The following is a 72089-nucleotide window of genomic DNA, read 5'->3' as shown; positions in this document are numbered from 1 at the left end:
TTCTGCAGTAGCAATGGGCACCCACCCGTTGCTGCAGGGATCCTCACAATGCACCGTGCACTTGCATGGTGCATTATGGGATTTCTGGGGGCCAGGACAACATGTTGCTCCGCATGATCCAGTGCATGATCCTCCGCACTGCCTGGGCCATCAGAGGATCATCTGGGCGCAGGAGGAGCATGCCCAGCAATGGAGGAGCAGTCGTCTGTGGGGAAGGTAAGTTTAAGCTTCCCCGCCGCCCTCCCTCAAGCTTTTCTCTCTGATCGTGAGAAAGGGCTCAATGTCTCTTTGTCCTTTTAACTACATATTTCAAGGATCTGTTCTTTCCCCTAATAACTTACTATGCCCATGTTGTTACGTATGCCCAGAATGTGTAAGAGCTGGGTTATTGGTACCAATGCTAACATAAACAGAGACTCAATCCAGTGCCCAGTGACACATATTTTGGATGCTGTTTAACTTAATAAGTGTACTGCCGTGCCATTTTGTTTGCTGTAAATCTATCGTGCTTTAGAACTACCGAGAAGTAAGTCTGTCATTTGGACTGGGTGGGTGGTGGTGACTGAGATTAAGTTGATTCATCGCCATGGTGGGGTTGGCAGCAATGGCTCATTAGATGCTTTGTATGAATCAGCAGAGCTCAGGATGGAGGGTATCATCTCAGCTGCATCTCCGGGCCTCCTCCTGTGGCTTACAAATCTCTGAAGCATTTTTTGTCGTTTATTATTTGGATGTTTTTAACCACAAAGGAAGCCATCTCAGTCTCAGTCATAGCATGGGCCTGCCCAGCTGCCCGCTCAAAGCATAATTCAGCTGCATGCATCTATCTAATTTCCTGGATCATGGCATTTTACATGTTTGCTTTCCATTGCACAGTACTGATTCACATCTGATAATCTCAGGTGAGCAATCTCATGTGGGCACCTGAAGCATCTGCAAGGCATAGTGAGCTAATGTTGCCATAGATCATAAAACAGAACTCTGTCTGGAAGAGCCTCCAAACATATCCCCTGCTGCTAATATACTGGCTGATATTCAAAAAAGGGTCACAGGTGCAGCATGGGAACAGTCTAATAGCATTTCCTAACTAACTGCATGGCTGCAGTGGGGAAGTGGCAGTTTTTATGCCCTCCCCTTCCCCAGGAAATCCTCTGAGACACTTGGAAATATGCCCCTAAGGGTTGCACAGCCCTTGGAGACATATTTTCATGGGACACAGAGGACTTCCTGGGGAAGGGAAGGGCATTAAAATTGCTGTTTTCCCACTGCACCAAGGCAATTATTCTGCTCAGCAGCTCTCAGGGTGCACCAGTGCACTCTTGCTCTGTATATGAGCCACTGTTACTTGTGGGAAATGGCTCGGTCATTTCTTCGTTTGCCCCAACAAGTTTCTGTTCTTAAACAAAACTACACTGGCTGGCATCCAGGTTAACAAAGAGCCAGAGCAACATGAGAAGTACCAGTGTTTCTGAAAGGTTCCACTCAGCTGCACTGCTGGTTCAGTAGTATGGGCAAATTGTGATGACCTCCCCTTTCCTAGGAACTGTGCCACTATAAAATATGTCCCTGAGGATCATGCAAAGGAACAGGAGGTTACTGAAATTACACACACATACACAAAAGTACCAGTGCAGCACTAGTCTGTGACTCTTCAGAAACATTGATACAATACTGGTGCTTATCTCATTGCACTAGTGCTTTGTCAGTCAGGATGTCAGCCACTATCATCTAATGGACAAGGGTCACAGTTCCAAGTCATTTATACACTTTCATTTTTCTCTTCTGTGGGGTAAAAGAGTCAGCTGTGCAAGCAGCCTCTCCTGTGAATGCAGAACCTACATACCTACAGTTGCATGGGATGGGGCCAGTGGGCATTGTTGTGGTCCAGGCCTGATTTATATACTAAATATGCTCATTAGCTAGCATACAAAATTAGGCCTGTCTCATAGTGTCACCAAGTGACCAAGTTCTTTTATATAGTGACCATGTAGGATCTGGGTGCAAGGAAGAAAGGAGATCAAACCAATCCTAAATGATTCAATGGGCTTTAATGAGTATAAAAAATAACAACACCAATCAAGCTAAGCAGAAAGCAGAACATCCTATCAGTATTACTAACAGTATTTCAACCCTAGCCAGCAACAATATTCACCCAGTGTTCCTAACTAACATATGTGTGTGTGTTAAATCTTCCTAGAGCCTAAAAGAATTCAGATATAGATGGAAAAGGCGGGGGGGTAAGGAAGGTTGAGGACTGGCATGGGTTGGGGATATCAGAAATTAGTAGAGGGTGTGGGGGGAGGAGATGGAAGGGAAAGGATGGAGGGATATAAGGCTTGTGGAGGCAGCATATTACCCAGATCAGAGGCTTGAGAATGGTGGAGCTTTCAGCTGAAGGAGAGAGGCTTTTGGCTGGAGACAGGAGCTTTTAGATCAAGCATGCAGTTTGCTCAGAGCACGGCTGAGAGTCAGAGCACCATGGCTGGGGAAGTCTTGGCTTCTCACTGCGCAGTGGAAGTCACAGACAGTTCCTGTCCCATGGAAAGAGTTCCTGCCTCTAGCCCCATGGCTTGGGCAGCAAACCCTTGGATTGCTCATGAGCAGATCTTGCTTGTAGGCACAAGATTGCTTGTAGGCACAAGACTGCTAGCTCTCTGTCCAATAAGCTTCATTCTTTATAGTTGTATTTTCCTTTGATCTCTCATAGAGTCTATTTGAATTCTCCTCATCTTTTCCTGGGTCCCCAAAAAGGTGACAACTTGCTGTTACCTTCTGGATATCATCTTTTAATTACTCAGCCAGTCCAGAGAGATCTCAATCTCATCTTCTGTTAGCTGCTATCTTGAGGAGGGGACATTGCCCAAAGCAAATCTGCATCTCTGAGTTGCAAATGGGCCCCTTCTCTTGTCCCAGATTTGCTAGCCTGGTCCCAAAAGGTGTTAAAAGTCAGGAGTTAGTGAGAGAATTAGTTCTATTTGTGTGAGACAGCAATTACATTATTTCTTGTGTACCTCTATCTAGTGTGTAATTATAACAAGAGAATATTTAAAGTAACATAAAAAGGGGTACATGTGTGAGAGTTAATCAATACATTTGACTGAGGCAGAAGCATCCTGTCAGTGAGGAAAAGGGATAATTTCAGCAGTGTGAGACTGGTAATTAAGCCTGACCCATTGAGTCTCTTGTGAGTTCCACAAACAATGATAAACAATGCTAGATTACCCCTGCCTCCACAAATCATTTACCAGGCATTACCCAGGCAGATCTGGGTGTCAATTCACCCTGAGTCCAGGCATTAATTCCTGTCTTAATAAAATGGAACCAGACACAGGCCTGAATTCCACATACTTCTGGGTTGGTACCTCTGAGTCTAAGGTTGGGGTACATGTGCCCCAACAGCATGATCCTGGTCCCTGCTTTGTGTATTCAGGGAATGTGGTTTAAGGTAAGAAGAGGGTTTGCGTGTTGAACCGGCTTCCATTGCAGAATGTCTGTTTGTCTTTATCTATAGGTTGCTTCTCTTAAAGAAGCAGCCATGTTCCTAGTTTGCCCTCTTTACCTGAGTCAATTTGCAATCCTGGTGGCAAGTGGCAGTTCTGGGGGGAGAACTGTGGGGGGAGTTCTCAGTGGGGGGGGGGAGGCAGAATTGGGAAACTTAAAGGGAATGGAAGGGGAAGGAGAAGGGGAGAGGAGAAGAGGAGGGAGGGAGGGAACAGGCTGGGTTTGGAAGGAAAGAGGAGGTTGGCTGGGAAAGAAAGTATGGGGACTGAAGGAAAGGAAGGGTCAGCTTCCTAGAACCAGCTGAAAGACCCAGAGAACGAGGAAGAATCATCTGGTGGGCACCTTAGTGTATATATTATGAGGGATTTAAAACAGGAGGTCATGGTCCCTTTTGTCCCCCATTATAGCAAGTGCTACCTTGAATTCCTGTCTCCCTTCCCCTCCTCTCTCATCTCCCCCAGTCCAAAAGCATAAGCAAACTTTAACTAGCATGCATTGCAGATTCAGGATTCATTTTGTATGAGCAAGCTTGTGTGTCTCTAAATGGAAAAATAAACAGACTGCTTCAGTCTGAATGCTGAAAGGATTGACTTGGAAAACTTGCAAATTGAATGAAGGGAATTACTCTGGCTAGACACACACGTCATTAAGAATTACGGGCACTGGGGTTTCGGCAACACTAAATGCCCGAATAAGAGATTTTTCAAGCTTAAAGGAGATGAATTTAAAAGCCTTCGAAATAAACTAAATGGGTCGGTCGTTTGCTTTCTTCGGCAATCCCGTGTGCAATGGAAGCTTAATACGTACACAATAAAAGAAGCGTGATTGAAACTGAGTTTATAGAAGCATTTCAGTTGGTGGCTTGGACACGTTTCCAAGGAAGCACCTGGACAGCAGGTGCTGTTACTTCTACCAAGTGATCAGCTTCTTAGAAGGGATGAGACACAAGAGCCTGGTTCAGACATCACGTGGACCCAGGATTAAACCAGGATTCCATGTGATGTACCCTAGCCTCCAGCTTACACACTCTCCCCTTCCCTTTGCACATGAGGGAAGGGAGCTTTCTGCTACCAATCCTGGATTAAAACAGGGCAGGATTCACTGTGTATCTGAACTCAGCCCTTCTTAACTTGTTCTAACTAGAGTTTGAAAAGAAGCCAGGATATGAAACTAGGATTTGTATAGTCTCAGTCCCAGGTCATAGTGATCGTAAATTGAAGGGAGGTTCAGGACTGATAATTTGCTGGAGGTTAGGAGGGGCTATAGTTCAGGGCAGAATATGCGCTTTGCATACAGGTTCAATTCCTGGCATTCTCAAGTGAGGCTGGGGGAAACTCCTGTCTGGGACCCTGGTTTACTGCTGCTGCATCTGTGCAGACAGTATTGAGCTACTTGGATCAATGGTCTGACTCAGTACAAGTCAGCTTTACTTGTTCATTGCTGCCTGCTTCATATACACACCCAAGCAGACATGTGACTCCATCTTGGCAAATGATGCTGGCCATAAACCGTGGTTGACATATTGCCAGAGGACAGCTACAATTAAGAGCATAAGAACAGCCCTGCTGGATCAGGCCCAAGGCCCATCTAGTCCAGCATCCCGTTTCGCACAGTAGCCCACCAGATGCCACTGGAAGCCTACAGCAGGAGTTGAGGGCATGCCCTCTCTCCTGCTGTTACTCCCCCGCAACTGGGGTGGGATTGAACAAGGGGAGTGAACAAGGGGGGTGGGGAGGACAAATGTCCCTCAGCCCCTGAGGAAAGGGGGGGCCAACTGGATGACAGCTTTCTCTTTGCTGTCTGCCTTGCACCTCTCTGGTGAGGCAGGGTCTCATCTTCACTTTTTATACCAGGGACCAGTCCAACCTTGCTATGCCCCAGCACACTGTGCAATGTTATGCTCACAAGTGAAACATACTGAGTATTTTGGATTGTTGTCTTATTGTTAACTGCTCTAACTTTTAATTTGGAAAGAAAAAATTGTGTATGGATGGATGGATTAAATTAATGACAAGCAGTTCCTAGGATCCAAGAGCATTGAAGATGGACTCATTTTATTTGCTTTACTTAAATGGTTGTGCCATAGTGACAGTGGGAGCTGTAGCTCCAGGGCAGGTGTGCAAACACAGCCCATGTCTGTAGGGGGTCAAATATGAAGGAGGCCCTTTGGTGGCACCCCAGTAAAGGTCACAAGGCAGAGTTCGTGACTCTGCTCATTTTCCCTCTCAGCAGCTGATATTCCGAATCTGGATGTTCCCTTTAGCTATCATGGCTAATAACCGTTGATAGACCTAAGGGTTATTCATAGTTTAGCCTGATATAAATATAGAAAAATACCTATTCCTGCCTGACATGTGCCACAGTGTAATGCAAGCCGTGCATATTCAAGTAGTGGGCAGGCACATGACTAGGGGAGAGTAGACTCATGTTTGCACCCCCACCCCTGGGGTTCCCTTGCACATGCCAGCTACACCCCCCGTGTGTGACATCACATGCAGGGGGCAAGGCCAGCACCCAGAAGGGCCCGTGCAGCCCTCCGGAACTCATATTCCAGCCAGCTTTGTGGTGGGTGGGTGTTTTCTTGGTTCTCTCCCTCACTCAGGGAGAGAATGAAGAAAATACCCAGGTGACAATGAAGCCAGCTGGGAATCAGGCTGGCCAGAGCACAGGGGAAGGGCAAGTCAGGAGGCTCCCAGGAGCTCGGCAGCTTGTGTTCTTTGAACCCATCTGTCTAATTATAGCTCCACTCCATTCGTGGTGCTCTAAAATGCATGGTGACGCTGCTGTGCAAGAGGGCTGTTCTGGTATGGCTTACGCTTGTGCCATTGTGGGTTGAGCACTGCTTGCATTACTCCCAATGTGAGTCATGTGCGACCTGAAATAGCTGAAGAGTAAACTATATCAGAACATCCCTCTTGTGCAGCAGCAGTGAACCGGTCTGCACTACCCATGTTACACTGCAGGATATGTCAACCATGTCTTCATCTAATTATCTTTAATAAAGATGGGAAAACCCAAATACAGGGGCTAGAGCACTGGAGTTCAGAATGCGGGGATCCATTTGGTACCAAACCTATAATCCCTGCAGAGTAATATAATGTAGTTCCTAGGGCTCCTGCATCCTTAATGTCAGGAGCCCTGGGAACTACATTATCCAGGGTTCCTTGCAGTTTGAACTTGCTGCAGCAGTTTCCCAGGGTGTAACTGAGACTTCATTGAAACATTTTTCCTGTTGTGAAGCTCCTCTGTCACTGCCACAACATAAGTTTTGGGGAAAGGAAAAGGGGCAGGAGGAAAGAATACTGGAAGAGGTATGCTTGGGCTTTGTTGTGCTTCTGATTGGGAGCACAAGAAGGTTGAATGTCTGGATGATCTTGGAAATTAAATTATTATTTTCTGATTTGGGAGGGGGATATTTTATTTGAGCCCCTTCCAAATCAGGCAAAGAGTGGCTTAGCCATTTTTATTTCAGACCTCCAACAGATATCCTCCAAATTAATCTGATTTAATTGGACCCAGATGAAATCAGACACAGGGTAAGTTCTGCCCTATCTCTAATGCAAAAGCAACTTTTGTTTCAATGGGTTTGGGTCAGTCAGTCATACCTGATTCCTTCTTTGTGTATTAGTGAATTCCATTTCCCTGAGGTGGCTCAAGGCCTCTGTGTACTTGAGGCAGGCCAAATTCTGCACACTCCTCCCCCTCTCCCCCCCTTTTTCAGTTGAGAGCCAGAGGGCATTTTGTTGCCTCACTGGTGCCCCAATAGTCTGCTGCCTGAGGCAATCTCCTCACCTCGCCTCATGGAAAGGCCACCCCGCTATTTCCATTTCCACTCTCATTCCCACTCCTCTTCTCCCACCCTTCTTCCATTTCTCTGTATTTCTGAGCTGACATAGGATAAAATAATCATTAGAAGAATTTGCCCTTTGCTTTTGACTCATTTCTCTCTTCTTTCCTGCTGTCAAACATCTTGCATTGCCATCAGTCAAAAAACATGGCTGATGGGTTTGCTAAACTCCTTATAGGGATAAAATATTTTCTGTCAAAAATGCTAAGGACAAAATGCATTTTGTCAAATATTTAATCCTGTCAAGTATCTTAAACTATTCTGCTGACAAAACCCTGTCTTTCCGGCTCTACAACCCATTTGCATTGCAGGGCTAGGCTGAAAATAGCTTTTCTTGAAAATACATGCCAAATTCCAGCCTTTTTCTATACCTGCCTATCATGGTCTAAAACAAACTCTTATTTATCATTGTTTTTAAGTGTAACAAAAGCTTTCCAACCTTTTAAAAAAATGTTCCTTAGATACAGTAATACGTTGCGTATACTCAAAGCCCTTTGCACAAAATGTTTGGTGCATCACATGTATATATGAAGGAATTTTGTAATGGTGATGGTGAAAATTATGGCAGTGATTGGCTGAATTGCCCTAATGTCAGACACAGAAGGAGGGCAGGCTGGTCTCTCCCATTGGCTGAGCTACTCTGAGCCTAGAGAGAAAGATGGGATAGGCAGAAAAATCAAGGGAAAGAGGGGTAGAAGAAGCAAAAGCCAGGAGCATGAGAAGACAGCAGGCCAAGCAAATGGGCCTCAGAGCTGAAACAGGGTGTGATCCAGATGGGAGGAAGAGAAGGTAGAGGCTGGAACCTGTGATAAGAAGGAACAAGTGATTCTAAGCAAAACTAATGCAGCCTACTGTCCAATTTATTTTAACATGGTGGCCACATTTGGACGTAATATGAAACCAGAGTCAAACAGGGCAGAGGTTGGAACTCTGTTATGTCCGAATACGTGCAACCACAGTTTTGAGACAAAAGCAACCCGTGGTTTGCCTTGCCAGATTCCAATTTGAACTTTCAATTTGTAGTAAGGTTTGCCGCCACAACCTGAGGTTTGGCCACTGCAGCATTACATGCAGATGCTGCCATAACCATGATTTCATGCTGCTTTTGGAATCATAATAATAGAGACGGTGGCCAAGACCCACTCAGGAACGTGATGGCTGTATGCATGCCACGGTTTTCAATGCCGCCTCTCTGCTAAATTGCCACGCCCCTGCCATTCTCCTTTCTCTTTCCCATTCTACATGGCAACAGTGACAGTTTCGGAGAATTCAAAGAGACACAACCATTTCAGGGTTTGCTGGCTTTCTGCTGCTTTCGAGAGGAACTGGGAGCCCCCACCCCCCCGCCAAAAAAAATATGGGAGAGAAAGACAGGTATGGTGGAAAATGGGGAGGCAGTCCCACCCACCACTGCACATGTCATGCCATTCCAGCCATACTGGCAGCCACTTAAGCAGAAACCCTGGAGCGCTCAACACAGCGCTGCAAAACAGCATTGCACCCCAGGACACACACTTTTGGATTGTTGCACCCCCCCATATTCCACAATAGAGTGTATCTGGGCATGGGTGCTAGGACCATCATGGGGGAGGAGCCCCCCACCATCCAGCCACCACACCGCCCATTGTCCTCCCCATTCATGTGACTCACAATGTCGGGAATGTTGCTTATTAACTGCAGCACCTGTGGGGATAGTTGGATGAGGGGCTTGCTCTGCGAGAGGAACCTTGCCCTACTCCAAGTATAGGGCACTTGGAAGTCAGAGGATTGGCATGCTTGAGCCTCTGCTTTGTTCCTCCCTATGAGCACTCAGGGAATCTGTCATCAGTGCCAACTCCAGTTGTCCTTGGTAGTAACTTTTGCCCTGTTCGATGTGCTCTACTGCGCTATCAGAGAATGTCAGCAGTATATACTTTTGATGAGGCCCTGGGGGCATGAGGTCATGTCCCTACACCTGGCCCTATGCACAAAGTAGTTGCCCGGCCACACCCACACACATCCAGTCCTACACAAGCGTGCATGCGGCAGATGGCCCATTGCATAAACCCACCCCAATTGCCAGTCACGTGGCCACTAGAGCTTGGTGGCTCATGAGCTTTAGCTTCATGCAGATGCCAAGCTGCTCCTTACAGCCATGCAGTCCCAGCCCTCTTCAGCTGGCATGCCATCAATTGGTGGCACTGGCACCACCAGTGCCATGGGGAGCGGTTAAGCTAGGGATGCCTCAAAAAAAGTCCATGCCAAGCTTTGTGTGGACTGGAGACTGGGGTCTTTTTGGAACTGTGGGCAAGTAGTGGGGGTGCAGGCACAGCTCCAGAACCAGTTCTGCAACAACGCCACCTATGGCTGGATCTCCAGCCAAATGGCTTTCTGCGGGTACCAGCGCACTGCCAACCAGTGCAAGGAGAGATTGCAGCACCTCAAAAAGAAATGTAAAGAGGTGACCTTACACAACAAGCTATCGAGTGGAGCCCAGGACAATGGCCCGCTACAACAGGCTGGCATCAGTCCTGCTGGACACGAGGGTAGGGATGTCACCCTGGGCACCACAGAGGAGGCTGGCCACCAAATGCCAGGGAGGAGGCTAAGGGCTAGCCCGATGACTGCCCTTACTACCATACACAGGGTAGGCAGGCCCACTCAACAACTGGTCACCACAACCACCACCCCAGCAGCACTGGCCGCTGCATCCAACACCCCTACCCCTGAACAAATAAAGGCCATTACCATGGTGCCTCCATGGTTTCCTCCACTAGGGAAGGTCCCTAGCTGCACCTGGGTCCCAGGGCGACAGCACACTGCCCCTTCTTTTGGGACAGTATCCTCTTCTGCATAGCCTGGTGGTCTAGGGCCAACAACTGGGGTGACCTGCTAGCCCCCCCACTCTCCAGGGCACCTGAGGTGGCTGCAAGTTCCATCTTCCCTGGACCCTCATCGACACTAGCTGTCATACAACAGCAGACAGGTGTGCTAAGGTCCGGGGAAACCTAACAGGATGCCGGGGGCATGGAGAACCAATGCTGGTGCAGTTTGTGAATCCTGCTGGGCATCCCCTGCAATCTGGACTTGCTGCCATCAACTCTGCTGATGATGACAATGAGACCCAGATACCTGATATGTACATTGCCTAGAGATGTACATATCAAGCTGTATAAAAATATGATAAATAAATAAATAAATGCCAGACCTGCCACCATTGTCCCCATCCTGCCTCTTTGACGAGGACAGCCAGGCCTCCCTGCTGGCGCATGAGATCCGGCAGAGGGCAGGACTTGGAACTGGCAGCCTCCAAGACCAAGGTCTAGGAATCGACCCCTCTGAGGAGTTGTTCGCCCACATACCAGCTGTTCTTGTGTCCAGTGTTGGGGCTGCCACAGCCACCTGGTAAATGCCATTCTGTGATGTGATGGCTGAGGGTGTGTGTTCCAGCTAGCATACCTGTGGAGACCAACATCACGCACTGCCAGATGGACCAGCTGAGTGAACATGTCTCCTGCAAAAAGGGGAGACATGCCATGCAAGGTTTAAGCCTGGGGGGAGGGGTGGGTGGTGCTCATGGACAGAATTGATTGATTGATTGATTGATTGATTGATTGATTGATTGATTGATTTCTATGCCACCCTTCCAAAAATGGCTCCGGGAGGTTTATACAGATAAATAATAAATAAATAAGATGGATCCCTGTCCCCAAAGGGCTCACATTCTAAAAAGAAACATAAGATAGACACCAGCAATAGTCACTGGAGGTACTGTGCTGAGGGTGGATAGGGCCAGTAGCAGGGTGGAGGTGGTAGTTCGTCTTTGGTGGGGTCGAGGGTGCTGTGGTTCACATGGACAGTAGCAGGGTGGATGTGATAGTCAGGGGCGTAACTACTATTAGGCAAGGGGAGGCGGCTGCCTGGGGGCTCCCACACCTCGAGGGGCCCCCCAGAGGCAAGTCACATGACTCCCCAACACCTGCAGAGCTTCCTTCATTATTATTCTTCCTTGGTATTTCTTCCTTCGACCTGGCTACTCTCTCTCTCTCTCTGTCTCTTGACCCTCCCTCCCTGCCTCCCTCCTTGTGTGTGTGTGTATCAGCGATGGGCCCATTTTAAAATTTTGTCTCTGGGCCCACTCCAGCCTTGTTATGCCCCTGAGTCCCATAATTCTGTGGGTTGTGTGTGGGTGCAGTACAGATCCGGAGTGGGGTGGGGTGTGCCTGTGTGGGGTGCATTTTCTGTAGGGTTGTGCATTTTTTTCCTGTTTTGTTTTTGGCCCTAATCCGAAACACCCCAATTTTGTTCTTTGTTCAAAATTGCAAAATCCGAATCCAAAACATTTTGGATTTTAAAAAATGGCCTGGGGGGAATACTAGTGGGTGGGGGTGGTAGTGCCCAATGGGTGGAAACTACCACCCAAATTTCAGAGGAATTGGGTAAAGGGCTTATTTTTGATGAATTTTTGAAGTATAGGATTTTTCCCATAGGGAAGAATGGAAGTTTCATCAAAAGTATAGCTTCATGTTGGGGGGAAAGGGGTGGTCCAGAGCAGAGCAGAGTAGGGTGGGTGATAGTGCCCAGAGGGGGCAGGGAAGCTGCCAGAATTATTTCAAAGGAATTGGGCAGAGGGCTGATTTTTAAAGATGTAATGGAGTTTGCGTGTTGGTAAAGTTCTTTTCCATAGGGAATGATGGACCTCCATAATCCCTGCCCCATAACTGCATTTGGGGGGCACCAGGGTGGCCCAGAGCAAATGGTGGTGTAGAGCACATAGGTTGCCAACCACCCCCATGGTTGCTAACCCATGGGGTACTGGGTTCCATTGTTTCTGAGATGTTTTGAGTGTAGATTAAGATTCTCTGGTAGCATATGAGAGTGGATTCATGGTTTGTTGTTGAAAATCTCATATGCTACCAGAGAATCTACACTCAGAACACCTTAGAAACAACAGAACCCAGCACCCCATGGGTTAGAGACCCATGGGAGTGGTTGGCACCCTATGTGCACTACACCACCACTCGCTCCTGGCCACCCCAGTGCCCCCCAGGTGGAGTTATGGGTTTGCTGAAATCTCCATTATTCCCTAGGTGGAAAAAACCTTAAAGAAGCGTAAACTTCAACAATTCCTAAGAAATCAGCCCTTTGCTCTATTCCTTTGGAATCTGGGTTGTGGCAGGCACCCCTTCGGGCACTGCCAACCAACCCACTGTTTTGCCCCTCAGGCCCCCTTTCTTTCCCGAATCTGCCCCAAAGACATGTCAACTTCAGAAATTCTTTAAAAATCATCCCTTTTCCCAATTCCTTTGGAATCTGGGTGGCAGCAGGCACCCATTGGGGCACTACCACCTGAACCACTCTTCTGCCCCCAAAGCCCCCTTTATGCCCTGAATCCACCCCAAATAACATCAACATCACACATCAACAACAACAGAGCTTTGAAAAAAATCAGGCAGATTTCCAAAGGTCATGCACATCCACATCCCCCCCTGCCCGAAATGCAATTGATCTACACACAACAGTGTGAAACAACAACAATGAAATACACACTGCCCCAGTAGCCATTGAGGGTAAAATTTACCCTTAAATTTGCTTAAAAGGAATAAGGAGGCAATTGCCAGCAGATCAACCCATGCTTTCGCTGGCCAATCTGCGGGCTGGAAGGGCTGGAAATTCAAACAGATGTCAAACCTCAAAATGGAGCCTGAAGGAGAAAGACTTTTTGCGATTGCAAAATGGAGTTCCAAAACAGCCGAAACAACAAAACGTTTTGTATCCGAAACAGGGACCTTTTGTTTTGGAAACATTTTCTGTTTTGATCATTGGCTGTTTTGTTTTGGCTACAAAACAGCCGAAATGGCCTATTTTGTACACAAAACGTTTTGTATCGGAAACGAAATTTACATCCCTAATTTTCTGCCCTCCACTAAAGCACGTTTAGGGGGAGGGGCAGGGACATGCTGCCAAGCAATGCTTGATCATGGGGGAGGGGCCACAGGCTCCCACTTCTCCTGGCATGACCCTGGATGGCCCTGAAGTCTCACAGCCATCTGTCACTGCTGACCAGGACAGTGACATGTATGTGCAGTCCATGCGGGAAGGGGGAATCTTGTGGCAATGAACCCCACCCCATGGGGGGAGGGACAACAACTCCCTTACATGCCCACACATCAAGGCAGGTAATCTCAAAGGATTTCTGCAAACTAAAGCGTAATGCTGTTCTCCCTCTGCACCCCTTCCCTGCAGCATCGCTAGTGAGAGAGAATCCTGGCCAACCACAATCTTTGGAGGTAGAACCTGCGAGACCTGCTGTGCCTGATGTGCCCATGGACCAATCAGATCCCGCCCCATGCCGGCCAATGACTAACACAGAGTGCATGGTACAGGTACACAACAGGAGGTGGGTGGACCACCTCCAGCTCACAAAGGACCTACTAGCGCCGCATGCTGAGAGCTTGTAGGCCACCTGTGATTTGCTGCATGAAATGGACCTGAGAGACTGGGAAAGGCAAGAGAAAGGCAGGTGGGTCTTTGAAGAGGCCACAGCTCACATGGTGTGGGCCTACAAAGAGGTCTCAGACTGCACTGTGAGGGAAGTGGAGGACACCATGAAGTGGTCTGACATGGCAACTGAGAGGAGGTTTGAACGGTACACCACCTACACCACAATGCATAATCAACTTGTGGAATGCTTTGCCACAAGATGTGGTGACAGCCAACAACCTGGATGGCTTTAAGAGGGGTTTGGATAACTTCATGGAGGAGAGGCACCAGAGCCTGTCCATCTGGTGTCCAAGTCAAGGTCTCCATCCCGGCCGCTGGAAGTCCCTTGGCGTCCTCTCTGGAGTGCAGAGAAAACACAAGAGAAACTTTATTCGAAGTATCAGGTTCAGACAGTCTCCCCCACAAACTCAGTCTGCTCACCAGATAGCACGGGTCCAGAGCAAAAGAAGTACAAGGCATTCCCTGGGGAGACATTGCAACTAGGGCAGTTGTCAGAACTCAGTCAGGTAGCAGAGTAGAATCAGGAAAAGCCTGGGTCTCTAGAGGCCAAACACAAAACTGGGGTTTCCTCTGAGAGACTGAGGCTCAGCTGCAGCAGGATCAAAAGAGACTCATTCCTTCCAGCAGCATTTACTGCCTGCTGGCCTTGATTTATAGTGCTTTGACTAATTGGGTTCCTCCTCCGATCAGCTGCCAACGATTCAGCATTTATCTTACTTGTTAAGCAGTCTCTTGCTCCATCTAAGTGTTTCCAGCTGTCGTTGTCGCCGCTCATATCTCCTTTGTTGGGGTGTTATTGTTTGCACACTCTCTGGCTTGGCTCTGTACCCCACTTCTCCTGTGTAGCCTCTGACAGCCCCCCGGAAGCTGCAGTCCCAACTTGGCCTGCCTCTGTTTCTTCCTGTGGCCCGGCAGGTGAACTCTCTCCTGTTGCTCTGTTGGAGGGTTGCCAACCTCCTCTTCACTATCCGAAAGTAGGGGCATGACACTGCCCGTGATGAGGCTGCAAGGTTCTTTGCTGTCTCCAGGAAATTTGATGGGCTGATTGCATGCTACAGGGCAGCCATGGAAACAACCCAGAGACATGCAGTGGCACTCTCTTCTGCTTACCATGTGCTGCAGGAAGACTGGATAGGACAAAGGAAGTAAGCACTGCCAAGGTACAACAGCATATGGAGGATGTCTCAGAGGGCCTTTGAGTTTCTGGCAAGCAAGATGGAGCCCGTGCTCCAATGTCAGGACACTGTGATGTGCCACACAGTGCAAGAGTGCAAGCAGCTCTCCATAACAATTTAGAAACTGGCTTCTAGCATCAACTACCTGGCCCTGAGCAACCTGTTTTCAGTTGGCACCTCCACCATCTGCGAGATAAACAAGGAAAATAAAGTCGTACTTCCCAGTGACTTAGAGATACCTAATTTTGCATGCACAATCCTGCCACTGAAATCAGCTGAATGTATTACTTTTTACACTGGAATATGCTCAGTGAACATTTAAATAATTTTTTTTAGCAGAAATTCTGAATATCATACTTCCTGATTACCTACAGATACCAAATTTTGCATGAACAATCCTGCCCCTTAAATTAGCTGAATGCACTTCTTTTTACACTGGAATATTCTTGGGGGTGGGGGAAAGAAATTCTGAATATCAACCTATTTTAACATTGTTCTCAAAAGATTTTTAACGATTGGTAATCAGACCAATAATTCCAAGATGACATATCCAAGAGAAGCAGAAGATCTTTCTCAGACTCAAATTTACTATGATTCAAATTTAACACATATGGTAATTATTCAATAAAGTGAATGATGTTTGAAATTGAAAACCATTCTTTTATTTCCCTTTAGCAAGCACATAAATAAAAATGTATGTATATTTCTACTATGTATATTTCTTGAACTTTCCTGTAAGTGTAACCTACACAAAATGACTTTGCCCAGTCAGCAACGGGCCTCATGTACTAGACTATAAACGTAAAAGTTATTTGAGAAGAACACACATCTATACACATAGACCTTGTGATCTCATAAGCCTTCTTCCTTTTGGAAAGTAGGCTAAAAATGGGAGAGAAAATGGTCAGAGCAGGGAGATATGCAGAGCCAAGAGTTACCGAGGTGAGAAATCATGTATTGATTTCGGGGGGACGGGGGACCCTGTCAAATCTTTGACTGTTGGTAAAGTATTGAAAGCTGTACCTTTCTATTCATTACTAAATTACCACTTTGAAGGGTTTGACTTTCAGATGTCCTTGCTAACTTCTCCCCACTAGCTGCTTTAACAAATATTTTTTCACTGGAAGCCTGGAAAGTCTGCTGTCATATTTAAAGATGGCTAAAATCAGCTATTAAATAAAATGATGTGCCTTTTCAGAACAGTGTGAGACATTAGGTTTCAAGGACATGATATTGACTCTTCCTTTTTTTTTTTAGATTAGTCATACAGGGGTGGTATCAGGAGTCTACCTGATTGGGCACAGGGCCAGGGGCTAGTCCCTAGAGGGAATGACCACTACTGCCCACCAACACTCAGTAAACTTGCCAGAGCCCTCTGAGGAAGCATACCAGCTGACTGTGGACAATACTACATGAATTTACATCATGTGATTACTCAAACTCCATCAAACTTAATGGAGCTTCCATTAAGTGCTGTGTGCTGTGTGCTCTGCACATGGGCCCCCACTGAAGGGGCGCTGAGGGGAGCCACTGCAGGCTTTTCCACCACTGGCCTCTGCTGGCCTTATTAACTGCCACAGTTGCTGCAGCCAACTTGCTTCTCTTTGCTAGCCACAAGGTGGTATAAAGCCTGTTATCCCTGGGATGGGCTCATACCAGCCAGTGACATCATTATAGCATGCTGTGGCCGACAAATGGAAATTCAGGCACGGGCTGCCACCAACATCACAACACCCACAGCTCAAACACTTGACTACTCTCAGCAAATATGTGAAGTGGCACCATTGAAAAAGGTCTTGTGTGAGAGGAATAGTGCTTGATGTATCAGGGCACATCAAATATGCCAGTCATCACTTGATACAGCAGCCATCAAGTAATGAATATGCATGCACTAACCATCCCTTAGACTTCCACTCTGATGGATGGAAATCTTACTAAGCTCCTGTCTGACAACAATGAGTTCATCAGACATTTCCCATGTCTTGTGATCATTTTGCCATATTGCCAGAGGAGGAAATATATCAAACCATTTTTTTAATCAGCCAAAAATCTGAATTTCCATCCATAAGGACTAGAAGCTTGCTGAAAACGGAAATGAAGAGAACGTTACATTCTGCAACTAGTACCAACTTCTGCAGATTCCCTTTCCATGTGTGGAATCACAAAATATTGTTTATCTATCTATCTATCTATCTATTTATTTATTTAACATATTTTTATATGTTAAAATTTGCATCTCTGGGCAGCTTACAATTAAAATCATTTAAAACATAAAATCAATTAAACAATTAAAATCATTTAAACATTAAAATCATCAACATTAAAATCATTTAAAACCAAAATTAAAAACGAAACCCATGAATCTAATTAAAAGCCTGGGTGAATAAATGTCTCTGCAGTGCCTTTTTAAAAGTTGCCAGAGATGGGGAGGCTCTTATTTCAACAGGGAGTGCATTCCAAAGTCCAGGGGCAGCGACAGAGAAGGCCCGTTCCCAAGTAGCCTCCAAACGAGTTGGAGGCAACCGCATATGAACCTACACAGGGCTTTTCGTCTACATATTTTGTTTACACAGACAAAAATACACAGGGCTTTGCCTATAAACTATTCAAATAAGTATGGTTCTCCATCCTCTGGATCAACACTGGCCTCCAAATATCAATCAGAGAAGAATTATGGGACAATCATTTGGGGCCTGTTCAGTTGTGGCCCCCTCGGATTTGGAACGCTCTCCCTGAAGAGCTTTGCCATACTTCCTCCCTCAGTGTTTTTTAAAAGCAATTAAAAACACATCTTTTAAAAGAGGCATTTCAATGTTTTTTCCCCCTGCTGCTATCTGGTAGTTTTAGTTTTTAGCTTTTTATTAATAACTTTTAATATGAAACTGTTAAAAATATTGTAATTTTAAATGAGGTTTTAGCCTGATATTTTAACTTTTTTTACTTTATTCCTCTTTTATTTTACATTGTATCTATTTTATTGATGTTGTGAGCCACCCCGAACAGTAGTGTACTGGAGGGTACAAATATTATAAGTACATATATACAGTACATACATACATACAGACATACAGACATAAATCTGAATTTGATCCAGAGAAATACAGTGTAGGGATGTGCAGAACATTTTGCTATTGAAACATTCCAACTCGAAATGGCCCATTTTGAGTGTTTCCATCTTGAAACAGAACAACTTTCTAATGAAGGGCCTATTTCGAGCTTGGAACAGAATGACCCCTTTCCAAGTAGGAACATTTTGAGTGTTCTGAGTGCCATTTTGGAGGCCTGTTTTTCCCGTGCTGACTGGTTTTGGCACTGGCTTCCCATTGGCTTGCGATCTCCTTGCTTCTTGGTTGGCTTGTTACCATACAAATTAACTTTATTTGTATGATAACAAGCCAACCAAGAAGCAAGGAGATTGCAAGCCAGTCAGAAGCCAGTGCCAAAACCAGGCAGCAAGGGGAAAACAGGAGTCCAAAATAGCACTCAGAACACGTGAAATGTTCTGAGATAGTGTTATCGGAACAACTGGCTCCACCAGGTGTTTGACAGAACATTCCAAGCATTTGTGCTATGTTCTGAGCTCAGAGCAGAATGCAAATCCTGTTCTGTACACATCCCTAATTCAGTGTTTCCTTCAGCCATGTCACATTTGAAATAAGCAAAAGACATGGCAATGACTGTGGCCTATCAGTGTTTACATTGTAAATAACGTAGTACACAATGTATACATTGTAGTAGAACAATGTAGTACTCTACATTGCATTTGACTGAACAATGGTCTGCCAAAGCTAAACATCTGAAGTGGGGAATAAAACCAAACCTTTTCTAGTAAAAATATTTCACATGCTTAAGATGATTGCAATGTGAATTCTCAGGACTTTTCTTTCCAGGGTATTTTTATTAGGTTCCCTCCCTCAACAGTTGAAATAACAAGTTCAGAGCCTTCTCTCTAGACCTTTCCTGTTCTCTTTCCTCAAATGAAAAGAAACCAGCACAAGGAACCTCATGGAAAAGTTATGTCTGTGATTGTAGAGCTTATGTTATGAGTCCCCTACTGGATATAACTAAGCATACTTCTAGAATCACAGAATCAAGGAATTGTAGAGCTGGAAGGGACCCTGCTGTGGAGAAAGGGGTTGGCTCTCCTTGACTACAGCTCACTCAGATGGATCTGTGCACAGATTAAACAGTGCCCTGGGATATTCAAAACACAGAGAAAATGCTTAATACTGCTTAATATTGCACATACATGTGGCTATATTAAGGCCGTCACACTGTTAAAAATAATAATTGATTAATTGTATGAGCTGTTGTTGATTAATCAATTAATTTCAGTACAACGCTAAACATATTTAGGTGAAACATGTTTAGAGAGGAGAGCAGGTTTCATGTTCACAAGCGTGAATGACCAAGGCAGAGCCTGCTTAGCAAAGGGGGCTGCTAAGCAGGCTCTGCCTTGGTTTGCATTTGTATGGGAGACTACAAGTTTTTCCATGAAACTGAAGGCCAGGAAATTTAAGACCAACAAAAGAAAGTATTTTTTCACACAGCGCATCATTAATCTATTGAATTCTCACCAAGGGATATGGTGATGGCCACTAGCTTGGAAGGCTTTAAAAAGGGCTTATGGAGGACAGATCTATCAATTGCTACTAGTCTGGTGGCTTTAGGCCATGTCCAGCTTCAGAGGCAAGATGCCTCTAAATACCCATTGTAGGGGATCAACAGCAGGAGAGAGGGAAAGCCTTACCCCCCTGCCTGTGGGTTTCTCAAAGGCATCTGGTGGGCCACTGTGTGAAACAGAATGTTGGGCTAGATAGGCCTTGGGCCTGATCCAACAGGGCTGTTCTTATGTTCTTAAGAGGTTGTGCACATGACCTTTAAATGGGACTGGGAGGGCAGGAAGGAGAGGACAGAAAGCACATAACTTCCCCCCAGATGATCTGGTGTGGTCATGAGGCCATGTGTGAGGACATGCCCACACTACCAGTGTTGACATGAGTGACACGGTTTTCTGAAGGCCAGGGAAATATAGCCCGGCTCCGGAAAACCCACAATCCACCATGCGAGGAGCGCAGTGCATTGGGGGATTTCTACGAGAGCTGGGCGCTCTTGGCGCCTGGCTCTGTGTCTGCTCGGGCTGCAGGCTCGGGCTGCAGGCAGCCCAAGCAGACACATAACCAGGGAATGTGGTAAGAAGGTACATGTGCACCCTTTTACCTCAGTTACAGCCCAGGGGGGACCCTGGGCTACCCAGCAGGACAGCGGCATGATCAGCCTTGATCCTATCGCTTCACAAGCCTGGTTCGGGCTGCTCGTGTGAACAGCCTTTACATGTGAGCGCTGTAAGATAAAGCCCTAGAGCCAGAGCTGAGTGGAACAGCATCTGCATGCTTACATAAAGAAGGTCCTAGGTTCACTCCTTGACATCTCCAGGTAGGGCTGAGAGAGACTCCTGCCTGTCACTTTGGAGAGCCACTGCCAGTCAGTGAAGACAATATTAGGGGTGTGCTATTTGGATTTTCAGTATTTCAATTCAGATCTGAATCGAAACACCCCCATTTTGGTTTTGGGTCTGAATCTGACCCATCTAAATCACCCCAGATTTGATTTGGATCCGAATTAATCCGAATCCGAATCGATTTGCATTAGAAAAAGGGTCCCAGGTCCAAAAGAGTGGTGTGGGGTGGTGTGGTAGTGCCTAATGGGTGGAGGCTACTACCCAAATTGCAGAGGGATTGGGCAAAGGGCTGATTTTTAAGTGATTTTAGAAGTTTTTGTGTCTTTAAGGTTTTTCTCCATAAGGAACAATGGAGGTTTCAGCAGTCCCATAACTCCACTTGGGGATGCTGGCATGGCCCAGAGCAAGTGGCAGTGTAGTGCACAGAGGGTGCAAGCCGCCTACATGGGTCTCTAACCCATGGGGTACAGGGTTCTGTTGTTTCTGAGGTGTTCTGAGTGTAGATTCTCTGGTAGCAAATGAGATTTTCAATACAAACCATGAATCAACTCTCGTTTGCTACCAGAAAATCCACACTCAGAACTCCTCAGAAACAATAGAATCCTGTACCTGACACCCTATGTGCACTTCACTGCCACTCGCTCTGGGCCAACCCCAGTACCCCCCAAGTGGAGTTATGGGGCTGCTGAAACCTCCATTGTTCCTTATGGAAAAAAAACCTTAAAGACGCAAAAACTTCTAAAATCACTTAAAAATCAGCCCTTTGCCCAATTCCTTTGAAATAATTCTGGCAGCTTCCTTGCCCCCCTTGGGCACTACCACCTACCAGACTCTGTTCTAGGCCACCCCTTTCCCCCCGATGTGAAGTGATACATTTGCTGGAACCTCCATTGTTCCTTATGGAGAAAAACCTTAAAGACACAAAAACTTCTAAAATCATTTAAAAACCAGCCCTTTGCCCAATCTCTCTGCAATTTGGGTGGTAGCATCCACCCATTAGGCACTACCACTCCACCCCACTCTTCCACCCCACATCCCACTTTATGCCCCAAATCTGCCCCAAAGAAGTAAAACTTCAACAATTCAGCAAAAATCAGCCCTTTGCCCAATTCCTCTGCAATTTGGGTGGTAGCCTCTTTTGGCCCTGGGACCCGAAATTCAAGTAGACATCAAATTGGATTTTTTTGCATTGAAGTCAATGGGAGGCAAAAAGGCAGGAAATTCAAGTAGCCCTCAGAACTCAAAAAGGAGGAGGAAGAAGAAGCACTTTATTGGCCACAAAATGGAGGGCCAAAACTACAAATCATTCGGAGCCAAAATGGGGGTGATTAGTTTCGACTCCAAAACATTTCGGGAGGGCAAGAGGGTGATTCATTTCGGCAACAAATCACCCGAAATGGACAGTTTCGGGTACAGATCGTTCTGTATCCAAAACGTTTCGCACATCCCTAGACAATATTGAGCTAGATCGGCCAATTGTCTGACTTTGTATAAGGCAGTTTCCTATGTTTCTGTGTTTACTCAGAAGTAGGCTCCACTGAGCTCAGTGGAGCTAGGAAGTGTGCTTAGGACTGCAGCCATCTTTGATTAAGATTGCATGAGTAAAAGCAATCATTCAGAAGCATATTTCTGGTGTGGGTCATGGACTCACAGAGTTGGAGGGATCTTGTAGGCCATCTAGTCCAACACCCCTGATGGATGCAGGGAACTATGCTGTAATATCTTGCACCTGGAGGGGCTGGCCTGATTGGTGGTGAGTGAGAGCTACATTGGTTCAGCTTTTGAACTCCCAGCCCTTATCTGTGTGAACACCACTGAGGCACAGCCCAGAAGGTGACTGAAGACATGTTGTGGGGGTAAGCGGTTTGTTTCATCTGGCCTCCTCTCCCTCCTCGGATGGGAGAGAGGGATTTTTTGTCAACAGCTCCTGAGTGCTTCTCCCTTTTGCAGGCTGCTATCTGGTGTATTAGCTCACTTTAATTGTGCTGTAGTATCTTACACCGGGCAGGGGGGCTGGCCTGATTAGTGGTGGGCAAGAGCTACACCAGATAGGCTTTTGAACGCCTGGCCCTTATAAGGGTGAGCAGCTCCAAGCTGAAGCTGCCCACCAAAGCCAGGCAGCCTTTGGTGGTGGCCTTCGGAGTTGGGACTGAGGGCTGGGGCCAGCTTATTGTCTTGGACTGCTGGAAGGAAGACTCCTGCTCACTTCATTGTTGTCTAGTGCTTAGTTAGGCCTGGTACAGATATGTGTCTTGGGCTGAACAGAGATGGGGAGGTGGGGGATGACCCTGGGGCAGCTATACCAGTGTTGGCGGGGAATCGACAAAGATATGGCATTGGTAGGAAAGCGGGTTGTTATAGGGGAATTCAGAAATTTAATTGGTGTTTCCCCTTCCAGCAGGCCTACCACCTATTTGATTGTGGAGAGCAATTCCACCTACCCACAGAACCTCACCTTATTACTCTGCTAGGTCGGTTCAAAATAAATCTGACGTAGTCCATGACTTGATTATGGATGAAGGAGCTGACCTGGTATGTATCCCAGAGACCTGGTCAGAGAGGCTAGTTTGGTCCCAGCTTCTCCCAGATGATTATTCCATGGCAAAGCAGGTGAGAAGATGTAGGCAGGGAGGTAGGGTGGCTGTGGTCTATAAGAATACCATCTCACTTACCAGGATCCCTGCCAGGGATTTGGCCTATATTGAATGTGCATACCTAAGTCTAGGGACCAAGGATAGACTGGGGCTTCTGCTGGCGTACTGATCACCCCTCTGCCCAGTGGAGTCCCTAATTGAGCTGACGGACCTAGTTTCTGAGTTGGCATTGGAGTAGCCCAGGTTGTTGTTGGTGGCGAACTTTAATGTTCATTTTGGGACCAGGTTGTTGGGAGCAGCTCAAAAGTTCATAGCGGCCATGATGATTGTGGGCCTATCTCAATTGGTCTCAGGACTGATACATGATGCTGGTCACATGCTCAATTTGGTCTTTAGCTCAGGGTGGTGTTATGTGGGTGGGGACTCCTGTCATCTCCCCATTGTCATGGACACATCACCATCTGGTTAAAGTAGAACTTACAGCCACAACCCACCACTGCAGGGGTGAAGGACCTATTATATTGGTCCTTCCAAGGAGGTTATTGGATCCAATAGGATTCCAAGAAGCCTTGGAAGGATTTAGGGTTGGCTCTGCTAATGATTCTGTCAATGCTCTGGTGCAAATATGGAATAATGAACTCACTAGAGCAATAGATACAATCACTCCTAAAAGTCTTCTCCAACCTGCTTTAAAGACAGCACCTTGATATTCAGATGAACTATGGGAGCTGAAGTGGCAAGGTACATAGGAACATAGGAAGCTGCCATGTACTGAGTCAGACCATAGGTCCATCTCACTCAATATTGTCTACACAGACTGGCAGCAACTTCTCTAAGGTTGCAGGCAGAAATCTCTCTCACCCCTGTCTTGGAGATGCCCAGGAACCTATATTGGAGGTGACTTGGGACCTTCTGCTCTTTCCCGAGTGGCTCAATCCCCTAAGGGGAATATCTTACAGTGCTCAGACTTCTAGTCACCCTTTCATATGCAAGCAGGATGGACTCTGCTTAGCTAAGGGGACAGAGCACAAGTGGAGGAAGACACTGTAGGGGTGTGGACAAAACTGCCTGGCCCGGTTCGGTTCAAGTGCAACCCTAACCCGAACTGGACTAGGCCAGTTTGGTTTTGCCCCCCATTAGACACCCCCCTGGTTTGGTTCGGTTTGGGGTGGTTCATCAATTCCCCTCGCCTTTCTTTTAAATTATCCTATACAGGGGCTTCTCCAAGGTGGTGGTGGTGGTGTCTGTGGAGGTTCCCCCTCCCCCTGCCAGCCTTCCATTATGCAAAAATCACCCAGCTGAGATGGTCTTCGGCCCTTTCCAGCCTATTCTCCAGCACAGCAGTCATTTTTGAGGCCACTGCACATGTGCAGTGCGACCTTGTGTGGTCCGGTTATGACCCAGGCAGGGTCATAAAGATGCAGATCCATTTGAAACTAGTTCCCATGTGGGCTATGGGGTTGATACTGCCTTGGTTGGCCTGATGGATGATCTCCAACTGGCTATCGACAGAGGGAGTGTGACTCTGCTGATGTGACTCTGCGGAATATAATGGAACTATTACTTCTTGTGACTTGGAAACTATAGCCTGATTGAGACATTATTTTAAAACTGCTCTATAGCCATGTACCACAGGGAGAAGATGGAGGAAGTTCAGCCCCTGCCTCATCACTCACCTGCACACCTCATCACTCACAGTTTCAATGAGGCTTGTCTGAAGAGAGAAAAGCCCTCCCCCATGGTGGTGGACACATCTGATTGTGAGGGTGCGTTGGTCCACCCACACAATCATGGATGTACCCACCATCATGGAGAGGGCTGTTCCCAATTCAGACAAGTCTCATATTAACTGCAGGTGACTGACATGGCCGGGGGGGGGGTCTTCCTGCCCCATCACCCCACTGTACATACATCACACTACAGTGGGGCTTTTTAATAATGTCTTAAGGAGGCTAATAGTTCTATGAATGAACCTAAATCACATTACCTTTCTTTGCAACTGCATCCACACTGCTGATTCATGTTCAGCTTGTGATCTACTGCACTCTTGAGGCCCTTTTCATGTGTACTACTGCCAAGCCAGATATCCCTCATCCTATATCTAGGTTGTGCAGCCCTTAGGAGCAATAAAAATAGAAAGGGATTTTGGAGGGAGGGGGAAGTTGTGAAAATTGCTTTCCCCCCCTGCACCCGGTCCACTGCAAAAGCAGCCTCCAGCACACAGACAATGAAGGCTTCTTGCTGACCTGCAGCCCTCCACAGCCCTCCTTCAGTCACCAGAGGGCTGCAGATCATGTTGGCCACTGTTTTTGTGCTATATTTATCTATAAGTTTGTAAAGACAAACTAAACCCAAATAAGAACAGTACCTGAATTTCAGAGACATTATGAGGCTGATCAAACAACTGGAAACTGGGTAGGACAAGTGTCCTACCCAGGTTTGGGAGCTGAGCACACGCCCAATTTTCAGTTGTGTGGAAGCAAACAACTAGGTAGGAGGAGGGAGAAGTGACTGTGTGGGAGACAGGAGCTGGGTAGGACAGTGCCATCCTACCCAAATTTCACGCCCAGCATTTGACCAAATTTCACGCCCAGCATTTGACCCAGCATTTGACCAAAGCTGGCTTACCCAGCTCCTGCCTCCCACACAATCCCTTCTCCTTCCTCATACCTAGGTGTTTGCTCCCACATAACTGCAAATTGGAAGCGTGCAAAGTTCCCAAGACTGAGTAGGACACTTGTCCTCCTCAGTTTTTGGTTGTGTGAACAGCTTCACAGCATACAAAATAGAGCCAGTGAGGTGTCGTGGTTAGAGTGCTGGACAAGGACTGGGGAGGCCCGAGTTCAAATCCCCATTCAGCCATGATACTTGCTGGGTGGCTCTGGGCCAGTCACTTCTCTCTCAGCCTAACCTACTTCACAGGGTTGTTGTGAGGAGAAACCTAAGTATGTAGTACTAAGTATGTAGCTCTGGGCTCCTTGGAGGAAGAGTGGGATATAAAATGCAATAAACAAACAAACAAACAAACTTTGGTGATCACAGCCATATATTCAAGTCCCACCATTGGAAGTATGCAAGTGAAGAAAGAAAAACTCTCTTTTCCTTAATTCTGGAGAAGCCCCAAGCAAAGTTCAGCGTGACGTATGAAGCTGCCCTAGAATTCGAAAACCAACACTCCAGAAACCTTCAGCATTTCCCTTCTCTCTCCTTTCCTATGTACGAGCCCTCCTGGCAGTGCTTGCGCTCTCTCTCTCTCTCTCTCTCTCTCTCTCTCTCTCTCTCTCAACTGTGCTGTACATTCATTCCACCAGCTTAGCTATTACTCCATATTTGTGGCTTACATGCTGATTGCAAATCATTCCATGCTACTTTTACCATATAAACAGCCTAAAGCCAAACTAATGAAAACTGAGGCCTAGTGTATCTAGTATATCATGGCCAAGCCTCTCAAAGCTGTTAGCCTATAATATGCTTATTAACCCTTTCAAAAGAGACACATTTCTATCTTAAGTAAGCATTCTCCAAACTAGCTGTAGTTCTGTACTGCTGACAGACAATAAACGGCCTAGAAAACTGCTTCATGAAAATACCTGTTCTCATAAAAATCTATAGACCTAGGAGAGATTTAAAACATTTAAAACATTCATTTCCCCACTAACACTGATCTAGTGTGGAATCCTCAGGAAGATAATACGCTTGCTCTCCTCCACTCCTTCACATCAAAAGGTATCTTACATATAGCCTCACATTCTAATGGCATCTCTTTTGCAACTGTTTATTTATCAACTAGCAAAGAATGGCTTACCCCATTGCTATTTCTCCAGAACAGAAGAATACCCACATTAAAAAAGTGAACACCATTTTGAGCAGGGGCAGAGACACTATTGGGTGACAGGGTTCAAAGAACCTGGGCCACCACCCCTCAGGGGCCATGCCTTGCGGCCCTGACATGCCCCCCATGTCTGATGTCAGATGCAGGATGCATGGTGTAGCTCCTGAACGGGGCCCTGCGAAGGCAGGGAGAGTCTCTCCGGCCTTGTTGCAAATGCAGTGCTGACCCTGATTTAGCTCCTAAATGGCGCCGTGCAGCCATGTTCTTCACAGTGGAGGATACTGACCCTATACCCTCTCCTTAATTGAGCTTCTCTGGTTTAGACGCTAAAGAACTGGGCCAATTTGAGGTGACAAGGGAAGATGTTCTAAATTGTCTTGAAAAACTGAAACTTAACAAATCGCCAGGACCAGATGCCATCCATCCAAGAGTTCTGAAGGAACTCAAGTGTGAAATTGCTGATCTCCTAGCAAAAATACATAATTTGTCCCTACAATCATGCTCTGTACCAGTGGAAATCATGGCTGTACTACTTTGACTCTGTGTTTGCACAATTTGGTAATTGCATAAGAGTGTACTTGTGCAACTGCATGCATGTTACACTACAACATGCTTGGAATTTTGTGCAGTATGTCAGCCAATACAATTATATATTGTTCTTTTGAAAACAAAGCAGAAAGTATTTTCACGATTTTGATCTGCCTGTTCTAGATGGGGTCACACTTCCCCAAAAGGAACAGGTTGGCACTCTGGGAGTACTTCTGGATTCACACATCTCCCTGGTTTCTCAGGTTGAGGCGGTGGCCAGGGGTGCTTTCTATCCGCTCCGGCTGATACGCCAGCTGTGCCTGTTTCTTGAGATCAACGACCTCAAAACAGTGGTACATCTGTTGGTAACCTCCAGACTTGACTTTTGTAATGCGCTCTACATGGGGCTGCCTTTGTATGTAGTCTGGAAACTTCAGTTGGTTTAGAATGCGGCAGCCAGGTTGGTCTCTGGGTCATCTCGGAGAGACCATGTACTCCTTTACTGATGGAGTTACACTGGCTGCCAATAGGTTTCTGGACAAAATACAAAGTGCTGGAACCATATAAAGAACAATTTTTGTATAATGGCCACTTACACTTCATATCGTAGCCACCTAATGGCACAGCAGGGAAGTAACTTGCCTAGGGAGCAAGAGGCTGCCAGTTCAAATCCCCGCTGGTAAGTTTCCTAGACTAGGAAACATCTATATTGGGCAGTAGCAATATAGGAAGGTGCTGAAAGGCATCATCTCATACTGCACAGGAGATGGCAAAGGCAAACCCCTACTGTATTCTACCAAAGACAACCACATCTCTCTGAGATCACCAGGAGTCGACACCAATTCGAAGGCACAATTTTACTTTACACTTTATATCATAAGTAGTAAATATAACTCTTCCAATGCAAACCCAATCACAAGCTGCCCAAGGCACTGTGCCCAGAATAATTCTACTCCCCTTCTAAGATGGTCCCCAAAGTGGCAGAGTCCAGATCAACCTGCATTCTCTCAAAGGAGGAATCAACAGCTGATTAGCCTCCCATACTGTGCTGGACTGGAGGACTGCTGTAGACTGGAGAAGTGTAAGAGATTTCTGAAATTACAGAAGATTTTACTGAATTTTTGAATTATCTTCTGAAATCACAGAAGATTTTACTGAATGTTTGAATTATCTTCAGTTGAAAGGAATGATCAGTCCAGAAGAAGTCATAGACACTTTCATTTTCACATGTATGCAACTTCTCTCCAAGTTTTTAATCTAAAAGTCTAATCTACAGATAGAGGGGCTGACATACTCTGCAACAGTGTGTCAGCCTAGTACCTTTGTATGTATGGGAGTAACTTTGTATGCATGCATGCAAATTACATGGGAGTAAGATCACTGGAAATATGGACTTACTGTTCTGTAATATCATTTGCACTAATTTTGTATTTTATTTTATTTACTTACCATATTTGTATACCGCCCACTACCAAAGTCTCTAGGCAGTTTACAACATTAAAACAAACCAAGGAATTTAAAAACAATTTAAAACATATTAAAAAGTTCTAATTAAAATAGCTAACCATAAAAACCACTAAATAGCTGAAAAACTTGGCTGAAGATATGTGTCTTCGGTTGTTTCCTAAAGGAAACAACTTTGCATAACTTGTGCCATTTGTGGGCATGCAAAGTTACTAGGCTGACATACCATTGTGCAGGATGTCAGCCACTTTCTTTAAATATGTAGAAGAATAAATAATTCTGGCTTGGAAGAAGTTCACAACTGTTTGTTTCAGACACTCAGGCCTACACACTGATGCCCATTCAGGCCTACCCACTGATGATCTATATAGTTCTAAATTATTTCTATAATATAAATATTTGAATGTATATAAATATTCATCGTATTCATATATTATCCACAAAGGCTGCTGCCACCAGAAGTGACTTCACATTTCTTCTCACTGAAGCAGAGAAGTTCAGCATTTGGTTTGCTAATCACCCAAGTACTTTCCAACACTTCATGTACTGTCAATGCATTAGCAGAGATGATGTTTTCCATTAGTCCATCTAGGAAACAGCGAGTATTAACCTATTTCAAAGGTTGTTGCCTTTTGAGTCAAAATGGTGTTTTTCTGGCTATTAAGGATGTGGTATATACAGGTGAAACTCGGAAAATTAGAATATCGTGCAAAAGTCCATTAATTTCAGTAATGCAAATTAAAAGGTGAAACTGATATATGAGACAGACGCATTACATGCAAAGCGAGATAAGTCAAGCCTTAATTTGTTATAATTGTGATGATCATGGCGTACAGCTCATGAAAACCCCAAATCCACAATCCCAGAAAATTAGAATATTACATGGAACCAAGAAGACAAGGATTGTAGAATAGAACAATATCGGACCTCCGAAAAGTATAAGCATGCATATGTATTCAGTACTTGGTTTGGGCCCCTTTTGCAGCAATTACTGCCTCAATGCAACGTGGCATGGATGCTATCAGCCTGTGGCACTGATGAGGTGTTATGGAAGACCACGATGCTTCATTAGCGGCCTTCAGCTCTTCTGCATTGTTTGGTCTCATGTCTCTCATCCTTCTCTTGGCAATGCCCCATAGATTCTCTATGGGGTCAGGTCAGGCGAGTTTGCTGGCCAGTCAAGCACAGTACACTGTATACTTTTTGGAGGTCCGATATTGTTCTATTCTACAATCCTTGTCTTCTTGGTTCCATGTAATATTCTAATTTTCTGGGATTGTGGATTTGGGGTTTTCATGAGCTGTACGCCATGATCATCACAATTATAACAAATTAAGGCTTGACTTATCTCGCTTTGCATGTAATGCGTCTGTCTCATATATCAGTTTCACCTTTTAATTTGCATTACTGAAATTAATGGACTTTTGCACGATATTCTAATTTTCCGAGTTTCACCTGTAGATTAGTTTCCCATCTATGGTCAGATCAGTAAATGAAATATTAGTAGGCTTGAGCTCCACGGTTACTTTCCTGACCCAGTCAACTGTAGAGTGTGTACAGTATTATAAGATCCTAGCTGAACGGGTGCAGAGCTTCTGTGCTCTAGTGTCTGATTGTTCCCCTCAGCCCTCACCACAGCCCCCTCACCCCAGAGACCTCCCCACCCTCACCTGAGCCCCACTCTGGCTCCTCCTTGTCCTCCCCCTTCCATTGCTTGTAACATGCCATTCCCACAACTCTGGTGTCCATGTGTCATTCAGCTCCTACCCCAACAGCCTCCAACTTTCCCTCCCTCCTTCTTTTTTAGTTCTCTAAACTCCCAATTTGCTCCCTCTTCACCTCCATTTTTTCTTTTGTTTTCTCTCTCTCCCCCCCCTTTCATCCTTTCCCTTCTTTCTTACTCTCTGCCCCTCCCTACTTTTTTATCTCTCTCTCTTCCCCTCTCTCTTTCCATATTTCTTTCCCCCTCCCTTCTTTCTCTCTCTCTCTCTCTCTCTCCCTCTCTTTATTTCTTCCTCCCCCTTCTTTCATTATTTTTCTCTATTTCTCTCTCTCCCCCCTCTGTGCACAGGGGCTGGCTGCTCTCCTTAGCCCCCTAGGAAGGGTGCTGCTTTGAATTGCTTTACCCCTCCCTCTTTTCCTCCCTTCCCTTTCTCCTGTAGTTGCCATGGGGTGGGGGTTAAGGTAGCCACCCATTCCCCTCCATGGCAGAGAGACAGAAGGTGGTTGACACAGTGGCATTCTCACGCTCCACTGCTCTCCTCGGTGGGATTGGTTGTGGCTGCTGCGAGGGTGGGGCTTGCCATGTACCATTTCCCACGGAACACCTAAGGCTTTTATAGAGAGAGATGTAAACATTGTTCTGAAGATATGTATTTGTTCTACAAGTACCGATAAGTAACAGCTTTACTGCATTCCCTCATTCTCTTTATTTATGTTTAAATAGAGCAAAACATTTTTTTTAAAGTTACAAATCCAAAACCATGTGGGGAAAAACTGACTCGAATGCAATGCAATGTTACATGAGCCTAATACCACTGCAGGCACACTAGATACAGAATTGTGATGTGCCATTACATGACAGCAAGCCCATTGGAAGTAATGGACATACTCTTGTGTAATGGCATATTTGCCTTTGGGCAACTTGCCCAGTTGTGCAAAGGTACTAGGGCCTGCAAAGGTACTAGGCTCACATACAGTTGTACTATATGTGAGCCAGGGTCTATAAGATATCAGAATATTTTTCTACCTTCACTATTTTCAGGACGGTATACCTGTTCATGACCTCTCTAAAATGGATAAACACCATATTTTCTTCATTTTTAACCTACTTTCCAGTAGGCTTATGAGACCACCCGGCATTTTCTGAGTGTGTGTCCATGTGTGTGTCTCCCACTATCAACTTCTCAATGCCTGGACCAATATGAACCAAGTTGGGTATAGTTGTAGGGACACATAGGGACACCTCAACGGCATAGTTTGTGATGAAGTCATGCATGCACCCTGATCCAAGATGGCAGACGTGTAAACCTTTGAGGCGCAAGTGGGCTAACTTGTGAACTGCTTAACTGATTTGAACCAAATTTGCTACAGCTGTAGGGACACATAGGGATGCCCTAATGGCATGGTGTGTGGTGAAGTCATCCACTCCAATTCAAGATGGTAGCCCCATGAACATCTGAGGTGCAAGCAGGTTAATCTGAGGACTGTCTAACTAATTTAAACCAAATTAGGTACAGTTGCAGTGAGTGACACATAGGGACACCTTAACGGCATAGTTTGTGACATTGTCATCCACACTGATTCAAGATGGCAGACGTGTAAACTTTTGAGGTGCAAGTGGGCTAACTTGGGAATTGTTTAACCAATTTGAACCAAATTTGCTACAGCTGTAGGGACACAGGGACACCTCAACAGCATAGATTGTGATGATATCATCCAACCCAGTTCAAGATGGCAGACATGTGAACTTTTGAGATGGAAGTGCACTAACTTGTGGACAGTCTAACTGAATTGAACCAAATTTGCTACAGCTGTATGGGCACATAGGGATGCCCCAATGGTGTAGTTTGTGGTGCTGTCATCCACCCCGATCCACATTGGTGAATGTGTGAACTTTTGAGGTGCAAGTGCACTAACTTGAGGACTGTCTGATTTGAACCAAATTTGGTACAATTGTAGTAAGTGACACACAGGGACACCTCAATGGTACAGTTTCTACTGATGTCGTCCACCCTGATCCAAGATGGTGGACACATTAACATTTGAGGTGCAAGAGACCTAAGTTGTGGGCCTCGATTTGAACCAAATTTAGTCCAGTTGTAGAGATAGTGAAAAGAAAGTAGGCTGATTAGTTGTTACTAGAACAACTTGTTATTAATAATTTTAAAGATAGGCCATTGCAGCTGGGGTGATGGGAGCTGTAGTCCGACAACATATGGGGCTTAAATCCATAGATCTTCTTCATTGAATGATGTCCAAACTTGCTCACCTCAATGGCTGAGTCCTTGCCTGAAGCTCAGTGCCATCCATGCCAGCTGACATACAACAACATTCGTTTGGGAAAGGTCCATAGCTCAGTGATCATACATAATTTGCATGCAGAAAGTACCAGGTTCAATCCCAGCATACCTAGTTGGGTGGAGGGCTGAGAAAGAGCTGCTGCCAGTGAGAATAGATAATACTGCACTACTACTACAAATATTTATATACCACTCTTCAATCAAAGTTTTCAAAGCAGTTTACATAGAAAAATCAAACATAAATAAGATGGCTCCCTGTCTCCAAAGGGCTCATAATCTAAAAAGAAACATAAGGCAGATACCAGCAACAGCCACTTTGCTTTGTTAGATGTTTTGTTGGGCTTGGGTATGGCCAGTTGCTCTCCCCCTGCTAAATAAAGAGAATCACCACTTCAAAATATGTCTCTTTGCTCAGTTAGCAGGGTTAGATGGACCAAAAGTCTGACTTGGTATCAGGCAGCATCATATGTTCCCATAACATCTCCTACAAATGCAGGGGGAAAGCCAGAGATGATATGAGGAAGACATTTAATGTTGACCGGGCTGCTATGAGGATAAACTAAGACAACCACATGTTAACAATCCTGAGCTCTTTGGAGGAAGGGCAGGGCAAGAAACAAATTAGATAGGCAGACATTGCATAACTAGGGAGAAGCCTGCAAATCTTGTATTTATTTATGAAAAGAGCCATTATCTCATTAGGTATACACTTCTGGAACACCAATGATTCGTACTGCACTGAGCTGTGCTGCCAAGGTGTAATTTTATGCAAGCATCCACACCATTTGTTCAGCTTGATCACCATAACGATTGTTCAGCCTGGGTTTTATGGCAAAACCTGGTGATATTTTTAGTTCATTTTCCGACATTATTTTCAGACTATCCCGAAACTGTAGTGGAGACAGGGAAAATAAAAAGGCTCCAAAGTGGAATAAATTCAGTAAACCTATAATAAGATTTTCATAAAAATGCCATGTTCTTTGCAGGTGCTTGCATATCAAAACACACACACACACACCTTTATTAAAATGATTTGAATATGTGATGCCAGCAGCAAAATAATAACAAACTCAATTGGGGAAGGGGGAAAACGGAGGGAGGGAATGCTGAAGACATCTGATATATTTAAATCACAGAGTCATAGAGGCTGTTCTCACACGCAGCCTAACACAGGCTAGGAACACCCAGCCCAGGTTAGGGTGTGTGTAAAAATCACCAGATCGGGCCCAATATCAGTGGGGCAGTGCCACCTAGCCCTGCTTTCAAACTCAGCTGTTAGCCAAGGTTAAGGGAGCGAGTGCTCCTTTACCTGAGCTAACTGCTCATGTGTTCACTGACGCTAAGTTTAGCCCCAATGGACACAGAGATGGGTGCCTGGAGCACCCATTTCCTGGGGGAATCCCCCAATGCATAGTGCATGGCACGTGGTGCATTGTGGGATTCACGGAGGCCTGGACAACAAGTCCTGGCCTCAGATCAATCTGCCCTGCTCCATGGCAGGCGGCAGGGAAGCTTCCCAAACCTTGCCTTCCCCCCACCCCCAGACAATCCTCAGAAACCTGGTAAGAGCACACTCCCACATGATCAGCCTTGCTCCGTGCAGTGAAGAGTAGGACTGATTGCTCTGAGGTCAGGTCTCATTGTCCCAGCCTCCGACAATGCACTGCACACAATGCACACACCCCCAGTGATGGGTAGGTGCCCATTAGTTTTGCAACACCAGATGAAAGCAACTGGCACGGACAGATGATCAGGGAAACATGGTTAAGGGAGTGCTCACTCTCTTAACCTTGTTTAAGAGGCGGACTTCTTTGGTGGGTGTGGGTGCCAAGGCACCGCCAAGAACCAGCTGGCTCCCACGGGTTCCCCCTGGCACGCAAGCCTGGACTTAGCTACCCTAACCCAGTCTTGGCTGCTTATGAGAACAGCCTCAGTGTCTGAACAGAGCTAATGACTTCTTGTGAGACTGGATACCATGTTTCTGTTAATGCAGCCTGAAGTTGTTGTTTTTTAAAGGATCATCTTGTTTGTTTCCCTCTCTCTTTCAAATCCCTTGCCAAGAGAAATGGATGGATTTGACGGTGTGTTGTTTGGCACAAAAAGTGATTTTTTTTTTCACCAGAAAGGAAAAAGAGAGTTTCAATCTGAGCCTCCCCGCACCAAAAAAATAACAATCATACCAAAATTTCAGCACAGTTCTAGTTTGAAAACAATCGTGGGTGCGGGGAGAATCTCTGCATGGTGCATTATATCTACTGTTTCCTCAACTTTCCTGTGCAAGACCCTTTCCAGACATTACAAAAAGGAAACACTGCTGGGCCTGAACATGGAAAGAACTGAAGGAGTTGCAGTGGCTCGTGCTTGTGATGTCACTTGCAGCTATTTCTTTTCTGGGCTGTGCCCAACACCTGCAGACAATTTAAGACAGGCGCAAACAATGAGAATCCACTAAGAAAATCCACTAACCTTGTGAAGAAGGCAAGGCCGGAGCCTCTGCTGTTTTCTTCCCTAGCACTGTAAAATACTTGAGTGGTTGCACTGAGAGTGAACCAATTAGGAGTTACCTGCTTAACTTCCCATCTCCTTGGAAGCGCCTTGGCTTTATCAGCATTATCTGTGTGTTTAGCACCACTGCCTTCCACTCCCCTAAGTACCATTAGGTAAAATGACCAGGAAATGACTTAGCTCAAAATACTTTATCCAGGCAGCTCATGTCAAGGAGCCAGCTTTGGGCTAATGTTAGTGTTTCATCATGTTGTTCTGAAGATGGTCACTGTGACCATGACACCATGTGCTGCCTTATTCATTTTAAGCTACATACTCAACTAGCACATACTCATCAAACCAAATACTAGTATCAAACAGACGCACACACACACGTGTGTGTGTGTGCGCGCGCGCATGTGTGGTATAGATCAGCAAAAAAATGGACTGACATACTACACATGAGTATGTCAGCCTTGTAATGTTGCATTTGTGCAATTTGTGTACAATGTGTCACACAAAACATTTGTAACAAAATGTGTTACGCGTTATTTCCATTTGGCATACTTTTGTATAACACATTTTGCACAAATTTTGCATGAGTGCAACTTGTGAAACTTATACAGATCATGTAAACACAGTGTTAGTAGGCTAACATACTATTGCACAGTATGTCAGCCGTGACTTTTATTTTTATTTTCCTTTTTTTCTTTTTACTGATTCATTCTTTGTTTTAAACAATCATTTGATATTTGTTTTCATTCATTTTTCATTACACTTTCTTTTATTCTAAGTGTGTGTGTGTGTGTGTGTGTGTGTGTGTGTGTGTGTGTCTTACTTTAATTTGTAGCTCCCAGCTGGAGCTCCAACATGCAGCCACTTTCTTGCGACAACCATTTTAAGTATCCGTATGTTCCTGCAAGGCAACAGCTGGTCTTGTGGTGGCAAGCATGACTTGTCCCCTTAGCTAATCAGGGTCCACCCTGGTTGCATATGAATGGGAGACTTGATGTGTGAGCACTATAAGATATTCCCCTCAGGAGATGGAGCCACTCTGGGAAAAGTAGAAGATTCCAAATTCCCTCCCTGGCAGCATCTCCAAGATAGGGCTGAGAGAGATTCCTGCCTGCAACCTTGGAGAACCCGCTGCCAGTCTGTGTAGACAATAATGAGCTAGATGGACTTCAATGATCTGACTCAGTATATGGCAGCTTCCTATGTTCCTAAACAAGGCAGCCACAAATTTTTCCTGCTGCCAACCATTGCTTTAAAGACGCACTTTGCCCTGCAATGACTATGAAGCGATTCTCACAATCAGTGGAAAGTGGGCTAAGGGAGCTTAGCCACTGTCCACGGATCATGGGAACCACCAGGCCCACAGGCGATCCCGGTTTCCCCAAAGCGGGTCACCTGCTTTCCTTCCCCTCCCTTTAGCCCAGGTTAGCAGAGTGAGCGCTCTGCTAACCTGGGTTTTGTGGTTGTGTATTGCCACAGTGTGGCTCCGTGCCGTGGCAACATATGAGGAGACCCCCAGCTGAGAGGCAGCAAGCAGCCTCCCGGGCTCAGGAGTCTCTCCAGCATGTCCTGCGTGCTTGCACGAGGCATCCTGGAACTTCTGATGGCTGCACGGCCCCCGATCCCCGCAGCTCCCGCCGGATCTGTGATGGAGCCGGCAGTCGTGTGGCTGGCCGATCCAGCCGCCCAGGGCTGCAGCAGTGCTTGTCTGCAGGGAGAGTAGACTGAGCCTGCTCTCCCCGCAAACCTCATTTTGGCGAGTCTCACTGATTGTGAGATTCGCCTCTATGTGTCATGGGGCATCTTGGTAATTGAAATGTCCACCACAGGAAGCAGCTTCACAGTGGAGCTCTGTCTGGGAGTTCCAGGTTTAAGAAAGAGATTCACCTTTTATTTTTTTTAAATGAAACAAGTTCTCATTTGTTTTGGAATAAATGGAATTGGATACTATTGGGCCCCATTCATATCCAGTTCCATTCATTCTGGAAATGAATGTATGTGCTTAATGTGCAGTATGTTTGCAATAAAGAGAGAGAAGGAATGTTCTGACAATACTTCACCTCTGATCCTACCTGTGTGGAGATCCAGAATGGGCACCCTGCTTCTCTTCCCTTTCCCATACTGAACCTCATAAGTTAATGTTCATCATGACTTTTCCAGAAACACCATGCCTATGCAAGAGATGGCTGTGGACCTAGAAACTGGTATGTTGGCTTTATTAGATTTTCTTGCTATTTTTCTCAGAATTGTATTTTAAATTAAAAATGTTCTATAAAAAAATTAAAATTGTATTTTAAATTAAAAATGGTCTATTTTCCTGATGTTGTATAGGTCTGAAGCATGTATCCTTTTTACAAATGGAAGACAATGGGGCTAGGGCTAAAAGACACAGGTGGCATCCAGAATATATTAATCATGACTAAGGCCCTTTGAAATTAATGGGACCAGGAGTGGAGCCACCATTGAGCGAACGGGTTCCAAGAACACAGGCCACCACCCCTCAGGGGCCACACTTCATGCCCCATTTTATTGAGGGGCCCATTTTAAAATCTCATCTCCAGGCCCACTCCAACCTTGGTATGCCCCTGCCCCTGCTTGAAAAATAGTGAAGATCACTGAGTTATGACTTATTCCAATCCTGGACTGGGGCAGATAAAGAGCAATCAAGAGAATGGATTGCTAAAATGCCGTGCTAAAAGACTTTCCACTTTAAATTCTTGATGCTGTTGATTGTACACCACTGCCAGATCTTTGTGTATTACAAGCCTTCATTCTCCAGATTCTACAGCTATCTGAGAAAATTCTCAGATGTTACTTCTTGGAAAAACCTTGAACTTCTCTTTAAATTTCACTTTTTGGAAACGACTCCTATATGTCCAACTGTATGCCGAGAGGAAAACTGCTTTCCTGCAATATTCAAATGTGCTGAGGCAGCCTTCTGCTCATCTTGTTGCTTGCATGGGGGTCTTTTTGGATCTTACCAGACCATTCAGATTAGTATTTACTTCTACAAGAAAATCTATTTAATAATGTGCAAAAGGCGATGACCACTAATGTATACTATGAAATGAGTTAAAAATAGCTCTGAAGCAATGTGAATCACTATGAGCGAACTTGCAACAAATGAGCCATGCTTAGTAACTGCAAAAAAATAATCTGTATCTCAGACGTCTAGAATCACAGACGTCTGTCTTTGGCAGTGTTCTTCACAACAGGTAGCTTAATGAGCAATGCTTGGAGGTTGATGTGATCCTAGACTCTAGATTAAATTCTATTGTGGGACCATTTCTCTTAGGGACATTGCACTGCTTGGAGCAGGTTATTCTGACTTCCTCCTCAAGGATTTGGACTTTCTGTTCTAAATATAAATGTAATCAGATGAGTTGAAATGGCAACCAGCAAGCATTTGCTAACGTAGCCTTCAAAGGGCACACCGTATGCAGTGCAACCCCTCAGATTTATCCTAAGTTGGAGCCTGTTAGTCATTACTCCAGATCAAGTGCTTGCATTTATGTCTGAAGGGTTTGCCTCCATATGTGCAATGAAGAAAAACATTTCACAACAATCAGGTTCCCCAAAGGAATGCTGACATACATAACAGACACAACACATTTTATCTATTAGAAACATCCTGCACTTTTAAGCCATGCCAAAGAAAAAGAAAAAGAAAAAACAGTTAAGTCACTCATAGGAACAGATGACTGGAGAGATGTATCTCATGACATGGGGATACAATGAAACACATTCTGGGAATCCCTCACGCTTGTTCTATCTGGAACATAGTGGAGAGAAGATAGATTCAGTCAAAGGTTTTTAATCCATTGATAAGTTTGAAATGCAAGTCCAGGAATATACTTTACTTGTAAATAGCACTGCTTTGGAGCTAACATCATTAATCAATAAATGAATGAGCTAAAGGCCAAGGAGTGGAGCAGGCATCTACCAGTACCACCTTCTGAGTATGACCCTCCAGGTAGGATGGGATCCACCATATAACCATGCCCCCAAGAACCAAACCAGAGTGAAAACTCAGAAGGATACCATGGTCTATGATCCTGAAAGCCACTGAGAGGTCCATGAGGATCAACAGAGTCACACTCTGTTTACCTTCTGGCGTAGGTCATCCACCGGAGCAACCAAGGCTGTTTACATCCAATATCGAAGGTAGGGATGTGCACAGAACCGGTTCAGAGATCCTTTACGTTGCCCTCGTTTTTCAGATATGACCGGAAGTCTCTGTCACGCCTGCGCATGGTCATGCATGACATGCGTGCACCCGTGCCGGTGGCATGGTTCCGCCAGTTCGAAGGCAATGGGGATCCCCCTTTAAGAGTGGAGGGAGCATACATTTATGCCTGCCTCCGCTTTCCCCCTGCCAGCATCAGTTTTTTAAAAAGCCCATCGGAGAGGCAGCATACCTCCCTGCTGCCCCATTGTCCTCATCTTCTAGATATGACCGGAAGTCGTCGACATGCCTATGGCATGGGCGTGTGTGACATCTGCATGCAAATGACTTCCAGTCATATCCAGAAGACAAGGGCAATGGGGCGGCAGGGAGGTACACTGCCACCCCAATGGGCTTTTTAAAAAACTGACATCGGCGGGGGGAAAGTGGCAGGAGGGGTAAGTGCACCCTCCCCCAGCTCTTAAAGGGAGACCCTTGCAACCTTCAAACCACCCCGCTGTGGTTCCATGCACACCCCTAATCCAAGGTGGAAGGGAAAGGATCTAAGTAATCATATTCATCCAGGGCAGCCTGGAGCTGAGATGCCACCATGCTCTCCAACACCTTGCCCAAGAAGGGGAGGTTAGAAAGTGGTTGAATGTTATTTAAATCATCTGGGTTCATAAAAGGCTTTTTAAGGAGGAGTCTAATGACGACTACCTTCAGCTGGGGCAGAACCACTCCCTGATTCAAGGAGGCCCTCATGTAGGAGGCCGGAACCAGAGGAAAAAGCTTCACTGGAAGGCACTGAGTGTGGATGCAATGGTGAAAGAAAAGTAGGATTTCTTCACCACCATCACTATACAATAGCCCTAACATGGGCTATAGCCTGTCATATTCAGTCTGAGTTTTCAATCAACAGTGGTCAAGCCATCTTATAGCCTGCTTCATCATGCACAACTCACCTGTATTCCAGGGGGTCACATGGAGAGTCAGAAGAGGATGCTTAGGCATGACTATGTCAGTTGTCTGACCCATATCCTCATACCAGAGGGAGACGAAGGCATCAGCAGATCATCCAGCAAAATCCCCTAGAGCCATTAGGATCCATAAGACTCCAGGGATGGACCATACTAACTGGTCCTCCACTCAAGGGCATAGCTAGGAGAGAGGGGGCCTGTCTTCGCCCCTCTCCCCAGCAGCCCCCCAGAGTAAGGGAAATAATGAAGAAAATAGGGAGGGGTGGAGCTGGAGGGTCCTCGGGAGCTGGGGAGCATGGATTCTTTGAACCCATCCACTCAAATATAGCTATACCCCTTCCTCCACCCTGGCATAGGTGTATTGGGTCCACCTTCTGTCCAGTCTTCACCAGATAGTGATCCATCCATGATAATGGTATTAAGGTCTCCTGGATTATCCTTGGAGCACTACCGCCAACCGATGATGCAAAGACCAGTTCAAGCATAATGCCTTCCAAATGTGTGGGACCATAAATCAGTTAAAACAAGACCATGGTTTTCCGTTACATAGATATAGGGGGCATAACAGAAACATGGTGGACAAGGGAGAACCAGTGGGATACTGTTATTTCTGGATATAAACTTTATAGAAAGGACAGAGAGGGGTGAATTGGGGTTGGAGCAGCACTGTATTAAAGAAAGGTAGGGATGAGCGAAACGTTCTGTCCCCGAAACGATTTGTGCCCCAAAATGGCCATTTTGGGTGATTTGTCAACAAAACAAATCACCCAATTGCGTTTCCAAAACGATTTGTCTCTGAAACGAATCACCCCTGCTTTGATGCCAAAGTATTTGTAGTTTCGGGACTCCATTTTGTGACGATCTCTGAGTCTCTCCCTGCTTTCTGTTTCCTTGCCATCTCTTTAAATTCCCGCGCTTCCAGGCTTCCAGTGGTGCATAGGCATGATCTGACCAGCTGATAACTCCCTCTCCTTGTTCCCCATTGGCTCTTCTCCCTCTTGCCACTCTTTACTGACTCTACATTGGCCAGGGGAAGGGGCAAGGCTGGGTGGGAGTTCACGGAGGGCTTTTCAAGTCGCCATTCTGCCTTTCTGTTTCAATGTGCAGCTGTTCTTTATATTGCATGCCTCAAGTTGCTTGCCATGATGATGATGCCATGCCATGCCAGCCAGCCACCATTGCCTGCGCCTGCCTTGTTGTTAGCCTGAGCCCAGCCTGCTACTGCATGCCAGCGTGGGAATGGCTTGGGTCTATCGCATTTTTGTTCCTGGGAAGATTCCCGCCCCCCCCCGCCCCGCCTTGAGAGAATTGATGTCAGCCTGTGATGTTTCTTTCTGTGTGCAAGCCACCAGCCCCAGCCCTGGTGACTGAGCGTACCCTACCTATGGAATTCTGTATTCTTTGGGCTTTGGGGTTGCAGCAGCGCAGCACGGGGTCTGGGGTTGCAGCAGGGGAGTGCAGGGTCTGGGATGGCAGCAGTGCAGCGCAAGATCTGGGGTGGCAGCAGGGGAGCGCGGGGTCTGGGGCGGGAGGAGCACAGCGTGGGGTCTGGCGCGGCAGCAGCGCGGGGCGGGGTCTGAGGCAGCAGCAGTGCAGCACAGGGTCTGGGGCGGGAGGAGCGCAGCGCGGGGTCTGGGGTGACAGCAGCGCAGTGCGGAGTCTGGGGTTGGAGGAGTGCAGCGCAGGGTCTGGGGTTGGAGGAGCGCTGGGTCTGGGGTTGCAGCACGGGAGCTTGGGGCTTTGGGGTTGCAGCAGGGGAGCATGGGCTTTGGGGTTGCAGCAATTGAATTGCAGTGGAGAATGGGCTCTGGAGTTGCAGCAGGGCAGTGTGGGGTCTGGAGTTGCAGCAGGGCAGTGTGGGGTCTGGGGCGGCAGCAGCGCAGGGTCTGGGGCAGCAGCAGTGCAGCGGGGAGTCTGGGGCAGAAGGATCACAGTGCGGGGTCTGGGTGGCCCAGAGAGAGTGGTGGCATAGTGAACATAGGGTGCCAACCACCCCCATGGCTTGATAACCCATGGTGTACTGGGTTCTGTTGTTTTGGAAGTGTTCTGAGTGTAGATTCTCTGGTTGCATATGAGATTTTCAATGAGAAACAATGAACCCACTCTCATTTGCTATTGCTAATAGGAAAAAAAAAATCTTAAAGACACATAAACTTCAAAAAAAAAAATTAAATCAACCCTTTGCCTAATTTTTTGGAAATTGGGGTGGTAGCCTCCACCCATTAGGCACTACCACCCCACCCCACTCTTTTGGCCCCATGACCCATTTTTCTGAGCCAAATCGATTCCGATTTGGATTCGGATAAATTTGGATCCGAATCGAATCTGGGCTAATTCGGATGGGTCAGATTCGGACACAAATTGAAACGGGGGTGTTTCGATCGGGTACAAATCGAATCACAAAAAATCATTTTGTGCACACCCCTAAAGAAAGGATAGAATCTCACAAGCTAGAAAACCTAGGAAGATCAAAGTCTTCAACACAAACTCTGTGGGTGACAATACAAGTCCTGAAAGGAAGTGTGCTATCACTCTCCTGATCAAAATGCTGGCAGTGACTGGGAGATGCAGAAGGAAATCAGGTAGGTGTCAAAGAGAGATAGCTGTAATAATGGGTGACTCCAATCAGGACAGTGACTTCAATCCAAAATGCATAGAGTTCATTTAAACCTCAATATTAACTTTGGATGTGTTTTAATGTGATTTAATATTAATGTGATTTAATGTGTTATGTGTTTTTATTTTATCTTTTATTGCTATGTTGTGTGCTGGATCAGTCCCAAGGTGGAGGAGGATGTATTCTAGGGATGTGCATGAATCAATTTTTTCGATTTGATTTGTACCCAAACCCAATCACCCCCGATTTGTTTTAGGTCCAAAAAGACTTATCCCGATTGTAGGGATAAGTTATAAGTTTTTGCAAGGAGGTTGGCAACTTCACATTTGAGTTCTTTAAGGACACTCGGGTGGATGCAGTCTGGTCCTGGTGGTTGGTTAATTTGTAATTTTTTCAGACAGTTTAGAACATTATCTCTTGTCATCTCTGTCGGACTCAGTTCTTTAGCCTCTGTCCTTGAAAAGCTCAGTTCAGGCACAGGTATATGCTCACTATCCTCTGCTGTGAAGACAGATGCAAAGAACTAATTTAGCTTCTCTGCAATCTCCATATCCTCCTTAATTGTCCCTTTCACTTCCTCATCATGTAAAGGTCGAACTGCCTCCTTGGCAGGTTTCCTGCTTCTGATGTATTTAAAGAAGTTTTTGTTATTCCCCTTGATGCTTTTAGCTAAATATTCCTCAAGCTCTCTTTTTACCATTACAAGAAAGTAATTGCTTTCTTGCATTACTTTTGCAAGAGTTTGTGCTCATTTCTGTTCTATTCATTTGGACAGGCTTTCCAATTTCTGAAGGAAATCTTTCTCTTTATAGCTTCTTTGACTTTACTTATTGGTAAACCTTCTGCAAAGGTAAATCTTGTCCCACCAACTTTTTTGAGTTCTTTGAGAGTGTCAACAGGTGTGTAGATAAAGATGATCCAGTTGACATGCTATACTTGGACTTTCAAAAAGGTTTTTACAAAGTTTCTCATCAAAGACTCTTCACAAATCTTAGCAGTCATGGGATAAGGAGACAAGTTCATGTGTGGATTGGTAATTGGTTGAAAAACATGAAACAGAGGGTAGGAATAAGTGGACAGTTTTCACAATGGAATTAAGAAATGGGGTCCCCCCCGGAATCTGTACTGGGACCAGTGCTCTTTAACTTGTTCATAAATGATGTAGACGTTGCAATAAGCAGTGAGGTGGCCAAATTTGCAGATGATACTGAAATCCAAAAGAGATTGTGAGGAGCTCCAAAAGGATCTCTCCAAACTGAGTGAGTGGGTCACAAAATGGCAAATGTGGTTCAGTGTTAGCAAATGTAAAGTTGGGGACCCCAACTTCATATATACGCTGATTGGGTCTGAGCTGTCAGTGACTGACCAGGAGAGGGATATTGGGGTCGTGGTGGACAGCTCATTGAAAGTGCCAACACAATGTGCAACAGCTGTGAAAAGGCCAATTCCATACTTGGAATCATTAGAAAGGGGATTGAAATTAAAACTGCTAATATAATATACCCATATACACATCTATAGTGCATCCACATTTGGAGTACTCAGTTCTGGTCACCATATCTTAGGAAGGACAATGTAGAATTGGTGCAGAAGAGAGCTAAAGGACCTTCCATACGAGGCAAGACTACACCTCAGGCTTTTTAGTCTAGAAAAAAGTCGACTGAGGGGAGACATGATAGAGGTGCTCAAAATTATGCATGGTGTGGAGAAAGTGAAGAGATATAATATTTATCTCCCTCTACCATTGTACTATAACCAGGGGTCATCCCATGAAACTGATTGCCAAGAAATATAGGACCAACAAAAGGAAGTACTTTTTCACACAACACATGTGTGCAAATCTATTGAATTTTCTGCCATAAGATGTGGCGACATCCACCAGCCTGGATGGATTTAAGAAGGGCTTAGGTACATTAATGGAGGACAGGTTTATAAATGGCTATTAGTAAGAGAGCTATAGGCCACCTCCAGTCTCAAAGGAAAGATGCCTCTGAATACCAGTTAAAGGGGAGCAACAGCAGGAGAGAGGGCATGCCCTCAGTTCTTGCCTGTGGTCTTCCCAGAGGCATGTTGTGGGCCCAGAGGTGCACTAACCCCCGGATCTTGGGGACCTGGTCTGGTCCTCCAAGCTCCGGGGGGGATCCAAATGGCCTGAGCTGGGGGCTTCTGGCAGCCACCTCACACCCACCAAAGCTCTACTTTCTTTTTAATGCTTACCACACGGCTTGCAATGATCTTCTCTGCGCAGGCATACCTCGCAATTTCTTAAAGATGCTGGCCCGAATGGATGGGTCCAGCATCTCACCTGGTTGCCACCATCGGGCGGGGGGGGGAGCTCCTCAGCTGCCCCTTGGCCGCAGTAAGCATTTTTTTTAAGGTGGAGCTTTGGCGGGGTGGTCCCCCCAAAAAAGATTGGGGAGCTCATGTGGGGTGAGGGGTCCTCACGGCTGGGTGGTTTGGGTACCCAAATTTCTTTGGTGCACCCCTGGGTGGGCCACTGTGAAACAGGATGCTAGACTAGATACGCCCAGGACATGATCTAGCTGGGCTGTTCCTATGTTCTTATGTTCTTAAATTGGTTGTGGAGTAGTCCATGGTCATGAAGTTGCTAAATTGGATTGCTGGTATTACCTTAAAATGTGCTTTCAATCAAGTGATTAGCTGATATAGTGTGCAATGATACATCAGCCTAGTAATGCTGCATTTATGCAAGCTGTGGAATTTACTCATGTGCAAAAGTTGCACAAATGATGTTACACAAGTAAATCTGTTGAAAATAATGGGATCACTCTTGTGTAGCATCATTTGTGCTAATTTTGCATGTGTAGAACTTGTGGGCATGCAGTGTTACTAAGCTGACATACCATTGCTCAATATGTCACCAGTATACCACTGCTCAGTATGTTTGGGGTTTTTTACTTCTACCTCTGTTCTGGATGATAGGCATTGTAATCCAACAGGATCTGGGGGGACCCCTTGCCCTAAACCATTGTCTTATCTTACATAACATTTCCCATGACATCCTCTAGCTGGTAGAACCAAGTCTTACCTAGTGCTTTTTGCTTCCTGAGTCTCTTCCTGTTTTCCGCTTACCCTGTTTTTAAACACTATTTATTTTGGGAGTGTTTGCACAGAAGACATCTGGCAGAAGGCAAGGCCAAGTTTAGAATTCAAAAAATCAAAACAAAAAGTGGGGGAGGGGGACGACCCCTCACGACTGCTGTCCAGACATTCTCACTGCAGGATTGGTCCATCGTGTGCCATTGTGAACTGGTAGTTTACATTCCACTAATTAATTAGAAGCAGGGAGTAATCAAAAGCAAAGTGACATAAGAACAAAAGAAGCAGACAGCTGTGTTCCAGATTTTGATGGCAAAGCTGGGAGGCCCAAAGCCTGCTGCTTTCTATTCTTCCCAAAATTACACTGTGTTTTTTGTCACTGCCTGCTTCACTGCCTCTGTAAAGTGAGGGTGTACAGGCCCCACCTACCCTCCAAAACCATCCCCACACAACTTGAATTAGCTCCACCCACCAAAGCTCTTGATAGATACTAATTGCATCTGGTCTCCATGCATACCGTCCTCTTCTAGCAGCCATGATAATTAAGTGACACCTCCATATTTATAGGCAGTGCTCTAAACTCCTCGCAGGGCTAGGCCAAAAGAAGTCACTCTATGGAGACTCCAAATTAAGTACACTCCAGTCTTAGAGATGGGCACGGAACCGGTTTGGAGGCCCTTTATGGGCCTCCAAACCAGTTCAAAGGCAGCGGGGGTCTCTCTTGAAGAGCGGGGGGGAGGGTGCACTTACCCCTCCCACCGCTTTTTCTCCACCGGTGTCAGTTTTTTATAAAGCCCATCGGGGTGGCAGCGTACCTCCCTGCCGCCTCATTGCCCTCGTCTTCCGGATATGATCGGAAGTCACAGGTGCGCACATGTCACACACACCCATGCCACAGGCGTGTCGGCGACTTCTGGTCATATTCGGAAGACGAGGGCAACAGGGTGGCAAGGAGATATGCTACTGCCCTGATGGGCTTTTTAAAAAACTGATGCTGGTGGGGGAGAAGTAGTGGGAGGGGTAAGTGCACCCTCCCCTGCTCTTAAAGGGAGACCCCCACCTTCGAACCACTCCACCGTGGTTCTGTGCACATCCCTATCCAGTCTTCCTTCACAGTCCCAGTGGAAACAGAGTGGGGAGGGCGTGAGTACCCCTGCTTTCTGCTCTCTCCAGAACAAGTTTTTGTGTGCAGGAATCTGTACCTGAGGGTCATGCACCCATTAGGGACAGATTCCTGCATGCTGAAACTTGATATGGAGAGAGGAGAGAGCAGCGAAAATTGCACCCTCACCTTCCCCACCTTTTCTGGGACTGCAGAGGGAGATTAGAATGTCCATAAGCTTGTGCCTTTTTGTCTCCACAGGGCAACTTCCATTACCCTAACCCTATGGAGTATGTAAGCCGGTATACCTATGGAAATGAAACATATAGCAGCTGCCCTGGTAATTTCCTATCACTTTCAGAAGTAGTGAACCATGTACACTAGAGTTTTATTCCTTGTTCTCATGTTGGTTTCATGGATTGCATGGAATGGATCTCTTGGATTCCTTTGGAACATTTAATTCTTGTTCTTCAAGGGTAAGATTGATGAAGGGATCTAACAACAAAAAATAGGACCCCGCTCAAAAAAAAAATCATGCCTGCTATTGATCACTACAGCCAGCCTATAAGATGCACTGAGCACAGTATCAATTAACCACACGGGTAGTGATGGGATCTGTTTAACTTACTCTCTAAACATCATGCCAAAGATTCTTTTTAAATAGCCTTTAGGGTGAAAGCAATTAGATAGCATAATGAGTCTTTAGGGCCCTTGATCTAACACATTATTGTCTATTTATTATCTAGTTGAGTAATATCTGTGTGTTTAAAAATGGATTGATATTGCTCCATTAATGATATGAGAGAGAGAGAGAGAGAGAGAGAGAGAGAGAGAGAGAGAGAGAGAGAGAGAGAGAGAGAGAGCGCACTTCTATGAGGTGCTGCTGAATATAATACTGGGGTATGCATTTTCCCTTGTCCCCTGCAATGCACAGATTTCTTAGGAGTCGTGTGCCACTCATTGGTTGTGTCAAGCAGGCCTTTATCTGTGTATAAAGCAAGTTCAGGTTCACATTTTAAGACTCCCATGTTGGTCTTGCTTTTAGCCGGGCAGTGGAGCAAGCCCTAAGATTGCACATCCTGACAACCACATGCAGAGCATTTTGTGTAAGGTGGGCTGTATGTATATGATAAACGCCAGTCTGACTACGCCCTACTTGCATGGTACATCCAGCTCTTTCATGTGGCGGAAGGATCATGTGGATGCATGTTCTTCATATGATGGGGTGTGGGAGCAACCCTTCAGTGGGTGCATCTTGGCACATGGAGTGGCCAACATACCATGCAGTGCAGCACCCTTCAAAAAGAAATGCATGCATATGGCTTCCTAGCAAGCTGCCTAGGGGTTGGTGTGTGCCCATGAAGCTGTATGCAATCACTGCTGGGCAACTACTGCCATTGGGAATCATGGCAGTCACGATGCAGCAACAATTGCACACCACTTCATGGGCACACACAGTCCCTGACTCTTCTAGCAGTAGGAACGGGCTTTCAGCTCTCTCGGAAGCCATGCACATGTGCTGCATGGTATATGAGCCACTAAAGGTTCCATGTGCTATTGGGAAAGGTGTACCCATTCAAGATTTCCTCCCATACCCTATCTATATGTAGAACATGTATGCAGGACTGATGGGTAAATCAGAGTCAGGGCCCTGGAAGTGGTTGACATGATGCACAGCAGTATGTCATCACTGCACACTATGTCCAGGCTGTTGTGGATTTCTATGGCAACCCAAATGCTTCACGGAATGAGTGGTCATGCAATCATTACCATAGTTACTCACTTGTCACAAATGGGAGTAACTACATAGGAACATAGGAAGCTGTCTTCTACCGAGTCAGACCATTGGTCCATCTAGCTCAGTATTGTCTACACAGGCTGGCAGTGGTTTCTCCAAGGCTGCAGGCTGGAGTCTTTCCCAGTCCTATCTTGGAGATGCTGCCAGGGAGGGAACTTCGAACCTTCGGCATGCAAGCATGCAGGTGCACTTCCCAGAGTGTCCCCATCCCCTCAAGGGAATATCTTACAGTGCTCACACATGTAATCTCCCATTCAAATGCAAACCAGGGCAGACCCTGCTTAGCAAAGGGGACAATTCATGCTTGCTACCACAAGACCAGCAATCCTCCTTACAGCTCTCACTCCCTATGGTAGCACTAATTGCACAAACACTCATTCTTTGCAGTGCCGCAGCTGCCTTAGGGGTCTGCAACATGGTGCACAGAAAGTGTTTTTAAAGTATTGGGTCTCAAAATAGTCAGTGTTGTAGGGAAGGGATTTCAGTGACCTCAGTTATAGCAGTGTGCCCATTACAAGTATCTGGAGACAGATATTTAAGGTCCCAGTACTTGTAAAGGTTTGTTAATGAAGTTACATACTTGGATAGGAAAGCTTGTGTCCCTGAGTTTTCTATGTCCACATAGTGTGAGAGCAAAACAAGGAAGGAGGAAAAGATAAAAGGCAGCAATCAGGTATGAAAAGGAAGAGGAGATCAATCAGAAGAATCCAAAGCAGAGAGAGTAAGAGAACAAGAGTGGGGGGAGGACCCTTGCTTACTATTAGGGATGTGAAGAACATTTTGAGCTGAAACAGAATGCCCTTCAAATGAAGGGCTGGTTTTGAGCTTGGAATGGAATGACCCCATTCTGTCAGAACATTATGAGTGTTCTGAGCACTATTTTGGAGGCCTGTTTTTCCCTTGCTGCCTGGTTTTGGCACGGGCTTCTGATAGGCTTGCGATCTCCTTGCTTCTTGGTTGGCTTGTTATCATACAAATCAACTTGATTTGTATGATAACAAGCCAACCAAGAAGCAAGGAGATTGCAAGCCAATCAGAAGCCAGTGCCAAAACCAGACAGCAAGGGAAAAATAGGCCTCCAAAATAGCGCTCGGAATACTCGAAATGTTCCAAGATCATTCCATTGGAACTGGCTCGACAGGTTGTTCCGACAGAATGTTCTGGGCATTTGTGTTCTGTTCCAAGCTCGGAACACAGATCCCATTACATGCACATCCCTACTTACTATCTCTATTCCCAATGCCCCTAGTGGTCAATAGGATAGAAGGCGTAAAGAGTCAATGTTGCTGGAGTTGTATCTCCGACAGTCAGGACATATAGACGGCTGTAAGACCACACATCAAACAGCAGTCTTTTTTTCAACATTGTTCTTCATGCAATCAGATCATCAGGTTCCCACCCCTCTTACACTCAAATAGGGATGTGTGAACCGGCTTGAGGTCAAGCCGGTTCGCCATCGAACTCAGCTGACTCAAGGGTTCACCCTCATGCCAGACCGGGTGCGATTTGGTTCAACCTTCAAGGGCTGGAAAAGTTAAAATTTTTAAACGAACAAATAGGGATGAGCCCGGACCGGTCCGGAGGCCATTTTGAAGGCCTCCGAACCGGTCCAGACTTGAGGGCGGTCCGGTGGTCTGGCACTGGTGTGTGGGGGCTCTTTAAGGGCAGGGGAGGGTGTACATATCCCCCCCGCCGCGTTTCCCCTGCCGGCGCGTTCGTTTAGTAAAGTTTTTGGGGCGGTAGGATACCTCCCTGCCGCCCCTTCCCCCAGTCGTTGGCAAAAGGCTTCACAAAGCGTTTTGCGCATGCGCACGCGCATCGCAGAGACCAGGCCAGCTCAAAGTCAAGCCAAATTGGGGTGGGGGGGGCATTTGGAGGGTGCACACAAAACCCAACCTGCCTGGTCCAGTTCAAGTCCAGTCCAGACTCAAACCGAACCGGGCAAGCCAGTTTTTTGCACACCCCTGCACTCAACGAGCTAGCTAGTCCCTCCTCCTCTCATTTGCAGCAGGAAGGGGGAGAGCCCATCCGCCATTTAGGGAAGCAGATATATTCCTTTTTCATTTTGCAAGCTAGAGGTGGGCGTGGGGGAAGGAAGGGGGAACAGATTGGAGGGAGCTGAGCAAATCTACCAGCCCCAAATCTGGGGGTTGGGGGGGAAAGCAGCATCAATATTTAAAAGAAAAATACTGGAAGGAAGGATGAGCAGTGTATATATCTGTTTCTAACTGCTCTCCATGGCCTCTCACCAGAGGCCATAGGAGAGCAATCAGAAACAGGGATATACTCTGCTCATCTTTCCTTCCTGTTAAAAAATATATATATTGATGCTGCTTTCCCCCAATCCCCAGATTTGGGGCTGGTAGATTTGCTCTGCTCCCTCCAATCTGTCCTCCTTTCCTCTTCTTCCTCTCTCCAGCTTGCAAAATGAAAAGGGAATACATGTGCTCCCCTAAATGGCGGATGTGCTCTCCCTGTTCACAAGAGAGAGTCTCTATTTTCTGGTATCTGCCCCTGTCCCTGTGAAATCACTGACCCACATGATGCACATCTGTACAAGGGCGGAAGAAGGTCTGCCCTCGCAGACAGCCTGGAGTGCAGCCCTAAGGGTTGTACCTATTATTTTTAGGATTAGAAAAGGCAAAATAAACTATTAAACAATGGGACATGGGACATGGAGTTCCAATATCATATGAGTCAAACCTCAAATATATATTGACCTCTCAGAAAACCCTTAAGATCTTCTCCAGCAGCGTACTTATTTTCACTCACTTTCTCCAAGTATTGATGGGCTTTTTCCAGGGAACGTGCCCCTCGATACTGCTAGGGGGTTGGTACTGTAATGTTCTGGTTTCTCAGTGGTTATGCCCATGTGTTTCAGGTGAGATAGAGTCAATTGCTGATGTTCTTTTTATGATGTGTATTTTATTCTGATTCTTGCAGCTTTCCCACACATTGCTTCCAGCTCCCGGGGTACATGTTGAGCAAAGGTACTTCGAATTACACTCGTGGCATAAGGGAAGCAGATCCTCCCCTCTGCTCTCTGATTTTCTTTTTGTGCAGGTTCACATTGCATGCCTCTGCGCTTTCCTTCTGAGAGAGAGGAGGGGACCTCTATGGGGAGGAACACAATGTTGCCTTCCAAACCTTGTGTCCTAGACTGGGAGCATTTGTATACATTAACAGAAGTCTTCCCTTTTTTCCAACACATGCGTGGTGTGCTTTACATCAGTTTGTTGGTAAAACCTCTTTTTTAACCAGTGAAAACCTTAAGCAAGAAGACTAATATTGTTCAAAAAAGTTAACTTGAGCATACACAGAGGTTTTGTCACTAGAACTTTCAAAGAGTTTGTTTCCTGAAAACTGGTTTTTCCACTCTTCACATCTAGGCATGGCAGTTCTATTTGAATTCCTAAAGAGTACTTTCCTCTTGTCATGTTAATAATTATGTAAATACGCTAGTCAGTGTCTCTCCCTGGCATTTGTGTGGTGTTTTAAGAAAAACTCGCTTAAAATCAGGATTTTAAAAACCTGGAAATACATCAAGAAGCTAGAATTCGGAAGACAAAGCCTGATTTGTGTATGGGGTGCTTCCAATGATCTCAGATGGGTAAGTCTGGCTGGTGTGTGAACTCACATGCTCTCTTCCAAAGAAGATTCACGGTAACAGCCCTGTGTGGAAAAGCTTTTATTTAAATCAGCCTTTATTTAAAGAATTTCCAGGCCACCCAGACAAATTTTATGTTAAGTATTTGTTAGCTGATAAAGACTCTAATGTCACATATCAAGTTGCAAAATTTTGTTTTTTAGCTACAAGGGCCCACCATATTCTTGTAACTCCTCCAGGATTCTGACTGAGTTGGTCATGGGAATTTAGAATTACTATGTGTGTATTCATTATTTTAGTATCTTGATAGTGATATAGATTTTTTCTGTTAATGTTGATATTTTGTTGACCGTATCACTGCCTTGTTATTCTGGTGTATTTCCGTAATAAAATAAGTACATCTGTTTCTGTTTTGTTCTTCTCCCTCCTAGACCCTTTGCCATTAGTCATGTATCTTAGTGTTTTTGAGGGATTTCTTCATCCCACCTTGCCTTCCATCTGCAGACTCAGCACAATTTGCTATGAAATAGTTGAGGCCTGCACAGCAGCCACTGAATGTGGTATGAACGGCAATCCTATGCACACTTACCTGGAAATAAGACCCACTGAATTCAGTGGCATACATGATGCACCATGTAATGCCTGGGTTGCCCATCATCCAGTTCTGTTGCACATGTCCCAGGCAGCCCTGGCAGTGTTGAGCAAGTGGGCAGTTGTTGAGCCAATCCTTCAAACTACGTGAAGCAATATGAGGGTGGAAGAAGGGCTCTGCCCTTGCAGAGGGCCTGGAGCCTAGCTGTGTTGAAGGCATCTTCCCTTCACAAGGAGGAAGATGGGGAAAGAATTTTTGCTTCTCCCCCTCCCTACAAAAGCCCTTTTCGCTGCCAGAAATGTGTCCCTTAGGGCTGTACTCCAGGCTGTCTGCGACAGAGCAGACCTTCTTCCGCCCTTGTATTGCTGTGCAGCATGTAGGCCAGTGATTTCACAGGGACAGGGTCAGATACCAGAAAATAGAGACTCTCTCTTGCAAACTGGTCCTGTTGGCACAAATGTAGATAAGTTACTATCTCTTCTGCTTTGTGTACCATTTCTGTTTGTCCTAGAAAACAGGCAAATACAATCTGCTCCCAATTCATAGGCCTCTGTTTATTCTTCTCCATTCTTTTAGAATTTTTCAAGCATGAATTAGGGCTTAGAACAAAAGAAAATCAAGATAACCAAACTGGCCCCGCTCCTATTAATAGTTTTCATGTGTTCCTCCCTTGTTCTGTCCATTTTGTGTGACATCGCCTCTCATTGCTCTATTAAATTAGCCACATTGTGGGGCAATTTATGATTGTCATATGTTATGCATCAGCCTTAATTGTTCATCCTGCCTTTCATCGTGTCATCATATTTCACAGCCCACGATTAACGGTAATTCTTTGGAAGCACACAGCTTGCCTTCAGTTGGTACTTCGCCTCAAACACCCATATGTCTTGGCTTAGTTTTTAAAGTTCTCTGTCATTTTTCTGCTTGAGTTAATGTGACAGACCCCACCATTATGGTGAATGGGAAGGGTGTGTCTTCTTTATTGTGAAACGGAGGCTTATGGGAATTTAGTATCAAAGAAGAAAATCAAAAGCATTCCTGAACATTTAGAATTGTGTGATGAACATTGCCGGGAAAGACGAGAGTTGACATCTTAAATTTTGCTGGACTGTAAAATGCAGAATCTCTGTTCAATATATCTTACTTCAGTCATTTGGAGTAAATGACTGGGGGCAATGCATTTTTGCCAACCATTGTTAGATAATTTGGAATTTTAAAAGGGAGAAATAACATATGTTTTGGGGGGAAATTGGAACTCTTACCGATTAATCTTCATGAGGGTATGCAACAGAATACTCTAGAATTCTACAATGAAACGGAGTCACCTGGTCAAGATCTATGCATTTCCATAAAAATCTGTCCAGCAAATCAGATTTTGTGAGCTCTCCATGGATGTTGTTGTGTGTGTGATTTTCCTTTGAACATCATCAGGGCATTGTGGTCTGTGCTGACTATATGTTGTTTATTTGTTGCAGAATGTTTCCACCCCAAATGGATTGCTCAAGGTGGCTTACATAAAAAACAACAACATTGCATTAGAAAATAATTTTTAAAATCCAAACAGCAACAACAAACAAACTGAAGTACCAGAGGGAGACAAAAATTCCTTCAAATAAAGAGGCAGACAGTTCCACATTCTAGGTGCCACCATAGGAAAGGCCCTTTCTCTCATTCGGCCTCAACTGAATCACGCACACAAGGGCTTCTCCATCTAACTGCAGTAGATGTGCAGAACCATACAGGAGGAGACAGTCCCTAAGGGTTATATATTATATATACAGTGGTTCTCATGAGTGGGAAATGTGTATTCAAGAACTGCACAAATTGTGTATGCAGCAGCTATAAAACTTAAAATCCCATGATGCAGTGAGATTGTGGACTGTGAAATGAGTGAGCAGAATGTGGAAATCATCTTTATTTCTTCTTAAGACCGTTTCATGCTCTACAAAATTCACAGTACATTGTCAACATGCCTTCTGCATAAAGAATGCTGTACTCTCCATCTATATATTGCCACATGTACTCAGGGGTGCACCTAGGTAATTTTGGCACTCAGACCGGAATAACTTTGGAGCACCCCCACCTGAGGCCCCCCTTAAAACATTTTAAGCAAACCTCCATCCTGGTGGGCCTCTGTCCTGGGTAGGGATATGCAAACTGGTTCGAATTTGAACCAGTTCGAATTCAAACTTGTTCAGTTCGATGTTTGAATTCAAACCAAACCAGCCATCAGGTTCGAGCTGCAGGTTCGAATTCGAACTGAACTGGGGGGTTCGATTCAAACCAGTTCAAACCAGTTCAAAAGCAGGTGGGGTGGTAGTTGGCACACATGGGTGCCTACCACCTAACATCCAAAGCAACCGTACACTCGTACAATTCTTGAAGATTTTTTTGGGGGGAAATTATGAATGAGAGTGAAAAAGTGGAGAGTGGAGAGTCATTGAAAATCTCATTTGCCTGCCACCCACCCCACCTTTTTGCCCCAGGTGCTCCACAGTAGGGGATAATGGGCTGGTTCAAGTCCCATTATACCCTATGAGAAATATAATTAAAAATATTTCAAATATTCATAAAAAATCATAGGAATGTCCAATTGCTTTGGGGTTTGGGTAGTAGTTGGCACCCATGGGTGATCAACAAATAGGGTATAATGGGCTGGTTTGAGTCCCATTATGCCCCATGAGGGGAAAAAAATCAAAAATTCTTTTAAAAATCGTATGAGTGTCTGATTGCTTTGAGGGTCCAGTGGTAGGTAGCCATGGGTGCCAACTACCATCCCACCCAATTTTGGAGGTTCAAACTAGTTTGAACTAGTTCAAATTCAAACCAAACCGGGGGGGGTTAGAGCAAAACCAAAACTGAACCTCCCCCTCCAGGTTCAAACCCGGTTCAAATTCGAACCACACTGGGTGAACCAGTTTTGTGCACATCCCTAGTCCTGTGGGCCTAGTCCTGAGGGGCCTCCTGCCACCCTGCTGCTGCCCGCTGCTGCCCGTGCCCGCTGCTGCCCCACTGCACCGCACCTTGTCATTTTCACTGCCACGATGTGCACAGCTGGGTTGAGGGGTGAGCCGAGCAGGCCCAGCCTCTCCCATGGTGGCAGCGACCAGTGGTGGGTGCAAAAGCTAGTGGGCCCATCTTTCTCCCACTGTGCAGTGGAAGCTGGCAATGCTTGATACTCCTACTGCACAAGCGTGCTCAAGGCCCAGATGGATGGGCCCACCAGCCACTGTGCTCATCGCAGCTGCCATGGGAGAGGTCGAGGCCTGCTCAGCTCACCCCCCACCCCCCAGCCGAGCAAATGGTAGCAGTGAAAATGACAAGGAGTGGCGGGGTGGGGCAGTGGTGGGCGTGGGCAGCAGCGATGCAGCAGGAGCCCCCACCCCAACACAGGAGGTTATGGACCAGGGCCCCAAGATCCAGGGGTAAGAGCGCCTCTGCATGTACCAACTGAACCCTTTTTATTGTTGCATGTACCCCTACTGTATACATGCTGGGTGGTTGTAGCTGATATTCACACAGTGGGTGATTTGTACATGTGGTCCATTTTGCTGCTGTAGTGAGGATTCCACTTTTATGAGTAGTGTTGAGCACCTTGAGAATAAATCCGATTTCAAATACTACGGCTGTGCATTGTGTTGGGCCAATAATCGGAACCAATACAATGCATGCCTTATCGGATCATTTTTAATTGGTGAAAAATGAAAAATTGCTCCAATATAAATGACATAATACAATAGCATGTTGTAGCTGTTTAATGGGGGCGGGGGTAGGAGAATTATCTGCTCCCTTCCGTCTTCTAACTGGAAACTGGCTGCCTTTGGGGCAGCCATAGCAGCAGCAATTTAAAGTGCCACCTTTCCCCCAGCAATCACTCTAAAATGGGCTAAGGAACAAAGCAACGTCATGACATTGCATCCTTTTCATGGGGAATGACTGAGGCAGGGAAAGGCCATGACCTGTAGCTATAGAGCATGGGCATTTTTTCTCTTCAGTAATGCTCCAAGGAAAAGACACAATGTTGTGATTAGAGATATGCACAAAACCAGTTTGCCCGGTTCAATTCAAGTCAAAACCAGACTTGAACTGGACCGGGCATGTTCAGTTTGGGCACTCACAAACTTCAGGCCCGGTTCAGTTTGAATTTGAACCATTTCGGGCCCAGTTTGGGGGTGCCGTCCATGTCAAAATTAGTAGGGGGGAAAGACGAACTCACCACTGTTGCCAAGTTTGGCAGCCCTAGAGTGTGATGCTGTGGCCTCATGGTGGTGTCTCCAGTGGCTTCCCCTCCCCCCACCAGCCTCCTCCCAGTCTCAGAATGGCCATTTTGGCCCATTTGGGGGATGTTTTGGCCTTTTGAGAGTGTGTGGTGGCCATTTTGGAGGCCGCTGAACAGGCACTCAGGTCATTTCCATGGCTGAGTTGATGAATACCAACTCCTGTCATCCCCAGACAAAATAAATTGTAGCTGAGGAGGATGGAGTTGTAGTTCAGCAACAATTGGAGTACCACAGTTTAGAAATTCCCGACTTAGAAGAAGGGAAGGAACCTACTGCTGTTTTTCAGGTAAGCCCCTCACCCAACCAGTGCAACAAACTTATTTGATGCATCAGTTTGATTTGATGCATTACACCCCCTATGTATTGCCAACGCAATGCAAATAAATAGTCTTGGATTGGAATTGATACCATTACTAATAATTTGCTCAATACAGGAGAACCTTGTTATCTGTGGATTCGGTATCTGCAGATTTGCCTATCCGTGGTCGGGTAACAGAGGGGGGAAAAGAGAAGAAAACATCTTGACCTTGCATATCCATGGGTTGGATGTGGCCGGATATGACCACGGAAGTAATTTCCAGCCACTTTTGTTCATCAAAGCCACCAAATGGCTCAATTTAAGTAAAAAGAAGAAGAAGAAGAAATGATTATTTTTGGCCAATCTTTAGCCGATTGGGGGGCATTCCGTGACATAGCACAACTCAGGGGGAGCAACAAAGCAGGGTAAGGAGCCCCCCCATGTTTTCTCCCAAACATTGGCCAATTTTCAGCCAACTGGGAACCTAAGCTGCGCAATCCCATAACCCCAATGCCTCAATATCCACAGTTTCCATATCCGCAGCTGCAGCTGGGAACAGAACCCCTGCAAATATCAAGGTCCACCTGTACACAGCCTTACCAAACAATATGAGAGAAAACATTTCCCCTTCCTGCTCACACAGAGCTGCCCTTGACATAGCTACATATTTAAAAAATGGAGAGGAGAGCTGACAGTTTTGCGCACACCTCTCAACAAGACCATGGAAACTGGTATGCTAGGCACAAGCTTGAGCTGCAGGGGCATTATAATGTGCTCAACAGTGTACATATTTGTGCACAACTCCCATGCCTGTACAAAGTTAACAACACACACTTTAAGCCATGGCTGCACAACGCACACACTTTAAGCCAGGGCTGCACAACTTTGATTAAAATTCCCATCATCCCTGACTATTGACCACTGTGGTTCAGGATTATGGGAGCTGTAGTCCAAAAACAGCTGGAAGTTCCAAAGCTGTGCAGCCCTGCTTTAAGCCAAAGATGTAAAGACTGGGGTGTCTTATACCACTTTTTTTTTTTTTAACCTTTGGAACATTTGTTGCATTATGCCCCATACACATCTTTGTACTCTGCATTTATTAATCGGGATAAGGTTCCACTCCCTGAATCCATATTCACAACTCTCAAACTAATAGGACTGCAAGCTTTGGTCAGTTAATTAGATTAATTGCTTAAGAACTTTTTGCGGGATGGTAACAGCTGCTTCCCCATAAAACCTATTGGTGAAACCATCTTAGAAAAAGCATTCCTCCTCTCTTACACAGGGGGGAATACTTCTTAGAACATAAGAACAACCCTGTTGGATCAGGCCCAAGGCAGCATCCTGTTTCACAAAGTGGCCCACCAGAGACAGTGGGCCACTAAGACAGTGTTACACCTGTATGAATCATAAAAACAAAGGCTTATATACTATGTGGTGAGCCAACAATCCAAAGGAAAGGAACACTCACTGCTACTGCAGCCTTTAAGAATATTTTATTGATTGTTTGATTGATTGATTGAAAACATTTTTACCCCGCCCCTCCAGTACATTACTGCTCGGGGCATCTCACAACATTTATAAAACAGTTAGAATATAAAAAGAACATGACATAAGAATAGCTGGATCAGGCCCAAGGCCCATCCAGTCCAGCATCCCATTTCACACAGTGGCCCACCAGATGCCTCTGGGAGCCCCCAAGCAAGAGATAAGAGCAAGCCTTCCCTCCTGCTGTCACTTCCCTACAACTGGTATTCAGATGCATCTTGCCTCTGAGGCTGGAGGTGGCCTATAGCCCTCAGACTAGTAGCCATCGATAGGTGTATCGTCCATGAATTTATCTAAACCGCTCTTAAGGCCATCCAGGCTGTTGGGAGAATCTTGTGTCAGAGAATCCCATAGATTAATTATGTTAATTATGTTGTTTATTAATTAGAAGCACTTCATTTTGTCAGTCCTACATTTCTTGGCAATCAGTTGCATGGGATGATCCCTGGTTCTAGGGTTATGAGAGAAGGAGAAAAAATTATCTCTATTTTCTCCATACTATGCATGATTAGACCTCTTTCATGTCTCCCCTCAGTCATCTTTTTTCTAAACTAAATAGCCCCAGGTGTTGTAGCCTTGCCTCATAAGAAAGGTGCTCTAGGCCCCTGATCATCTTGGCTGCCCTCTTCTGCACCTTTTCCAGTTCTACAATGTCCTTTTTAAAATATGGTGACCAGAACTGTACACAGTACTCCAAATGTACTCCACCATAGTTTTATAATATTATAATATTAGCAATATTCTTTTCAATGCCTTTCATAATGATTCCAAGCATGGAATTGGCCTTTTTCACAGCTGCCACACATTGAGTCAACACTTTTTATTTATTTTATTTATGTATTGTTGTATTTATATACCGTCTTTCATTAAACACAATCACAAGGAGGTTTACAAAAGTTAAGAAACATACAATAAAATGACAATAAAAGTATTAAGCTAAAAATATTTTTAAAACCCAAATTTAAAATCTATAAAATACAAGCATAAAAATGATACACAGATAAAAACACATAGAAGCCGCAATAAAACAATTATGTAAAAGCCTGGATAAAAAGCCAAGATTTAACAAGCTTTCTAAAAGCTGTAATGGAGTCCGAGGAGCGAATAGCCACTGGGAGAGCACTCCAAAGTCTGGGGGAAGCAACAGAAAAGGCCCTGTCCTGAGTGCACGAGAGCCGGGCCTCCCTCATTGTTGGCACCCAAAGCAGAGCCTCCTCAGATGTCCTTGTCAAGCGGGCAGCAACCCTTGGGAGCAGTCGGTCCCTCAGGTACCCAGCTCTTTCAGAATGGGTGTAATGCGCTCCTATCGGGCAGCTCTGGATAAAACCCTAGCTGCCGCGTTTTGCACTAGCTGCAGTTTCCGGATATTCTTCAAGGGCAGCCCCACGTACAGCGCAATACAGTAATCCAGCTGTAATCCAGCCGTGACGTGACTAAGGCATGGGTAATTGTGGCCAGATCTGCCTTCTTGAGAAAGGGACGCAGCTGGTGCACTAGCCAAAGCCGTGCAAAGGCACCCCTGGCCACCACCTCCACCTGAGCTTCCAAAAGCAGAGCCGGGTCGAGTAGTACCCCCAAGCTGTGTACTTGCTCCTTCAAGGGGAGTACAACCCCATCCAGAACCGGTTAAATCTCCTCATCCCGAATGGCTCTCCTACTGACCAACAGTACCTCCGTCTTGTCTGGATTCAATTTCAATTTATTAGCCCACATCCAACCCATCACGGCCTCCAGCCCCCAATTCAGGACATCCAGCACCTCCCTAGGATCAGGTGACAAGGAGAAATAGAGCTGAGTGTCATCCGCATATTGCTGAAAACGCAGTCCAAGTCCCCGGATGACCTCTCCCAGAAGCTTCATGTAGATGTTAAACAGCATGGGGGACAAGACTGAACTGTGCAGGACCCCACAGGCCAACGGCCACGGGGCCGAGCAGTAGTCCCCCAGAACTAGCTTCTGGACCCACCCCTCAAGAAAGGACCAGAACCACTGCAGCACAGTAGCTTCAATTCCCATACTCAAGAGGTGGCCCAGAAGGATACCATGGTCGATGGTATTGAATGCTGCTGAGAGGTCCAGCAGAACCAACAGGGATGCACTCTCCCTGTCTAGTTCCTGGCATAGGTCATCCACTAGAGTGACCAAGGCAGTCTCATTCCCATATCCCAGGGTGGAAGCCAGACTGAAAAGGTTCCAGATAATCCATATCATCCAAGACCCTCTGCAGCTGGGACGCCACCCCACGCTCTGTCACCTTGCCCAAAAAGGGAAGGTTAGATACACGTCTATAGTTGTCCAGGTTGGAGGGATCAAGGGAGGGCTTTTTAAAATAGTGTTCTTACCACCGACTCCTTGAGGCACGATGGCATCCTGCCCTCTCTTAATGAAGCATTAATGATCACCTCCAACCACCTGCCTGTTCCCTCCCTGGCAGCTTTTATTAGCCATGAAGGGCAAGGGTCAAGAGCGCACGATGTCGCCCGCAAACTGCACAGGATCTTGTCCACATCCTCAGGCCGCACCAACTGAAAAGAATCCAACACAATGGGACCAGATGGTACCAAAGGCACATCTGCCGGAACTGCCAAAACTCTGGAGTCAGCATGGATGCTAGCGACTTTATCTGCAAAATGGCAGGCAAAGTGATCATAGTGAGCTGTAGATGATTCCTCCCCCATTACCTGGGGGGATGTGTGGAGCAATGTTTTAACCACACGAAACAGCTCTGTTTGACTGCACTGAGCAAATGCAATGGAAGCGGAGAAAAAGCATTTCTTCGCCACCCCCACCGCCACAGAGTAGTCCCTAAAATGGGCTCTAGCCCATGTTCGGTCAGATTCGTCACGATTCTTCCTCCCATGTCATTCCAGCTGTTGTCCAAGTTGCTTCATTGCCCTAAGCTCCGAGGAAAACCAAGGAGCAGAGAGGGCGTTTAGAAGCAACTGTGTCAACAGCCCAGGTCATCTCTCCATTCCAGAGATCAACCAGGGCCTCGACAGGGTCACCAGCTCTGGTCACTGGAAACTCCCTGAGGGCCGTCTGGAATCCAAGCGGATTCATAAGCCTCCAGGGGCGGACCATCCTAATCGGCCCACCACCCCTGCAGAGGGCAGACGGAGCAGTCAAACTAAACCCCACCAGATGATGATCTGTCCATATCAAGGGAGTGGTCTCAAATTCCCCCACCTCCAGATCATTTATTTCCCGGTCAGCAAAAACCAGATCCAGAGTATGTCCTGCCATGTGCGTAGGGCCCGATACCAACTGAGACAGGCCCATGGTTGCCATGGAGGCCATGAAATCCTGAGCTGCACCCACCAGGGGGGCCTCAGTGTGGACATTGAAATCCCCCCAAACAATAAGCCTGGGGGAACCCAAAGCCACCTCCAAGGCCACCCCCGCCAGCTCAGGAATGGAGACTGAAGTGCAGCGGAGTGGTCGGTACACCAGCAGAATCCCCAGCCTATCTCGGAGGCCCACCCTCAAGGACAAGCACTCAAAATTCTGAGATTGCCTGACTGGGCATCTGGAAACGGGGAGGATCTCTTGATAGATGACTGCAACGTCCCCTCCCAGGCCCTCAAGGCAGGGCTGTTGCGCGATCAGGAAACCTGGAGGACAGATCTGAGAGAGACCAACCCCGCCAAGCTCATCCAACCAGGTCTCCATCGCACATACCAGGTCAGCATGCTCATCCACAATCAAATCGTTGATGAGAGATGTTTTAGCATTAACTGACCTGGCATTCAGCAGCATCACCCTAATCTTCGAGGGAGTGTTCTCAGAGCTCCCTGGGGTCAGAGGTTTGAGAGAAGAGCTGGAAAAAGGAACAGGCCTCAATTGCCTGGACTGTTTCCCCCTGTAATGGCCTACCCAGCTCCCACCGCCATACCTCCCTCTGCCCGCTACCCATTATATTGCTGCCCCCACTCCACCCCCACTTTTCTGCTCTCCCAGACACATCTCCTCAGCCTAACCACCACAGCTCCTTGGCTTAATTTAAAAAAACCAAATCCAGACTTTTGCTGACTTCTTGGTAACAGGAAGGAAGGTCTTCCAGGGCCCCGGCAGCTCACCCCACAGCTGAGAGCCACAAGGACGAGAGACATTTGGCTCGCACCAAGAGGCTCACGCCCTTGGGCCAGCCTGCCCTATATAGGAACAGAGCCCCAGCAGCAGCAGCCCAGAGGAGATCCAACACAACTGGAGGAAAGGTGGGGCAGAGGCAAAAACAGCACAGTCCGTGCCCCACCCAAGCTGTTCCCTTCTTCCTTCCCCCCTGGCAATCAACAAGCTATCCACCATGACCCCAAGTTCCTTCTCCTGGTCAGTCACTGAAAGCTCAGATCCCATCAGTGTATATGTGAAGTTGGGGTTTCCCCCAATAAGCATAACTTTACAATCCCTAACATTGAACCACATTTGCTATTTTGTTACCCACTCATCTAGTTTGGAGAGATCCTTTTGGAGCTGCTCACAATCTCTTTTGGATTTCACTACCCTAAATGGTTTGGTATCATCTGCAAATTTGGCCACCTCACTGCTTACCCCATCTTCTGGTTCATTTATGAACCATTTAAAGAGCTCTGGTCCCAGTACAGATCCCTGGGGAATCCCACTTCTTACTTCCCTCCATTTAGAGAACTGTCCATTTATTCCTACCCTCTGTTTGCTGCCCTTCAACTAGTTACCAATCCACACTGGTATTATGTGGCTTGGTAACTGGCACTGCTACCACTGGCACTGCTACCAAAGGTGGGGAAGCTCCAAGTCTATTAATAAATGTGTCATCACGTTTCCAATCTCATTCCCAATGGGAGTACCATGGAAGTGCAATGATGCACCCCTTAGTAGGCATGGAGCCTCCCCAAGGCCTTCCCGCCCTTGGTGGCAGCAGCAGTGGGGTTTAAAGGCCACAGTATTTATTTTATTTTATTTTATTTATTTTATTTCTATACCACCCTTCCAAAAATAGCTCAGAGAAATAATGAATGAATGAATGAATGAATGAATGAATGAGTAAGTAAGTAAGATGGATCTCTGTCTCCAAAAGGGCTCACACTCTAAAAGGAAACATAAGATAGACACCACCAACAGTCACTGAAGGGATGCTGTGCTGGGGGTGGAGAGGGCCAGTTACTCTCCCTCTGCTCAATAAAGAGAATCACCACGTTAAAAGGAGCCTCTTTGCCAGGTTAGCAGGGCAAAGGGCAGTGTATGCACTGCTCCCTTGGATTGGTGGCTCACGACATAGAATATAAGCCAAAGGGGTTTCCTTAAGAACTATTGTCCATATGCACATTTATGCAGTATATTATATTATATTATATTATATTATATTATATTATATTATATTATATTATATTATATTATATTATATTATATTATATTAGCACACCACCCCAAACTTAAATCTCTGGGTGGTTCACAACAGCATAAAACAAATTAAAATAAACATTAAAACAACAATTCTAGTTAAAAAGCTTGGGTGAATGAATGCATCTTTAAAGACTTTTTTAAAGCTGTCAAAGATGGGGAGGCACTTATTTCAACAGGGAGTGCATTCCAAAGTTTCAGGGTGGCAACAGAGGAGGTCCGTCCCTGAATTTATCAATTAAGCTCCACCCATTCTCCCATCCTGCCCTCTCACGCATGGAACACATGGACACACGGTACATCTTGTCACCTTTCTTCCTTATAGTTAATCCCTCCTCAGACCTCTTTTAGTGCTTGTCCTCTTAATACGCATTCCCAGTTTTAACCAAGCATGCCATGAAGTACATGATGGAATGGCATTTGCTCACATGCTTCCCTCCCTATCTTGGTCTCACCATCCCTCCTCTGTTGTTTCTCCATTGTCTGTTATTTTTTTTCTGTTGTAAGCACCTTGAATTGTCTAGGTTGCCACAGGTTGGGACTAAATATCCATTCAATAGTAAAAGACTCAAAATCAGGAAACAAGGCTGAGTGATCAGAGACCTGTCCTTCAGTACCCTGGACAGGTCCCAGAAAGCAGACAACTTGTTCCAACTAAGGCTTGTATTACCTAAGCCCTTGTATACATCCTGATCCTCACTGCCCCCTAGTTTTCTCCCCACTCCAGCCCCTGCTGAAGTAGGGAGAGCTTTAAAAGGATCGCCCTTTGACCTGAAGTCTGGCATTCCATCAGCTTTGTGCTTTCTCTCACTGGGATTGTTGTCTGTGGTGATGGGCGGGCCCTTTGGAGCATGAAGCCTTGTGGGGGAGGATGTTGACCCCTGGATGGTGCCCAACAGGCTCTAAGAGGGGGGAGTCCCAGTTTGGTGGGCGTTTCTGGCATGTGCAGGGGAGGTAATGGCTACTGGACTCAGGTTCAGTGTCAGGATTCTGGCAGACATACAGAGCAAGGATGCACAAGTACAATGAGAGATTAGCCTAACACAACTTCCCAACTAACTGAGCCAGTGCAGAGGGGAAGAGGGAATTTCTGACACACACACCCCTCCTGCCCAGGAAGCCTTCTGTGCTACCTGAATATATGACTCTGAGGGCTGCACAACTCTCAGGGACATATTTTCCGGTGGCACAGAGCACTTCCTGGGGAAACGGGGGCATTAAAAATTGCCATTTCCCCACTTCACCGGTGTGGTTAGTTGGGAAGATCTGTTTGGCTGTTGACTTACTGCACTGGTGCATCAGTGCTTTGTATGTCAGTCTCTGCTCTCTCTGCAGTTGGCACTACTGCCCCCCCCCGATTCAGCTGTTTCCTCTCCCTCTATGCCAGAATCAAGGTGGCTTCTGGTAGTCGGGGTTTTGAGTGGTGCCATTTATACTTATGGTGTGGGTTGAATAAAGACATACATATATAAAGTACATCCAGTAAATGTCACGGGTACTAATCGGAGGGCTATAGGCCACCTCCAGCCTCAAAGACAGGATGCCTCTGAGTACCAGTTGCAGGGGAGTAAATGGCAGGAGAGAGGGCATGCCCTCAACTCCTGCCTGTAGGTTTCCAGTTGCATCTGGTGGGCCACTGTGTGAAACAGGATGCTGGACTAGATGGGCCTTGGGCCTGATCCAGCAGGGCTGTTCTTATGTTCTTATGTCAAACAATTAATGGACTAAGATACCTTCAATCAGGTGACAGCCCTGCTAACCCGATCACCCTTTCCATTTGTGAGTATGCACTAAAAGGGAAAAGACCACCTACCCTTCTGGCATACTTTTAACCACCATCACTCTGAGCAACACAGGTTGCTTAGAAGTCATAAAGGGGTAACTCGTCTGCATTAAGCGAGTCCAAAAGTGCACATCTACAGATTAAGTAGTTTTAACTCAGACACTGTTGCGCTTGAAGAAGTTCTCATTTGACTTCCAGGAGTAGACTTTTTAAGCACTTAGTAGCTAAGGATTTCAAGCCCTGCATTAACATTCCCATTAGCATAGACACACATATATGAATATTGAACATCATGTCACAAGCGCTTAATCCCAACATGCATTTAAAGAGCCAAGGACCTTCAAATGTTCAGAATGCAGTGGTTGCTCCTTGCCGCAGTCTGGGCACGCTTCAGTACTTCTCATCCCCTTGCCACTGTGTTGTGGCTGCTTGTGCTAGAGAGATTCACTCCCGCTTTCCCCCTTAGTGTCTAAGTCACTTTCTCAAATCTTTATGTAATAAACCGTTCCCTTTGTCTTCAGCTTCAAGTTTTTCCTGGATCCCACACAGCTTTTTTTCTCCCCCGTAATTCACTCACTAGAGGTAACGATGATGAAAAATACACATGTCAATCAAATGACCTACATTTCTACTGAAGAAAGGAAAAACCCCTCCTAGGGGTGAAGTACCAAAAAAAGCCCTTCCAGTTTAATGAGCAGACATACTACATGCTATGATGATGCTCCAGGGGGCTTACAAGGAGGGGGGCAGCAAAGAGACCTTGTATCTTCCCCCTGTCTAGACAGCAGCGCTGAATATTTTCCAATAGGCTGCTTCTCAGCAACCTCAATTCGCCAGTGTCTAGTTGAATGAAGAATTTGCCATGGTCTCCTCCACATTATCCCCCCCAGACATAACTGATGTAAGAAAAAAGACATTTGTACTAGACAATCCACGAGAAACATAGTGGTGAGGTGTGCGCTTGGAGCTATAGCCTGTGCTTTCCGACATTAAAATCAACAGCTTTTTTAAAAACTGTATTGAAATATGAGATATACTAAAGCCTAAAATGAAGCACCAGGTGATTTTCCTCCCTCCCGCCCTCTTTTCTTTCTGTCTTTTCTTTCTTTCTCTCTCTATTTTTTTTTTTTTTTTGCCATTAACATTATAGCCTGCCACAGTTTATTACTCCTTAAGAGAGTTGGGAAATGTCAAATGTTTTTCATACGCTTGTCTGAAAGAGTCAGGCATATTCCATCCCTTGCGCCTAAGCAATGTCGACAGCCATATGACACACACACACCTAATGCAGGGCTCTGTGGAAAGACAGGCCACAGCCGTACAGCGGGCTAATTACTGGCTCTCTTGCTCTTGTCTCCTGCACAGGTATTTGCGATTAACTTCAAATGCAAAGCTATATGAGGTGAGACACTGCTTTATGAAAGGAAACACAGGATGATTTCATGAGCAGGAGAATTGCATTGCTGTATAAGGACAAGAGACAGACAGACAGACAGACAGACAGACAGACAGACAGATAGATAGATAGATAGATAGATAGATAGATAGATAGATAGATAGATAGATTTGCCATAGATCATCTAGTCTAGTCTTCTGTTTCCAATAGTGATCAGCCAGATGTTCTGGGAAACTCATAAGCAGGTTATGAAGAGAGCTAACATGGTGTAGTGGTTAGAGTTCTGGATTAGAACTGGAGAGACCCACGTTCAAATCCCCATTCAGCCATGAAACTCAATGGGTAACTCTGGGCCAGTCAGTTATCTCTCAGTCTAACCTACCTCACAGAGTTGCTGTTGTTGTTACTTAACTATGTAAACCGCTCAGGGCTCTTTGAAGGAAGAGCGGGATATACCTGTAAATGAATTAAATAATAATAATAATAATAATAATAATAATAATAATGATGATGATGATGATGATGCCATGTTGTTTGTCCCAATAATCTGACAATTCACAAGTCTACATATCTGTTAAACAAACACATTGATATCCTGCCTTTCCACCACTGAAGCAAGGTCAGTCCTTTCATGAGGCAAGGTGAGGTGGTCACTTCAGGTGGTGGATGATTGGGGTTCCAACCAGATGCTCACCATACCACTGCCATCAGAGCAGCTCTTCAAGACCAATCTGACCTTTGCAAGCTTCACAAGCAACGTCTCTCATCACACTCCTCGAAATGTTCACAGGAAGCACAAGGAAAAAGAGGAGGCTGCTGATAACCTCCCCACCATCTCATCCCCCACACCACTTTGAAAACTTGCAATGATTGGTCTTGAAAGGGAGGTGGTCCCTAGCAGGGATATGCAAACAAGTTTGATGGTTTGGGGTCAAACTGAATCATCCCCTGTTCAGTCCAACCCCAGACCAAACACCCCCCGACTGTTCAGGAGGTTTGTAGTTTTTTTTAAAAAAAAATTAAACTTACCCCCTTCAGGGGAGTTCTTGGATGTGGCAGGGGCGGTCCGCAGAGGTGCCCCCTCCCCCCACTGGCCTCCCTTACAGCCCAAACCAGCCCGTTCAGCCAGCTCTTCGGCCCGTTTGGGCCTTCCGCCTCCGGTGCAGCAGCCATTTTGGAGGCCACCACGCCTGCGCAATTGGACTCTGCATGGCCTGGGTCCCAACCAGAACTCCTTGACTCTCAAACCAGCCCATTCGGCTGGCTCTTTGGCCTGTTCGTGTCTTCCCCCTCTGGTGTGGTGGCCATTTTGGAGGCCATCGGACCTGCACAATTGGCCTCTGCATGGCCTGGGTCACACAGAGGCCAATTGCAGGCACGGCAGCCTCCAAAATGGCTGCCACGCCAGAGGGGGAAGGCCCAAACGGGCCAAAGAGCCAGCCGAACAGGCTGATTTGGGCTGTAAGGGAGCCCAGCAGGGGGAGGGAGGACCTCCGCGGACCCCACCCCCCACCCCCACCGCCTCCAACAACTCCCCCAAAGGGGGTAAGTAAAAAAAAAATTTTTTTTTAAATGTTCACAACCCCCCGCCCCTGGACGAAACCGAACCAAGGGAGTTCGAGGGGGTGCCTCGAACAGAAAAAGGACATGAAGGTGATGAATGCCATACTACCTTAGGAGCTTTCAGATTGAAGAGTGAATCAATACGTGTTCATTCATTCATTCATTCATTCATTCATTCATTCCTATCAGGGACATTTTAATCCAGAGAAATGTATACTTCCTCCCATTTGATTCCTTCCTTTCTTGGCTGAGCTACCTATCATACGTAAAACAAAGGAATATAGCCACTGGGTCAAGCCCTTTGCTAAACACAGTTTGAAATGTGAGGGGTCTCTCTAATTCAGGGGTTCTCAAACTTGGGATATTGTTGGACCACAACTCCCATTATCCTCAGCCAAACTGGCCAATGGCCAGCCACAATGACCTTAGAAAAGCAGGAACCAAGTGTACAAGAGGTAAGTACCTCCAAATGCCATTTCCACAGCAGGCAGAACCCGAGAGGAGGCTAAAGACAGGGAAATCCTTAAATTAGAAAGGACCAATGAAAACTCCTCAGGCCCCCCTTAAAATGATGCATGTTCTGTTTCCTCAGGCAAGGGTCTCTTGTCTTTGAACCCACTTGTGCATTAAGCAGGTGAAGAGGAAGAGGAAGCAGCTGATACTAGAGAGAGAAAAATGTGGAGGAGATGCAGTAACACATATGCACACAGGCTAGGCTGTAGGGATGACGTGGAGATTGGGGGAAGGGGCCCACCATTCTTTCCCACGAGAGCAAAAGGTATTACCCAGTCTGATTGTTCAGTACAGTAACCAGAAAGTCAAGTTTATTTGTTAAAAGCTATTGGTCAATACAAACAATACTACAGCACAATTCAGAAACTCTAGTAAAAGGAGCTTGCTGAAATCTATTATTTGTTTGTTTGTTTGTTTAAAATATTTATACCCCGCCCCTCCAGGACTACTGCTCAGGGAGACTCACAACATCAGTGACATCTATGAGCTTGATTACTCTGATCATTCTAAGCTGACCATCATGCAAAGCTTTGGGGCCAACCTGAGTTTCAACAATACTGGACAAAATCCACTGGGAAACTGTACTGTGCATGGTCTGTAAAATGATTGGGACTTGAGGAACAGCACTCAGTGGGGCTTGCCTAGGAGTAATTCTTAGTGGGCTGTTTCCCATGCACGCATATATGTGTACATGCAGAGGCCCTAATACAGCTGTTGTCATAAACAGGCTGCCAACAGGCTGCCTCAGATAGTACTCATTCTCATTCACATCCAGCCTATTCAATGGGCCTGAATGAGGATCACAATGCATATGAGGGGGAACATATTGGCATTGCTACACTTGTGGAAGAAGTCTTCCCGTGTATGGGGCTCTCTCAGGGCTGAAGCCAGGAAATTGTACTGTTGGGCATCTGCTGGTTCACACTCCACCCAAAAGGAGGAGTAGGCGGCGGAGGAGACAATTCTGCATGCCTTGCCGTCTCCCTCTGGGTGCTGCCATGGAGCAGCTGGGTTCAGAAGGAAGCCCTATTCAGTATGTTTGAAAAGATGCTGCTGTCCAAAAGTGAGGCTGAAAATCCTGCCTAGCCCTGTCACTCATCCCTCCACTGCTGTCACTCACAGTTACAGTGTCATTCATTGAAGAGGTGAGTACTGTATCTGTGATGGCCATTTCCATAATAAGGAGGCTGGAGCACCCCAGTCTCTCAATCATGGAAATGCTGGCCATCTCAGATATGGTGGTTGCCTCTTCAGATGAACGTCACTGTAACATGAGTTGTGTTAGCCAAGGGATGACACAGGGTGGGCCTTCTGACCCCGCTTTAGACACTGTATGCTGGTTCAAAGGTGCTCTTACCCCTAGACTTCCGGGCCAAAGTCCATGGCCTCCACAGCCCCTGGGCCCCCCCAATCCTCCTTAGTCTGTCCTGGGTGGTGTGGTCACCCAGCCAAGCATGATGATGCTTAATTTGCTAGGTGGTGGGAGGGTGGCCTCCGAAGGCCTTTAGGTCCAGGCTCCAACATTACCTAGGTGCACTTTTGTGAAAGTATAGTGTCTTTTCAAACACATCTAAATAGGGCCGGAGAGGGCAGGCAAATAGGCAGGAAGAAGGTGCAACTGCTCAGGGATGGGAGCCACTGAGGACATCTAGCCCAAGTTCTCTCCCCACAAAAGAACCTGGATCTGACATTGGTCTCCCTTGTTAAACTTGAACTACATATACTGGCTGACATTCTGACTAATACTACACTTGTGCAAGGATGTTTCACCAGCACAAAGCTGTTGCACTAAATCTGTAGTTTACATTCCAGACCAGTGTTGTGCTAGTTCAAACACGTTTGCATTTGCACAACAAGGTGTACAATGTGAGGCATGCCTTTTGCAGAAGCGTGCAAACCACAGGAGTACAATTACAACAATCCCTGATTTAGCACAGCTATAAATCCTCTTGCACAAGCTCAGCTTTGTTAATTGCATAAGCACAGCGTTCATCTGGATGTCGGC

Source organism: Hemicordylus capensis, chromosome 4, assembly GCF_027244095.1.
Source record: "Hemicordylus capensis ecotype Gifberg chromosome 4, rHemCap1.1.pri, whole genome shotgun sequence".
NCBI classification, from domain to species: domain Eukaryota; kingdom Metazoa; phylum Chordata; class Lepidosauria; order Squamata; family Cordylidae; genus Hemicordylus; species Hemicordylus capensis.
Note: the sequence above shows the minus strand (reverse complement) of the source record.